This window comes from Lissotriton vulgaris, chromosome 8 (assembly GCF_964263255.1).
Source record: "Lissotriton vulgaris chromosome 8, aLisVul1.2, whole genome shotgun sequence".
NCBI classification, from domain to species: domain Eukaryota; kingdom Metazoa; phylum Chordata; class Amphibia; order Caudata; family Salamandridae; genus Lissotriton; species Lissotriton vulgaris.
In genome coordinates this window covers 352,157,508-352,229,596 of record NC_141696.1, presented here as the reverse complement: position 1 = coordinate 352,229,596, position 72,089 = coordinate 352,157,508, and positions in this window count along the sequence as shown.

The window sequence follows — 72,089 nt, the reverse complement described above, 5'->3', positions numbered from 1 at the left end:
AATATTAGAAAATAAATAATATTTATTAATATTCATTAAAATAAAATATGTAAACTTACCAAAATGTATAATGTTTGCTAAAAATATGAAAATGTGTGTTCAAAATATTTTTCTTTATCAAAATCCTTTCTTACCTGAATAATTTTATTTATACTTACAACTTAAATGATATTATACAAAATATATTATTTCTTTAAAAATATGCAGAAAATATAAAAAATTCATACAATGTGAAAATTGTTAAAAACTGTATGTTATTAAAAATGTACACTGCATCTAATTATGTAATGCACATTTACAATGTAAATACATATTATTATTATTATATTTAATTTTATACAGCACGCAGCTACCCGGAGTTTTCCCGGTGCTAAACAAAGAGGGAGGTCGGGGTAGTCGCACAAAGACGGTCTCTAGAAGGCATAGAGGGTCTATAGGTTAAATAACCAGGTCTTGAGGTCTCTGCGGAACCTTAGATAGCAGGATTCAGAGCGTAAGGAAAGAGGTAGGGCGTTCCACAGGGAAGGAGTCAAGTAAGCGAATGAGCGGCCGCCCATTCTGGCTCTCCTGATACGAGGCACCTGATATCTATGTTGGGTAGATGAACGAAGAGTGCGGGGGGGACAATAGTGTTGAACCAGAGTGCTTAAATAAAAGGGGCATTACCTGACTTGATACGGTGCATAAAACGGAGGGCCTTAAATGTAGAGCGGTTTTCAATACGGAGCCAGTGTAGGCTACGCAGAGAAGCAGAAGTGGAAAAGGTTCTGGGGAGATTACAGAGTAATCGAACAGCCATGTTTTGAACCATCTGAAGTTTACGAGTAACCTCCTTGCATGCACCGAGAAAAAGAACATTCCCATAGTCCAGCCAAGATGTAATTAACGCTTGGACTACGGTTTTCTGGGTGTCATGGGGAAGCATCCATATGATCTTTCTCAGCCACTTGATGATAGTAATACAGGTGGCCGAGACCTTGATCACATTTTGCCTCATCGACAGCTGATCATCAAATATGATGCCTAGGTTGCGAGCTGTCTTGGAGGGAACAGGTAGGGGACCCATTTGCTGTGGCCAATGGTGGGGACCCCATAGTGTAGTATTGTGGCCAAACAAAAGAAGCTCGGTCTTATCCCCATTTAATTTTAATTTATTGTCATGCATCCAACTAGCTATGTTATTGAGACCAGAAATAAGGGATGATGTAGTGGAGTTTTGACCTGTGGAAAGTGAATAGATGATCTGAGTATCATCGGCGTAAGAATAGATGGTAAGTCCGGCTTGCTCCGCAATGGTAGCTAGGGGTCTTACATACAAGTTGAAGAATAGTGGGCTCAAAATAGAGCCCTGAGAGACGCCATGAGTGGAGTGATGGGTTTTGGAAGCTGAGGAAGGTGAGTAAACTTGGAACGTACGGTCAGATAAATAGCTGGCCACCCAACCGAGAGCTGAGCCACTGATGCCGATGGTCTTAATGGGAGTAAGAAGGATGGAATAGGAAACAGTGTTGAATGCGGCACTCAAATCCATATTCTAAAACTGTTACAAAAAACTATGTTCTAAAAAATGTATAAAAACAGTGAACAACTACATCTTTATTTGTAAAAAATGTACATATTTACCAAGTTCTACATTATAAAAAAATTTAGAATTGTTTCATGCTGACTATACTTAAAAATGATATGTTTATGTTGAAGTATGTACTAAATATGTAATGGATCCAAAAATAGCAAATGTATTATTATGTCTCTTTATGACAATATATATATTTAAAAAAGTTTACTAAAACAAAATGGATATTATTTATGTGCTTGACTCTTTGAATGAAAATAAAAACTTTCATAAAATATAAATATTGTGTTGTATTTAAGTTGTAGATTAATTGTTGTTTTCTTTATTTACAATCAAATAATTATCTTAAATTATATATCACACAAACATTAATTTTGTTAAACACATAGATAAAATACTATTACCACTTAAACATAAATTTGTATCATTAACATTACTACCTATTAAAGAACTATTATTTTACTATTCCCACTCTACACTATATCAACTCAGTGAAACAGCAGGACACTAAGCATATATAATTTAATACTCCCAATCCAAACTGTACCAACTCAGATGGGTGCTGGAAATTAAACATATATATTTTACTATTACCGTTCCAAACTACATTAAGTCAGGGAAGGTGCTGTACACTAAACATATATAATTAACTATTCGTACTCCAATCTACTTTAACTCAGGGAGGATTGTAGTGTAGTTCCTATATTCCCAAGAGGCTCTGTGCATTGGAATAATATATCCTATAGATTTGACGTACGACTTAGGTCGACTAGGCCTCTATTGAATATATAAGACTTAATTGTGAGTGCCAGCTAGCTCAGAGGTCACTAGAAACGTTCTCAAATAAAGGAGAAGGGATTAGTTTCTGACAACCGCTTAAAGATTACAACTTTGTTTCCCCAAGAATAAAACTGATCTTCAGAGTCGTGGAAACAATAGATAGATATTTCACTAAGTCAATCGTGCATGGTTGGTTTCAACAGAGGTGCAGAGAAATAGAGAGACGGGCGTTTTCAATAAAAGGGTTTATTGAACAGTCTTCTTTCTCATGTAAGTAAAGTGAACTGCTACAATCGTAATACTGGTTGCAAAGTATAATGCGTACAGTAAGAAGAGTATATAAAATAATATTGTATAAGCATTGTATAGTTCCTAGACCACCCCTGAGTGTCAGTTACATTTTTCACGAAATGCTTGTCAAACGCTAATTTTAACTGTAGTTTTGTGTTTTTCTCTTTTAAAAAGAACCGCATTTTCGCGTACTTGCACACTAAAACTTTAATTCACATAAAACTTAGTTCTATAGATACTTATTTGTTGTATTTCATTTGGAATGCTCTTGTTTTAAAATCGTTTTAAATTTGTACCTGTGGAAGTTGTTTGCCTGGCTCTGCATGATCCCATACTCCATGGTATGGCCGCCCCCTGACTTTCAGCCTCTCTAGCCGCACAGACACCTCTCGCTGGTATCATTTCGAGCGACATTCTAGCTGCACTCTATGGTCCTTGACTCTATTTATTGGACAGATGCAAGCGCGCATCCCCTGAGTGTCAGTTACATTTTTCACTAAATGCTTGTCAAACGCTAATTTTAACTGTAGTTTTGTGTTTTTCTCTTTTAAAAAGAACCGCATTTTTGCATAGTTGCACACTAAAACTTTAATTCACATAGCACTTAGTTCTATATATACTTTTTTGTTGTATTTCAATTGGAATGCTCTTGTTTTAAAATCGTTTTAAATTTGTACCTCTGGTAGTTGTTTGCCTGGCTCTGCATGATCTATGGTATGGCCGCCCCCTGACTTTCAGCCTCTTTAGCTGCACAGACACCTCTCGCTGGTATAATTTCGAGCGACATTCTAGCCGCACTCTATGGTCCTTGACTCTATTTTAGTGGACAGATGCAGGCGCTCGGATAGTGCGCCAGAGGCAAGCCCGTCTGTGGCCGTCCGCGCCCGTCCGCGCCCGTCCACGCCCAGCTGCCAGAAATTATAGCCAAAATGCGATCACTGTAAGTAAGAGAATTACATACTCAGCTGTGCAACTTCACAGACTTAGTTAATATATTTCTCCTAAATGCGCTGTATGTACTCCTCCTTATCGCAGCTTTACTTGCATTCAATGCAATTTTACATTGGGTCCTATGTGTCTTATAAACACCATTCCCAGAATTGGCCTTCAGGCCTGTCAAAGCACCACCTCTGCCAAAATGGCATGGCGCCAGAATTTTCTTAGTACTGAACACCCAGATGCACTCTTTCAGACCGAAACATGGCTTCATGCCAGTTCGGGTCCCGACATTGCCACTGCTCTTCCTCCTGGATATGTCATTGCCAGGAAAGATCGAGACACAGGCAAAGGCTGGGGGATTGCTATAATTTATAAATGTACTTATTTCTGTAAATTTGAAGCTATTTCCATCACAGAGTGTGAAGCGGCTTTGTTTAAACTCTCTGTATGCCCTCAGCTGACCTTGTCTGGCATTTTAATTTATCGCCCTCCGGGGAAGCCCGGCCCCTGGGTCTCCACTATCCCTGACCGTATCGCTCTCTTAATTTTAAAGGCATTACATTTTACAATTCTAGGTGACCTGAACCTTCACCTAGAAGATAATCAGAATAACATCTGCGGCACTTTTTTATCTGATTTGGAGGCTCTAAGCTTACGGTTATGCAATCTGGGCCCTATTTATAAGGCGGGACACCTTCTGGGTTCAATTTTGTCCAATCCTTGCTTTGACTGTAGTACTCCTGTGCTTCAGTTAAACTGGTCAGACCATTTTATAATTCCATTCCACCTGCAGCCTTCCACATCTAGGGTGGTGGCCCCTCCTAGTAGCTCAGGTAGTCTCAGATCTTGGGGCAAGTTGAATATGGAGTCTTTTAATACTATTCTGTCTACTAGCATACCTGATGTCACTTTACATTTGCTTTCATTAAATACTGCTGTCTCGGACTGGTTAACCAATGCCATTGACATCTGTCTGTCCCCTGTACCCAAATGCAGCTTTATTCATCACCCCCCTGCCCCATGGTTTACAAACGATCTTAAAGTTATTAAGCCTAAATGTAAAGCACTAGACAGAAGATGGAGGAGATCATACTCTTTAACTTGTAAAGGTGCTTACAAAGCTATTCTTAAAAGTTATCATTCAGCAGGTAAAGAGGTACACATTTATTATGTTGCTAACACAATAACTAAGGCATATAATCATCCTATGGCTCTATTTTTGGTAATGAAGAAGTTAGCTGGCTCTGATACCATCCCTCCTCCTCCCGTCCTTGATGAAAATCAATGTAACAACATTGCTGACTTCTTTATTCAGAAGGTTGAACTTATTTACAAGTCACTCTCTCCTCCTTCCCCTTCCTTGTGTAGTATGGCTTCTGCATTTGACCCTACATATCACAGTAATTGTGACCAGATAGCCAAGGTTTCTTCCTGGCACCCATTTGAAGAGGCGTCTTTCCAAAATTGTTTAAACAGTATTAAATCTGGGTCTCCTCTTGATCCTTTGCCTATTAACATCCTTTGTCAGATCTCTGCCACATCTGAAGGCGTCCTTATCAATCTTCTTAATGTCTCTATGCGGGAGGCCTTGGTACCCCCCAAGTGGAAGCGAGCCATGGTCATCCCTTTGTTGAAAAAGGCCGGAGCAGATCCTTCTGTACTATCTAACTTTAGACCTATATCTCTGCTTCCGGCTTTCTCCCAAATTTTGGAGAAACATATCAATACTCAACTGACACAACACATAGATAAAGTTGGCTTTCTTCATTATTCACAATCCGGGTTCAGAGCCAACTTTTCAACTGAAACCGCTCTGCTTGGGGTTACTGAGAAACTGCACCAGCATATGAATCAAGGGGAAACTTTGGCACTCATTCTATTAGATTTGAGTGCCGCATTCAACACTGTGTCGTATAACATCTTGCTTAACGCCTTTAGGTCTCTTGGGCTGAACACCACTGCCCTATCCTGGTTTGCTTCATTCCTTGAGGGTTGCACTTTTCAAGTCTTTTCTGCTAAGGCATCATCTAAGATCTGCGTATCAGCACTTGGAATCCCACAGGGATCCCTTTTAAGCCCCGTACTCTTCAACATCTATGTCAGATATCTGGTAGAGATTGTGGAAGAGGCGGGTCTTTCCCTATATTCGTATGGGGATGATACGCAGATTGTCTTCTGGCTTTCCACCACTAAAGAAGCTACGACATCTGCCCTTCAGTGCGGCCTACGGCAAGTGACAGAGTGGATGTGCCTTAACTTTTTGAAGTGAAAATGGGGATAAGACTGAGGTCTTTATCCTGGGCAAGCACAAGGACCTATGGGGCCCTCACCATTGGCCTTAGGAAATGGGTTCCTTTCCCCTACCTGTCACCCATGTCTGTAATCTGGGCATCATTATTGATGATAGTCTCTCTATGAGACAACAGGTGGCGAGTGTTGCTGCCATCTGTTTTACGATCTTGAGGTGGCTTCGTAAGATCATTTGAATGCTTCCTGCCTCAACCCAAAGCACGGTAGACCAGGCACTTATCACCTTTTGCCTCGATTTTGGCAATGTTCTCTATCTCGGTAGCTGCCAAACGGTAATGAGAAAGCTACAGGTAGTTCAGAACTCTGCAGTACGCCTTCTTTGTCAAGTTCCTAGACAGGCTTCCATCTCGCCGTATTTACGTGACCTTCACTGGCTTCGAATTGATCAAAGAATTACATTTAAAACCCTGTGTTACATCTTTAAAATCAAACAAGGTGTGGCACCAGCGTATCTGCAAGAGCTCATCCATCCTTACATTCCTTCTCGTCCCCTGCGCTCTACAGCCCCCAGGTACTTCGTGATTCCCAGATTTAAACTTGTAAGAATGGGAGGCCCTTCCTTTTCTTGTCTTGACCCTAAAATCTGGAATTCTCTTCCGGTGTCCTTGAAGAATGACCCGTCCTATCTCAGCTTTTGGAGAAATCTTAAAACTTGGCCCTTTTAGTAGCAAATGGTTCTTGACTGCTCCTTTTCTAGCAATTTGTGTGCTAGGCGCCGGGAAACCCTTTTTGGGTAGCTGCGCTCGTTACAAAACTAATTTAATATTATATAATAATAGATAAATACACACATAAATAACAAAGGCTAAAAAGTACTCAACTGGTGCTTCTAAAATACGCCTACCCTGATGTACCTAACCTAAGTCTAGTACGAGGGAAGAAGTAAGTGAGGTGCAGCATAGGTTTAGTTTGTCTTTGCCAAGAATCTAACCAAGATTTCTCTTAGGGTCTAATCAGCTCCGTACCATGGTTTTAGAATGAAGGAGGTCTGTTATCTCTGTCTCGGGACTCGATTTCCCAACACCCCGCGAGGGGAGCTTGGAAAGACTGGAGCTGGATTCTCTGAAAGAGAAAGGACAGCCTCTCTGTCAGTGCGTCAGGTGGAGGGTCGACTTCCTTCGGCACTTGCTGTAGCGAGCTGCGGTTGGCAAGTAGATAGTCGAGCTGCTCCGAACCACCGTCTGTTTGCTAGGGCAAGTGCAGGCATATTCATACCTTGAAGGTGCCTTGTTTGACGTAAAGTCGGACATAACAACGTCACCAAAGAACCACAAGGGAATGGTAGTTCTTTGAAAACGCCATGATTTCTAGGACAAATCAATATTTAAGGAAGGGGATGTCCCTGACTGCTGAAGCCGAGTTTTCCAAGAAATCGTTGTGGCTTTTTGGAACTAGTGGAAGTAGCCATGCCTGTATTTGGACTGGATGGGTTATGTCTAAATATGTGCAGGATTTCTATGCCTATATAAGGGCAATGTGAATTGTACCCATATAAGGGCATGAATCGGTAAATTACGCTTGGTTTCTAAAATGCTCCACAACAGGTTGCTGGACACTAAACATATAAAATTTACTATTCCCATTCCAAACTACATTAACTCAGGGAAGGTGCTGGGCACTAAACATATATAATTTTCTATTCACAATCCAAACTACATTAAGTCAGGGAAGGTGCTGGACACTAAACATTAACATTTACTATTCCCACTCTAAACTGTATTTAGTCAGGGAAGGCGCTGGACGCTAAACATATATAATTTACTATTCCTACTCCAAACTACATGAAGTCAAGGAAGATACTGGACACTAAACATATCTAATTTACTTTTCCTTCTCCAAACTACATTAACTCAGGGAAGGTGCTGGGTACTAAACATATATCATTTACTATTCCCACTCCAAACTACTTTAACCCAGGGAAGGAGCTGGACACTAAGCATACATGATTTTCTATTCTCGTACCAAACTTTATTAACTCAAGAAAAGTATTTAGAAATATAATTTTTAAATATAATATTGCCGACAAAATACATAAAAACATATAAAATAATACACATTATATTTTGCTAGTTGTGATTGATAATAACAGTGTAACCTTATTTTGGTTTTTCAGGCACTTGCCGTCACTGCTATTTGTAAATACACTATCTTTCTAAGTATCACAATATTGTATATAGTATCCACACGTAAAACAAGCAGTTTGTTTCTGTTTTGCGTAAATGTTTGTTACTATGCAAGTCCAAGCATCTATTATGTTTCATTCAGTGTTACTTTGTTTCGATATTATTTGTTGAACTTTTAGTCCTTCCTTTGTTATTATGAACTGGAGAAGGTGTGTAACATTAGTGGTGGTCATTGAAGCCCTTTGTTTATGTTTAGTATTTAAACATTTTTTTGTTTCTGGCGCATTGTGTGATCAAGCTCTCTCGTAGAGCGAAACGCGTCATTCCTATTAAAAATACGTTTTCCCTGTTGTCCACTGTGGATCTACTTTTGTGAGGCTTTATCGGTTTGCTGGCTGTGAGGTATCGTGAGGTCTAGACCGTTGGTTCCCGTACTGTTAGGAACCTGGACTGTTTGCTTCATTCAATTCTTCCGGGATTGGCTGCTCCCGGCTTCTGGACCCTCCCCGTTTACTGAGGCACAGTGTCGGCGCTGCCTTCGAGGTGTTGTTTCGCCTCTCCGCTTCTTCGAATCGCTGGATTCTGCTTTTGCTGTGCCCCCCGTGTATGCGCTTAAGACTTTGACATCTGCTGCCAAGCATCGCAGGTGAGGAGACTGCGAACCTTTCCGACGTGGTGAAAGGTTTGTTCCGCCGGTCGGCTGACTGGAGGAGAGCCCAACACCGATTTCGGTAAGATCGCTTTTCTTTCTCGTTTGCACTGTGCGGGTGGCTTTTGATACGTGCGCTATAGCGGGTGTGGGGATTGCCTCTAACTGTTACCAGCATTCAGCCTCCGTATTGAAATACAGGGACTCGGTCTGTCATCAATTAGCCGAGTTTAAACGTACGTGTACTTCTGACACGATATTATGATTTCTAGTGACGCGCTGAGAAACAGAGAAGCCACAGCTGAGGCGCGCTTTGACAGTCTGCCGGTTAATGCTCCAAAACAAACAAGTGAGGCACCGGGCGCGGCTGATAGCAATGTGAAAGGTCTACTCAAAACATTGGAGAAACTCCTCCGTGGCGAAATTTCCAAATGGTGGGAGAAGAAATCCCTCGAGAAGTATAGGGATGCAAATAGAATACCGCGTGGTTTGAGAGTCCTCATTGTCCCAACCTATGAGAATCCAGACCCCCAGATGCTCCAAGAATGGGCGGAAAACAACTTGAAAAGCTCAATGAATATGTTGCATATTTTGATCAAATATGCGGAATCTGATCGTAATAAATTGTTACTCGAAATAGACCGAGTGAATGGTCTTTTGGAGGCATCGGGAGAAACGGATCTGATAACGAAAACCAAGGCAGAGATTGATATAAGAGTAAAAAAGTTGGAAGAAACCATCATTGAACGCAAAATCACGAAATTTGCAAGAGATAAGCATGATTATGCCACAGGGAGAATCTTTACATTCTCTAGAAAATATGACAATCTAAAACGTAAAGCAGTGGCTAAAGCTGGCAATATACAAACCAACCAACCATCAACCTCCACTAACATTATTCCACCGGATAACAGTGACAATCTATCCTTGAACTCGCTCACATCTGGCAGTGAAGATGAGACTATACCAATAAGATCCACTGAGGGTCCTTCCACGTGTGAGAACTTCACTGTAATCGACGAACTGAATTTTGTGAGCGAGGACCGGCGGTACTCCCTGCGCTCCCGGCAACCTCAAAACAAGTCAGGCAATCAAACAGCCAGCGCAGGCACGCAAGGAGGGTCCTCTTCAAACGCAAGTACCACAAGCGGAAAAGCAAAAAAGAATTGGCGAAGATAACGACTTCAGTTGAAAATACTGTTATCAATCTCACAGACTTTCCTTTATCCTTAAAAGAACAACAATTGCTCTCTCTGGGTTTATCATATTGTCCGCCCAACAGATTTTCATATAATCAGACCCGGATTGATATTTACAAATTCATCCGTAAGATTAAACTAATCAAATTCTTCAAACTAGAAGCTAAAAGAAAACAAACTGAGCCTAGCGTTGAAGTGAACACTATGACTCCAGGATTGCAAGTTCAAGATGCAGCCGCATTACAGAACTTACTTGATTTGGCTTTTGACAATGACTCACAACCCACTCCTACTGTGAGCCAGAGTATTGAAACGGGCTGTTCAGCTATTACTCCTTTTCGGCCTAAATCAACCTTTCTGCCAATCATGCCACGTGATTCAGTAGATGTGTTCAGTGATAGAGTAATTGTTGAATTAAAAGCACTTAATAGGAAAGTTTTGAGTCAGAAACATCAATCAAAATACAACGACAAACAGTACCACAAACTAGTGAGCAAGCTACAAAAGAATAAAGACATTATCATCAAGAATGCTGATAAAGGGGGAACCACAGTGCTTTGGTCAACTAAGGATTATATCATTGAAGCCCAGAGACACCTTAGTGACACCTCCTGTTATCGTGCGACTTCCCAGTTTGCGATGAACAAATGTAATGAATCTACCCGCAAACAAATACAAACATGGAAACGTAAAGGTTTGCTCACAAAGGAAGAGTGTAATTTTCTGGTGAAAGAACATCCCATTACACCGGTGTTATATTTTCTACCGAAAATTCATAAACAGACAACTCCCATTCCTGGTCGTCCTATCATTGCTGCCATTGGCAGCAACAACGAAAACATCTCCAAATACATAGATTATTTTTTGCAGACTTACATGCAGAGTCTTCCATCTTTTGTTAAGGACACCACCGACTTTTTAATCAAACTCATGAAAGTGAAATGGAATGCGAACTTACTATTCTTAATCATGGATATTGAATCCCTTTACACGTCGATACACCACCAACATGGCATGAACGCGTGTAAGAACTATCTGGACAGACGAGATATTTGTTTTCGTGAACATAACACCATGTTAATGGAAATGTTAAATATCTGTTTAACCACTAACTTTTTCAAGTTTCAGGGTCAGATTTATGAACAACTTCGAGGTGTGGCGATGGGCTCGTGTTTCTCCCCCAGCTACTCATGCTTGCATGTTGGCTGGTGGGAGGAACGCGAGCTACATACCACACATCGCCATTGGTTACCTAACATCAAACACTATTGGCGTTTCATAGATGACGTCTGTATAATCTGGCAGGGAACAGTGAAAGATGCTGAAATCTTTGTTGAAGAGATTAATAGGAATTCCTTTAATCTAAAATTCACTTCCAGCATCACGGCTGATTCAGCTGAGTTTCTTGATGTTAATATTTTCATTAAAGACAATCGAATTGAAACCTGCTTACACAGAAAGGCCACAGCAGGCAATTCAATTTTACACGCACACAGCTCTCACCCTGCCCATACGATTCGCAGTGTCCCTTATGGGGAATTCATTCGTATCTGCAGAATATGCAGTGAAAATGACTCCTTGGAAAAATGCCTCCATGAATCCAGGCAACGTTTTCTTCACAGGGGATATTCTGATTTGATCCTTGATAAGGCTCTCTACAAAGCTCGCGCAATTGAGCGCAAAACACTTCTAATGCCCAAAATTCCTGTGAGCCCTAATGATGAAAATACTGTGCGACTCATCACTAACTACAGTACACAGGAACACAAAATCAGGAACATCATCACGTCTGAATGGCCTATAATCCTCCAGATGTCATTCTTGGACCTATACTACCTAGAAGTCCCAATATCACATTCAGAAGATCCCCCAGTATGCGTGATGCATTAGATAGATCTATGCCCGAAGAACCTCCAAAAAAGATTCTAACTACTAAGACAGGATTCTTTCGGTGCACTTCGTGTAGAGCTTGCACGTTTGCCAAGAATAGTACCCACTACTACACAGCATTTTGTTCCACACCTGTCCCTATTCGTGAACACCTCACTTGTAGATCTGAATTTGTTGTATATAAATTGAAATGCACATGCAACCTAGAGTACATTGGAAGTACTAAACTTCCGGTACACCAGAGAATATTGCAACACATCCGTGCAATTGTAAATAGCGACAATAACTACCCAGTCGCGCGACACTTTCGAGCTGTTCATGATAAAAAACTGAGAGATCTTGAATATACAGTTCTGTGCTCCGTACCTCAACCCGGACGGGGAGGTGACAGGATGAAACTTCTTCGGCAGCAAGAATCACATTTAATTTTGTCCTTAGATACTAAGGCTCCAAATGGTTTAAATCTGACCGAAGATCTGAGCAATTTTCTATAACTGTATAGGGTCAGTTTGAGTTAATTCTTCTTTTTGTACTATGTACGTGAGTTATCTGATGGGGTGTAGACTTTCGCAGAGCGGTTGGCCGGCTGGCTAACCCTCATTTGTATATACTTTGTTTAGGTGTTCATCACTCCGATTATATTATAATATGTATCTTGTGAAATTTTACACCTGATTGTATAGTTGCTAGTTATGTTACTATGTGTGCCCTGTCAGGGCAATTTTTGACTTCAGCTGTGACTAGGTTTAAGACTTTCTTTCCCTCTTATTTTCTTGCTGTCACCATTTATTTTCTTAAGTTTTGTTGTGCTTTCTCCTACACGTTTGGTCTTATTATTTATTTCTATTTTTCGTTCATTATATACTTTTTTATAATTTTCTTATTTCCATTATGTTTTCTTGGGCCCTGGTTTGATCTAGGAATTGGAATGATATTCATTTTACATGTTGTGATTCTTAGCTACTCATTGTTAGTTGAGCAATTCAAAATTACTTTCTGGCATTAGGTCAGTAGGAACATGTTGTTTTTTGGCACTAAGTCATTATTTTGCTAGTTGTGATTGATAATAACAGTGTAACCTTATTTTGGTTTTTCAGGCACTTGCCGTCACTGCTATTTGTAAATACACTATCTTTCTAAGTATCACAATATTGTATATAGTATCCACACGTAAAACAAGCAGTTTGTTTCTGTTTTGCGTAAATGTTTGTTACTATGCAAGTCCAAGCATCTATTATGTTTCATTCAGTGTTACTTTGTTTCGATATTATTTGTTGAACTTTTAGTCCTTCCTTTGTTATTATGAACTGGAGAAGGCGTGTAACATTAGTGGTGGTCATTGAAGCCCTTTGTTTATGTTTAGTATTTAAACATTTTTTTGTTTCTGGCGCATTGTGTGATCAAAGTCTCTCGTAGAGCGAAACGCGTCATTCCTATTAAAAATACGTTTTCCCTGTTGTCCACTGTGGATCTACTTTTGTGAGGCTTTATCGGTTTGCTGGCTGTGAGGTATCGTGAGGTCTAGACCGTTGGTTCCCGTACTGTTAGGAACCTGGACTGTTTGCTTCATATATATATATATATATATATATATATGAGGTCAAAATTCCTGTCCACCCTCCCGGGTACAGAAAAAGGTCAGGACACTCCAGGATGCTCAAAATTCTTTATTCACCAACAATGGTTAGCAAAGCCGACGCGTTTCGCCGTTAGGCCAAGCCTAACGGCGAAACGCGTCGGCTTTGCTAACCATTGTTGGTGAATAAAGAATTTTGAGCATCCTGGAGTGTCCTGACCTTTTTCTGTACCCGGGAGGGTGGACAGGAATTTTGATCTCATTTCTTCAAAAACGCCGGTTTTGAGGAAGGGACCGCTGTGAAGCTAGAGCCCTGGATTACCGGCACCTTGTGCAAGAAATATATACGTAATTGCGAAATGTGAAAGCGAAAATAACTTCTCTATGTCAGTCTAATTAAGGCGTCGCCCTGTGTTATCATGGGAACTGGGTTACTGCAAGTTTGTGAAAGGTGAAAACAAGCTAAAATGTGCATGAAAACAGGAGTTAAACACGCATGATGTAATGCAATGACTAAGGGGTATAAATACAACCACAGTCTGTCAAGATGTTGTGAACAAGGCGGGTGCTTACCGCCGAAACGCGTCAAGCAGCCTAATGAGTGAATAAACTTATTTGGAATCATCTATTTCACGGAGTCAGTGCCTTACTTGCATGAGAAAGTTTGGAGTGTTCCTGATTAATAGAAATCTCCTGTCCTGGAGATCTAACACTGACCCTCCTCGTTTTGGTGCGCTGTGGAAGACAAGGACAAATTTTTTGGTATGCTTTCAGAAGAGAGACACGCAGCGCCCCCCTAAACCGGAGATTGGAGACTGTAAATCGCCAAGAGCATCTGGAAAACACCACGGAGAGCCCGACTGGAATCTACGATTTCCGGAAGGCGATTGGGATTGCCAGGTAAGGCCAGTACGTGTGTGAGAGTACAAGACCCAGTGGCAAATTTGCACAAACCAAGGTATTAAGGGAGAGGCAGCCCAAGTGTGGGGTACGCACTAGAAGGGCAGTGAAATATTCCAAACAACTTTAATTCCTAAAGAAACACACAATGGCTGTGGAATGGGAGAGAGAACGGGAAGAGGCGGCACTTAACATCTTCCAAGACACTGACACAGGCGAAGATACCACTCCCAACATGTCAGCCCCCAAAGATAAAGGAGGGAAAAAGGATGAAACCAAAAACCTGCTGGCCGAACTGGAGAAACTAAGGAAAAAAGAGGTGGCCAAATGGTGGGAGGTGAAATCATTAACCAGATACATTGAAGTTGGCCGAGTACCAAGAGGGCTAAGAATACTAGTAGCCCCAACGTATGAAAACCCAGACCCAGCCATGCTCCAAGACTGGACGGACAACAGCGCACTAGCATCAACCAACATGTTAAAAATCTTAACTAAAAATGTAGCAAGCGACAGAGAAAAACTTATCGCCCGCATTGAAGAAATCCTAAAAGAGCTAGACACAAAAGAAAATAAAGAAGATATAGCCAAAAGCTTGGAAGAAATCAAAATGAGAATCCTAAAGCATGAGGAAGAAATAAAGAAAGGAAAGCCATAAAATTTCAAAGGGACAGGAAGGACTACATGACTGGAAGAATATACACTTTCGCAAGAAAATTTGACCAAGTACGCAGTCAACCTTTTCCCAAGAATATGACCAACACTGGAACACTTGGAGAACAAAGTGAACCAGACCTGAGCACTGATTATGAATCAGAAAATGAGACAAACAACCCTCTAGGAGCCCCTGGACCAATACCCACCCCAGCACAGGAGTTGGCTTTTTTACGGATACAGCGCCTCACAACATTGAGACCAAGAATACCGTATCAACAAAGGAACAAATCAACCTCAAGACAGGATTCTCAACAAAAACAAAAAGTCGTCGCAGAAAAGACAGACGGTGGAGAAAAAGACAAAGAAATGACAAAAACAACAGTAACAACAAAGAAACAATACAAAAAGAAATCCCGACGATAATGGCAGACAACACAACAAACAAAGACAACACAGTAATCAACCTCTCTAACATGGAGTTATCGCAAGGGGAAATAGAGATTTTATCTTTGGGTCTAACTTTCTGTGCACACACAAACTTTGACTATGCTCAAACTAGAATTGATTTCTTTCAATACATGCGGAAATTAAAACTTCAGAAATATTTTGCAAATACATTAAACCAAAGGGATACAACAGAAATTAATATCCAAACCAGTCAAGGGCTTAGTGTGGCAAACATGGATGCTTTGAGAGACATGATTGACATTGAACATGACAATATTAATGATTTGGTATCATCGGGGATGGCTGCAGACATGGCAGACATAGATATTTACAAGACAGAAAAAACTAATTTCAAACTGAAATCTGTATTTATGCCAGCCATGCCGAAGGATGGACTCGATTTATTTACAGATTATGTGATTAAAGATTTGAAAGAATTGTCCATAAAAAGTTCTGAAGAGTTTCACAAAAAATACCAGAACAGAAATGAACCTTATGAAAAGCTGATGGAAAAGATAAAAATGAGATCAGACATTGTCATCAGGTGGTCAGATAAAGGGGGAAACATTGTGCTATGGCCATTAGAAATGTATAACGAGGAGGCTATGTCACAACTTCAAGACCATGAATGCTACACCAGGATAACCCCAACGCATTTGATAAGTGTACAGGAGAAATACACAAATGAACTATATAAATGGAAAGGCACAGGACTGTTGAGCAAGGAAGAATTCGAATACTTGAAAACAGACTACCTAGTATGCCCCCAACTGTATCTCATCCCCAAGATCCATAAAAATGAAACAAAACCACCAGGAAGACCAATAATTGCGGCCATTGGGAGCCTGTTTGAAAAAACTAGCATTTTCATAGATTATTTTTTGCAACCCTATGTGAAAGCCCTCCCGGCAAATATAAAAGATACTAGTGATTTTTTAAGAAAAGTATATGATATACAATGGGAGGATGATTTTGTGTTTATGACCCTAGATGTACAATCTCTATATACCAGCATTAGACACCATGATGGGCTAAGGGCAGTGAAACACTTTCTAGGGCAGAGACCAATCACACTGTACAATCACACCAAAATGCTGTTGGAAATGACGGAGTGGTGTCTGACTAATAATAACTTCATGTTTAACAGACTCCACTACAGGCAAATACAGGGATCAGCTATGGGTACTTGTTTCTCCCCCAGCTATGCGAATCTACACATGGACTGGTGGGAGGAACAGATACTCATGGCTAAACACCAAACCACCTTTTCAAACAAAGTGATAATGTACAAATGATACATAGACGACATTTTCATACTATGGAAAGGCCCCAAAGAAGATGCAGAATTATTTGCTGTAGAGTTAAATGAAAATGCACTTAATCTGAAATTCACCTGCACCACTAACACCACCTCTATACAGTTCCTAGATATAGAACTATACACAGATCAAGGTAGAATCCAAACCAGAACATATCGGAAGCCCACTGCCGGAAACTCAGTGCTGCACGCACAAAGTTTCCATCCTCATAACCTTAAAGAATCCATTCCTTATGCAGAATGCTTGAGAATGACAAGAAATTGTAGTACTAAGACAGGACTAGATGAGGCAAAGCAGAACCTGTTTACAAGACTGAGAAAGAGAGGATACAGCCAGAGAACTTGTAGTACAGCAGAGACTAAATGCAGCAAAACTAACAGAAAAGATCTCCTATTTACAAAAGTACAAGAACACCCAGAGAAAACTCCAAAACAAGAGCCTCCTAGACTGATAACAGGATTCAACACCTACCATAACCAGGTCAGGAAAATACTGACCAAACATTGGCCACTAATAAGGAGGGACCCCGTAATTGGAGAAATATGTGGAAACAGGCCAATGATAGCGTTTAGGAAAGCTAAATCCATGAGAGATCATTTAGTCTGTAATGCACCTGCTATCAAAAAAACGGATGATTGGCTTTCTAAAATCAAAGGTTTCAGTAAATGTACAAAATGTAAAGCCTGTAAGCATGGGGTAAATACTACCAGAGTAGACATACCCTTTAGGAAGAGGCCATACAAGATCCGAGGCAAATATAATTGCAAAACGGACCACGCAGTATATGTTCTAACTTGCATCTGTGGTAAACGATATGTGGGTAGCACCATTCACCCTGTACATATCAGAGTTCTCCAACACCTTCGCGCAGTTAACAATGACGACCCTGCTTACCCTGTAGCCAGGCACATAAACACAACCCACGCAGGAGACATTGGAGTACTAACATACTTCGTCATTGACAATGTGCCGAAAAACATCAGAGGAGGTAACCGCCTGCAGAGTTTGAGAAGACTAGAGTCACGGTACATTATAATGCTCAATTCCAAAATACCGAATGGCCTGAACTCTGACGAAGCCCTCAGTGTCCACCTGTAATTATGAAATCAAGGTCATAGAGCGTAAGAAATAAGTCCGAAGTCCCCGTTAGTGAGGTATTGTCCTCCTTTCTCCCTTCCTAGAAACATCTTTTGTTCAGTTTTAAACAATGAATATCACTGTATATATCAGCACGTAAACACAACCCCGAGAGCAGTTTTAGCCTGGCATAGCAGCATTTTAACAAAAACACCATGCGTACATATGTAATAATTTCAAATGTGAATAACTTGTAAATCGGATTTCTGAATAGTTATATATGTATGTTAAATACGTGGTAACATTATTTATCTTACAAAATACTTGGTAAAACATAGTTGAGTACCCACAAACGTAATAACATTGATTTACGCTTACAAACTTGTCCACTGGGAGATGATGTATGTAAAAAATGAATACAATGTATTAACGCTCAAATGCAACCAAATGTTAAACATATCCACTGGGAGACAATGTTTTCAGAGAAAGGCGGCAGGACCGTAAATGGGATAGACAATGTCCTAATCCCGTCGAAATAGGTTGCAAGGGCTCAAAGATCAAATGCGAGCGCAAGGGTACACACAGACACATTTTAGGCAATTGAGATAAATAACCACGCGTAACTTCCCTGGCTAACCCCGCGCGCCTAAGATCAGAGAAGCGAGCACTATGTTAAATAATCCCGGCAAGACCAGGGAGCATTCAGACTGCATCCGCGCACGCACGCTACAACCAGCGTATTTAATCCTTAATGTACACGGAAAATTGGCACAAAAGATTAATTAGATAAGTTGCCCTCACGCAAACACAAACCACGAACAACATTGAACAGTTAGAGTACCACACTCACCAACGCTGAGGGAGTTCAAACACAGAAGTGCGCGCGAAGGTCTTTCTGCCACATCACTGCGAGACACACGCTAAGCGAGAATGAGGTAATCACTGGGCTCAAGGTGCCAGAAGGTTTCTATAGTAACGAAACAACGCATTGAGGCGGGAGACGTAATTGCGAAATGTGAAAGCGAAAATAACTTCTCTATGTCAGTCTAATTAAGGCGTCGCCCTGTGTTATCATGGGAACTGGGTTACTGCAAGTTTGTGAAAGGTGAAAACAAGCTAAAATGTGCATGAAAACAGGAGTTAAACATGCATGATGTAATGCAATGACTAAGGGGTATAAATACAACGACAGTCTGTCAAGATGTTGTGAACAAGGCGGGTGCTTACCGCCGAAACGCGTCAAGCAGCCTAATGAGTGAATAAACTTATTTGGAATCATCTATTTCACGGAGTCAGTGCCTTACTTGCATGAGAAAGTTTGGAGTGTTCCTGATATATATATATATATATACATATTGCCATTTATAATAAATGTTTCCAAAAATATATTATTTGTAAATAATTTTTTAGCATAATCCAAATTTTCATTGTATTTTGGTAATTATTCTCAAAATGTATACTTTTTTTTATTTAAACATAACTCAACAAAATTATTTACAAATTTCCCAAAATATCAAAACATTTTAAATATGTTTTGACAGTTTTCAAATTATTTGAAAGATATTGTTTTTTTATACGTTTAAATTATTTACAAAACCCCCATCACCACCTATAATCCCAACATCACACTCCTAAAATCCAATTGAATCTAAAAAATTTTTACATTAAAACACTCCACACCCGTATCACCTATAACCACAACATACCACTTCTAAAAACATATAATAGTTTTTTTAAATATTTAAAAAAAAATAGTAATTAAATTACATTTTATTTTTAAAACACTCCCCACCCTTATCCCCTATAAACCCAACATTCCACTCCTAAAACACAATTTAAAATGTCATTATTATTTTTACATTTTTTTAAATATTTTTAGTATAGTGTTTAAAATACTCCTCAACCTTATACCCAATAAACCCAACATACCACTCCTAAAACACAATTTAAAATGTCATAATTTTTTTTAAATTGTGTAAATTTAAAAAAAAAGTATTTTTAAAACTCACCCCACTCTTTTTTGCCCTATAAACCCAACATCCTGCTCCTAAAACACAAATTTAAATTTAATTTATATTAATAAAAAATGTTAAATAGGGTGTGGCTTCAGCGCCGGCTAAGATGGCTGCTAAACCGGGAATCTCTGACACCCGGACGTTTCTTTCTCTCCCAATGTGTTTCCCGCATCACTAACGCAGCTAGATTCAGCTGCTACGTAACCGGAACATCGCTGCATCATGGTGAGCTGTTTAGTTCAGAGAAACGAGTCACACTTCTTCACTTATCAGCGCGTACAAAATGTCCTCGGAGCGCCCGCCATTTTGCTTTGCATTTTGTCTCGCATTTTGCCTATCTCCTGCATATCTACGCTATGAGTTACGAGCGGAGCAACAGTTTTGATGCCAATTTCTTCTTTACAATACAATGAAGGCTATTTTATGATTATATTCGTCTGTATAACCAGAACCTCACTATATATGCCATAACCTTGCTTCTATGCTTTATTTTGGCTACCTTTCTCATGGCTTTATCTCCTAGTGGCATTTTTCACTACCTAAGAAGTTGTTATTGGCATTTTTCTCTTTCACAATTTTCATAAACCTCAGTTGCCATTTCTTGGTCTGCCTATTTCATATCCCTACAACTTTTTATGGTATTTTTATAGCATTTTTCAACTTGCCCTCACTTATATGAATGGAACATATTTGCTCTAACAATCTAGCCAATCCTGGACAATTTACTGTTATTTTATGTCATATGATCTGGCTACACTATCTTTTGCTGGTGGATGTTTTGCGCAAGCTCCTCTATTATAATTTCAACTTCAGTGTCGTTACAGCGTTTTGAGGAATCTTGCTGCTACGGTTTCCCTCTCCACCATCTTTGATTCTCTTCATATGCAACTCACCATGTTCTAATTATCTAGTTCATTTTTTATGGATAGATTACGCAAGCCACAATTTGTTTCTGTCCCTAAAGGAAACACACCACCAGCTACTACATCTCCTCTGCCAATCTACCCCCCATAAATCTTCTCCACTTGTTTCAACCTCCAAATGTTTAAAGCAAGATTCTCCCTTTTCAGATAAGGCGCCATCTATCATCTCCATGGAAATACTGTTGGAGGAAATTCGCGCCTTGTGCCCATTTGTGAAGGAAACTAACAGCAAGATGCAACTCCTGGAGGAAAAATGGTCTTCAAGGGAGGATAGGGTATCTACTATGGAGCAACAACTTTCGGCTGTGCAAGGTGACTCCCAATGACTCTCCTCTCTGGAGAAGGAGGTTTGTAGACTTCAACAACATACTGAGGATTTGGAAAAATCGAAATGGGAGTAACAATTTATGTATTTATGGTCTACCTGAAGGTATGGAAGGTGACGAACCTGTGTCCTGCTTCTCCTCTTTCCTACCGAAATTGTTGGACATGCCTCCTTCAACGACCCTCAATATACAGATAGCTCACAGACTTGGTCCTCGTCCTCCGATTTCTATGTCTTCATCCAGACCCAGAGGAGTCATCATCCTTTTCTTAAAATGTACTGACTTACTCTTGGTCCTTTCTACAGCTAGAGTTAAATGATAAGTTTCTTAGCTGGGTAAGAGGGTTTTTCTTTCTCAGGATGTTTCCATGCTACTGTTGGAAGACGAAAAGAATTTCCTAATCTTTGCCTACTGCTTTGCTCCCTTGGAGCTCGTTATGGCCTTTTTATCTTCAAAGTGACTTACCAGAACCAGACATTGTCCTTTGAGGATCCGGCGGAACTCAAGAAATGTTTCCATGTCCCCTACTTCAAGCAATATGGACACTACTGGTCCTTCTGTTGGTTGACATGCTTTGCATTCATCTGCATTTCTTTCCGTTTTCAATGTTGTGAATATGTGAATCAATTGTGTAGTCTATATTTGTTATTCCTCAAATGCATTTATATTTATTATTCTATGTTTCAATTGTTTAGTCTACTCTCGCTCATCTTTTTCCTCTTCTTTCCTTTACATTTGTCCGTTGTAATTTTCCTAACTCTCCCACTTGTTCCTATTTGTCATGATATTTCCTGAATTGTTTTTTCATATTTTCACAGGTTTCATCTGTTATTATAAGTTGTTTGGTCCGTCTCCGTGTTTCTATTTTTCCTGGTGTGTGCCTGGAGTTCCCAAATTCGCGTGATTCGTCTTTCCGCACGTTGTCATTGCCTCAGTATTTTCTCGTTTTTGTCCCCCTCAGGTATGTTTTTTCAGTCGTCCTTTTTGAATATGTACTGTCTTTCCTTGCTCTTTCTTTCTTCCTCCTGATTCCCTTCTTTCCTTTTCCTGCTCCCTATTCCCCCTTCCTACTCGTCCCCTGTTTCACTCTCTTACCATTGCATTTTTTGCTCTATATGTTTCTTTAATGTTTCTTTAATGTCATTACATTCAGAGTTATCTCCTGGAATGTGAAAGGATGTATTAATCTAATTAAAAGGCAGAGAATTATTTTCCATCTTGCTTCTTACAACCCTGATTTTGTCACACCTCACAGAAAATAAGGCTTTGAAATTAAAAAGAGGCTGGGTGGGTACAATTTTATTCTCTCCTTCTGCCAATAAATAAAATGGTTTTATAATTTTATGTCATATAACAATTAAATTGTAAAGTTATATGACAAAAAATTGATTCAGAAGGAAGATGGTTGTTAGCTAAGTTCTTAATTAACAATGTTTCTCTAACTGTTTTTAATGTTTATGGACCTACCCATCCAGATAGTTCCTTTTGGCCCCTAATTACGCAGAAATGTATTCAATTCAGGGATGATCTCTTCATATTAGGAGGGGATTGCAATCAAGTTATAGACCTATTTCTTTACCAGAAATCTCAAATCCGCTTCATTCCTAGCAAAACCTAGAAACATTTTCTCAATACTATCTCTCAAGATCACCTTATAGATTCATGGAGACTTTCTCATCCTGACACTCTTGACTTTTCTTTCTTCTCTTCTCATGCTTCCCTTTCTCAACTGGACTATATCTTTCTCTCTCAGTCTTTATCTCAAAATCTACTATCCTCCTCTATTGGACCTATAGTTATTTCTGATCATGCCTCAATTGCTGTAGATCATGATTTACTCCCTCCGCACCCCATGTCATCCCGATGGCTTTTCAATAATTCTCTTCTCCTGGACCCTCTTTTCTCCACTTCTTTTTGCTCTTTTGCAAATGAATTCTTTGATCTTAATAATGACCTTGATTCCTCCCCTCACATCATTTGGGATTCTTTTAAGGCCACTGCAAGAGGCTTTATTATAGATTTCATTTTTAAAAAAAAGAAACGTTTCCTTCAGCAACGAAAGACTACTTTAGCACATATTTAGCTCTTAGAACATAATTTCAATACCTTTTAAATGGATTCAGTCTCACCAGAAATAATATGTGCTAAACTAGCTTTTAGAAAATCCACCACTGACAACGCGTCTTCAATTCTTCTTTGTAGCAGCACTCGCTACTCATAAAGCTCTTGGCAAATTACCTCAAAACACGTAAAGATTCCACTCTAATTAATTCTATTTATTCTTCAAAATGGCTCTCTCTTACATAAAGATTACATAAAGATATTCTCAATGGATTTAAACTCTTATATATGGATCTTTATACCCCAGAATCTCCTCCCTCATCTTCTCTCATTCAAGCATACCTCAATACATTTTCACCTCCTTCTAAATCTCATCTCAATCTTTCTGATCTAGAAACAGATTTATCCCTTAATGAATTATCCACTGCCTTAAATTCCTTAACTAAAGTGAAAACTCCCGGCCCAGATGGTTTCTCCGTTGAATTCTATTTACATTTCTCTAACTTATTACTCCCCAAACTTTTAACACTCCTCCACTCCATTTTTCTGGCTGGTAAGACAGAGGGCACTTTTCAAGCAGCCACTATTTGCCTCATTCCTAAAGAAGGTCGTGATCCAATGTTTTTTAAGCATTACCATCCGATTTCTCTGGTCAATGTCGACTATAAATTATTTGCTAAAACCCTTGCTCTACGACCAGACCCTCTTATGCCCCACTTGATTGGCAAAGAGCAATGTATTTTGTCAAGGGGTGACTCTTTTCAGATAATTCTCCTCTGTTCCTTAATGTTCTTAACACAATTCCCTCACTCTCCCTATCCTTGGCAGACATCTCTGTTGATGCTGAAAAGGACTTTGACAGAGTAGACTGGTCCTTCCTATTTGCTTCATTAAAATGGCACGGTTTTGGTCCCAAATTGATTTCACTCATCTACTCTACTCTGCCTCCAGAGCTTCAATATTAATTAATAGTCGCGTCTCATCTTATTTTCCTCTCCTACGTGTAGTTCGCCAGAGTTTCCCTCTTTCTTCTCTTCTCTTTATTTTGGCTCTTGAACCCTTTCTCTCATCTATTCGCAACAATATCTCCATCTCCAGAATTTCTTATGGTGATCAACTAAAACTCTCTGCTTATGTGGATGATATCCTACTCTTATGGCTGAGATACCCGCCACCCCCTCTCAACACAATCCCCAAGGATGGGAAACCGGAAACGGTTCTGAACTTTTGGAAGGCGGGAGGGAGTGACCCTCCCGGCCGTATTTATTAAAATATGAAACAAAATCAAAACATTAAAATAACAGTTTCATATCATGTACAATTTCATTTCCACATTACGATGTTTGGCTAACCTTAACAGATCTCTAATACAAAGGTTCTCCTAGCCGAACTAACATCCTACAAAACATTTGACTTGAAATTGTACATGCTAACGTTAAGGGCCAACGGCAAGGTCGTAACCGGTGTCAGATCCCTAAACCAGAAATCCCCCCCTCACTTGTGAGGGGAGCGACCGCACAGAGGCGTACCTCAAGTGCATCTACCAATTTCCCTTGGACTTGACGGGGGCCCCAATGAACTCGACGCCATTTAACGGTCGTCCGAGGACTCGTGTGAGGTGTCTAAAAGGTAGCGTAAACCCCCTCCCGAACCCCACACAACTTACCCCATCTGCCGTCGCAGATGTCCTGGCCCCGGGAAATTCCCCAGGAGGGCCCGTAGCCCCTCCTATCCAGGAAGGGGCCTTGACCACCTTTCCTTTCCTTCCGGCGGCCTATCCTTAGAAGGGACCGCCTCCCCGTTGAGGGGCCAATGGCCACCTCCCCCGAGCGCTCCCATCCGTAATGGGTGACGCCCCCCCATAGGGATCTTCCAATTACTGCTCTCCGATCATGACCTTACCGCCCGACCAAAAATAAATACGACAATTTACCTAACTTACTAATTTACAAAACAACCATAACTATTACAAGCATGATTACTGATCAACACTAGTGCAGAATTACTTTATTTGAAAAACATACTGAAAATGACCATTCTTTATTGCATACTCAAAATATCACGACAATCATCACAACCTGCAAGAAATAGAGTTACCACATCAAAACTTTATTCAAAACAACTAGCTGTCCTCAGGGGCTGGTGGGTGGGTCAAAATTGGCTCTTCGTTCCGTCTCGGGCTCACGTGCAGCGGGGAGGTGCAGCTTCAGAGCACAGGAACAAGAGGATGCTTTCTTGGCTTGTTGCTCCTTTTATCCGTCTTCGGGCGGGCGTAAACCCGCCCCCGCCTGCCTCCGAGGGCGTGGCCGGCCGCGTCAGTGTCTAGGACAACCCACTCCAGGGCGGGAAAAGGCGCGCCCCGGCTACGCCGCTTCGGGCATACCAGCCGAGACTCGCCTCCCGCCCAAGATGGCTTCCCGGGGGGATCGTGGTACTCCACCATACGTTCGGGGGGACCGAATGGTCGCCCCTTTCCATTATTTCTGCTCCCAAAACCTCTATTCCTCCGTTATTACAGGAATTTGCTTCCTTTTCCCTTGTTTCCGGCTACAAAATCAATTTAGACAAAACAGAAATTCTTCCTTTTACAAAATGTGGTCTTCCCCACTCCTTTTCTTCCACTGGCTTTGCCTGGAATAGCTCAAAAATCGAATATCTTGGTATATGGTTTTCCAACTCCATTGACTCTTCTAATAAATTGAATATGTCCGCAGCCGTATCCCGAATTGATAAACTATTCTCCTCTTGAAACCCTCTCTTCCTCTCTTGGTGGGGTCGGCTAGATTCAATCTATCTTGATTTATACTTTCTCTATGCTCCCTATTCATATTCCTCCCTACTACTTTAAGCGTATTGACTCTTGCCTTTCTAAATTCCTTTGGAAAAACATGAAACCTCGGATTTGACGAAGTCTAATGGAGGTGTGAACTTCCCTGATTTTCGTCTCTATCATAAATCCATTTCCCTTTGGCAGGCTGCGAAATGGTTCTCTATTTTTCGCTCCCCTTCACACCACTTTGGCTTTCCATTGAGCAAACCTTACTCTTACCTTTCTCTTTAAAGGAAGTTGTGGTTTTCCCTGCAAGCATCTCGTGCACCTCATTCCCCCTCTTTAAACACACATGTTTACTTTTGAAGCCTTAGGTACACTCTTGCCCTACCTCTAGAAAGACCTTCTTAGATTCCCTAATCTGGCATACCTCCCTTATTCTCCTTAACAATAGACCCATCAATTGGAAATCTCGGAGATTGAAGGGCATCATTTGGGTTAAACATATTTTTGAGGGCCTATCTCCCTGTACATTCCCCCAAATTCAAACCTTATTCCATTGCCCTGTTCCTTTTTACAGAAATTTACCACTCTCATCTCAATCATCCTTGACACTTACTACTCTATTTCCTCCACTTCTTCCCCTGTTGTCAAAAACACCCTTATCATTATACTTCTTTCCTCACCCAAAGCTTCCATCATTTACAAATACTTCTGAGCTCCTAATCCAGACCGTGCAAAATCCAAAGTGGAGCTCTCGTGGGAATCTGATTTGGGATGCAAATGGAATATCATTTGCTGGGTTGAACTCTGGTCCCGATCTTTAAAAATGTCATGTTCTGCTTCTCTCATCCAATCTATGTTTTTTCTTTACCATAGGCTTTATCTTACCCCTGCCTCTATAGCTCATTTTTCTCATTCTACTAATTCTAATTCTAATTGTTGGACTTGTGGCTCTTCTAATGCAAATCTTATGCATCTTTTCTTTCTTTGTCCTTCGGTCTCTTTAACTTTTGGGGGAAAGTCTGGTCCTATATCTCTTATATATATTCAATATCGCTGTTTCTTAATCTATCTAACCCCCCGATGGTCTCTTTGACCTAAAGCATGCTTTAGCTTTCCAACATATTTCTCTGAATTGGAAATCCCTTACAAAACATTCCATACAACATTGGTGGAATAGTCTTTGCCACTTTCACCGACTTGACACTGCTTTCACCTCCTCCTGTAAGCCATTCGTTAACAGAGATCGTTTTTGGTTATCCCTTACTAACTCTTTAAAGAATTCTGTTTCAACAAGCAAATCTAGTTTAAATGCTGGAAATGTCAAACCCCCTTGAATACTCATTTTCTCTGTCCTCTACTTTTTTACCCTGGTTTGCTTATTGTATGTAATCAGTTAATTAAGAAATGTTCTTGCATTCCTTTTTTTAATATGCATTATTCTATTATATCACTGTGTAAGAATGTTTTCCCCTTTATCTCTCCCTTCTCCCTTCCTCCTCCTTCTTAACCCATATAAAAATGTAAAATAGCTTTTGTTGTCCTTAACTATTACTAGTCATATTTTCCTCTATATATATATTTCTTATATTAACTATGTATTGCTAGTCTTTTGTATATCCTGTTAATTTTCAAATAAAGCTTTTTAAACTAAAATATTTTAAATATATTTTTAAAGCACCCCCCACCCTTATCTCCTATAAACCCAACATTCCGCTCCTAAAACATTTTTTTATATAAAAAATATACAATTTATTAAAATGATTAATGCATTTAAAAGGATATACTATATTAAAAAATTCATATTTGCAAAATCAATATTTGTAATAATATTTTAAAATTCAATATTTTTAATAACCATATTTTATACATCACAACAAATCAACATTCTTGACATCAATATTATATACAACAATATTTTTAACTTTCAACATTTAAAACTCGATATAATTGCACAACAATATTTAAAACTTGATATTTTGTCTACTTAAACTCCATACCGCCTCTCTCCCACAAACCCCCATTGTCCGTTTTCTTCTCTTATTTTATTACCCTGCCTTCCTCCTTCTTGCACCTGCCATTCCTTTTACCCTCTCCACCATCGCTCCTTCCTCTACTCTTTCTACTAATTTTCTTTTTATTTCACCCCATCCCTTCGCCACTTCTGGAAAGGGGCGACCATTCGGTCCCCCCGAACGTATGGCGGAGTACCACGATCCCCCCGGGAAGCCATCTTGGGCGGGAGGCGAGTCTCGGCTGGTATGCCCGAAGCGGCGTAGCCGGGGCGCGCCTTTTCCCGCCCTGGAGTGGGTTGTCCTAGACACTGACGCGACCGGCCACGCCCTCGGAGGCAGGCGGGGGCGGGATTACGCCCGCCCTGAAGACGGATAAAAGGAGCAACAAGCCAAGAAAGCATCCTCTTGTTCCTGTGCTCTGAAGCTGCACCTCCCCGCTGCACGTGAGCTCGAGACGGAACGAAGAGCCAATTTTGAGCGTTGTAATCTTTTCTTTTGTCTTACAGATATCCCGTCTGAGAATGCCCAAGAAAGTCGGAAAGCGGGTCGGTACCGATCAGATGCTCCGCATGCTCATGAAGGAGGTAGCCGATTTGAAGAAGCAGATGGCGGCTAAGAACGGGGAGGGAGGACCGAAACGGCCTTTGCCGGGAGTAGTCCCCGGTGGGAGAGGCAAGAGGTCCAGAAGGGGGGCGCTTGGGGGGGAAACCCCGGTTCCCGATACCCCACTTGAGGAGCCAACCCCGGTGCCGAAAGAGGGGAATCCGATCCCCGTGGTGGTCACCCCCGTGACCGGGGATGATATGCCTCCCGAGTTAGCGGCACAATTGGCAGCGTGGTTGGGAAAAGATAGCGAGGGCACCACGGCTGACGACGCCCGGGCAGTGATGAGACAACTGCGGGAATCTAGGGAGGCTGTGAAGGCACCATCTTCTGTTACCCCGCCGGTTCCGGCGGCGGAAAATGCAACAGGCCCAGGTTCGGCGGCAAATGCAGCTTCTGGTTCAGGTAAGCGGCCATTGCCGATCGCGGGGGAGGGGTCTGTACCTTCACGAAGGGAGAAGGTGGCTCAGCATGTTCCAATGGAAATTAAGGAAAAGATTTGGGCAAATAAGTATGTTAATATTTTTTCTTTGCTTACCGACCATTACGAGATGGAGCATGTTAAGAGCCAAAAAGGAGCTCATGCATCCGAGTGTTTGGCGCGCAAAAATGGCCGCCTTTAAGGTTGACGAAAACATTGGTACTTGGGGCAGAGCGTGGGGCATTTTTACCTCCATCATGGGCGAGCGCAGGCCCGAGTTGCTGACCGAGTTGCCTATTTATCAATCACGTATCATGGAGTATTCCGTAGCGTATGGGGGCAATCAGTGGTTCTGCTATGACAATATCTTTAGAAAAGCTAAGGAACACGACCCAGTTCTGACTTGGGATTGTTACGACTCCGTGTCATGGCAAAAAATGGAGAGTACAGGAATGTTAAAAGTACCATTGTCGGGGAGTAACGGGGGTGAATCTTCCCGCCAATACTCCGGGACACCCTTTCGGACGGGTGCAGGTAACGAGTACCACTCGAAGCCGAGTGGCAATGCAGGTAAAAGGGGGATTTGTTGGAATTTTAACAGAGGTAAATGTACGAGGCCCCAGGGGTCATGCAAGTTCAGACATGAATGTGGGGGGTGTGGGCAGCCATCCCATCCTGAGTCCATGTGCAGAGCCAAAACGGGTGATAACGGTGGTAAGGGAAGCGCCAAACATGTCTGAAATAGTCCGAGGGGCGCCTTTACCTACTCCGATTGATACCATGGCAATGATTCCTTGGCTCAGCGAATACCCGGATCATGATTCCGCTGGGGTGTTGCGAAAAGGGTTTTCATATGGTTTCCGCATCCCAGTGGGGAATTTTCAGGGTGTAGCAAACTGTAAGAATCAACTATCGGTCTTGCAGCATACGGCTGTGGTACAGGCAAAGATTGGGAAGGAGGTGACTCGAGGTCGTGTCGCCGGTCCATTTGATTTGCCACCAGTTGCTAACTTTGTTTGTTCCCCTCTAGGGGTGGTCCCCAAGAAGGACCCGGGTGAGTTTCGGTTGATACATAACTTGTCAGCCCCACGTGGTCTTTCCGTGAATGATGCGATAGACCCGGAAGTGTGTTCGGTGCGGTACGCATCTTTCGATGAGGCCGTCGCCATGTTGAATCGCCTGGGGCCCGGGGCGCTGATGGCAAAATCAGACATCGAGTCAGCGTTCCGGTTGCTCCCGGTACACCCAGACGATCAGCGTCTCCTTGGTTTCAGGTTTTAGGGTCGCTATTACATGGACAGATGTATGCCATTGGGATGTTCTATATCTTTTGCCTATTTTGAAAAGTTCAGTTGTTTTCTGCAATGGGTCTTCACAAAGAAGACGGGTTTTCAACATGTTATGCATTATCTCGATGACTTTCTGTTCCTGGGGGCAGCCGGGGATCCAGAATGTGGACAGGCTTTAAATGAATTTTGTGTCTTAATGAACCAATTTTGTGTGCCATTGGCGCCAGGTAAGACCGTGGGTCCCTCGACTTCCCTCGAGTTTCTGGGGATCGAGCTCGACTCAGTAGAAGGTTGTTTTCGATTACCAAGAGAAAAGGTGTTGAAATTCAGGGCATCCCTTGAAACATGTATTAGTGAGACTAAGGTAAAACTGCACCAATTACAACAAGTGGTGGGCCAGTTGAATTTTGCCCTGAGAGTAATGCCGATGGCCCGCCCCTTTTCCCGCTCGATTGCACAAGCCATGGTCGGCCTGAAGGAGGGTCATCACCGCACGAGGCTCTCGGCAGAGGTTCGCCAGGACATGCGCATTTGGTTGGCATTTCTGGCGGATTTTAATGGTCGAATTGTCTGGAACAAACCGGCGGTTTCCTCTGAGGAGCTGGGGCTTTGGACAGATTCGCCGGGGAGTATAGGTTTTGGCGCCAAATTCGGCACACAATGGTCGGCTCAAAAATGGCCGTCATGGTGGCACGAGTGCGGACTGACGAGTAACATTGCTTTTCTCTAACTTTTCCCTATTTTGGTGGCCCTGAAAACTTGGCCTGAGGGGTTCCGGGATCACTCTGTGGTGTTTTGGTCTGACAACATGACCGTGGTTGAGTGTATCAATAGTCAGGCAGCACGTTGCAAATGGATGCTGAGACTGCTTAAAGAAATTGTGTTATTGTGCATGCAATTGAATGTGCTCTTTAGGGCAAGACATGTCCCGGGGGTACTGAACCAAGCGGCTGATGCGCTTTCTCGTTTCCGTATGCAGGCCTTTTGGGGTTTTCTGCCCACAGCGGACCCGGTGGCGGCACCCTTTCCCGAAGCTCTCTGGTCTCTCGGTGCCCCGAACTACAAAACCTCGTGGGAGAGAGTTTAGCACCCAGGACGAGGAAAGCATATGAAGGGGCGTTCCGTTCCTATTGGTCCTTTTTGGGTTCTGCTAGGGGGGAGTTATGGGGCCAGGAAGAGCTTGTCGTAAAATTTTTGCTGTCTTTACATCAGGCAGGCAAATCAGTAGCTACGGCCCAGAGGCATCGGGCTGCCATTTCCTTTATGGCAAAGGCTCATGGGATCCAGGACCCGACAGCGTCTTTCGTGGTACAGAAAGCGCTACGTGGGTGGCAACGCCTTGAGGGTCGCAGAGCAGATGCGAGGCACCCGATAGGTCTGGATAGGTTGGCCCTGTTATTATCCGTACTCCCTGCAACGTGTTCATCCCAGTATGAAACAGTGTTATTCCGAGCCGCTTTTGCGCTGGCATTCCATGGAGCTATGCGGGTAAGCGAACTAGTGGCGAGGAACAAGCAGGATACGATGGGGGGACTGTGCCGAGAACACATTCAGGTCAAGGGGGAGACGATGACTGTCTCGTTTGTCAGGTCCAAAACCGATCAGGGTGCGATTGGGGACTGCATAATCATACAGAGGAATCCCGGGTCTTCCATGTGTGCCCTGTTGTTTGCGTAGAGAAATATTTAGCGCAGAGGGTGGCATCATGGGGGGGGACCTTGTTGAGACACGCTGACGCCACCCCACTGACGAGGTTTCAGTTCCAGCGGGTGCTTGCGATGTTGATTTCGGCCGCGGGCTTGAACCCCGGCGAGTTTGGGACCCATTCCTTTCGGATAGGGGCTGCTACAGAGGCTACAGCCATGGGTCTGAGTGTAGAAGAAGTGAAACGTGTGGGGCGTTGGTCCTCGAATTGTTATAAAAGGTATGTGCGGTTGCACATGTTGTGAAGCTGTAATGATGTACTCACGCTTCTTGTTTTTGTTTGGTTTTCAGTTGCGCAAGCCTACGAGGCGGGGCGGACTGTGCAGTCGACCCGACACCTGGGGACCAGCGGTCAGACATCACCGGCTGTGAAAAAGGAGGTGTGGGTCGTGGGCCACTCATACGTGAGGCGTGCCGCGGACGTATTCAAAGCAGGTGACATGATTCACGTGGCTGGGGAATACGGGTACAGTGTGTCCTTCTACGGAAAGGGTGGGCTCTGTATTGACCAGTTTCAATCCTTTTTCGAGGGTTTGTTAGGGCGGACAAGGTCACCGCCGTCTATAATAATAGTCCATCTTGGGGGCAACGATTTGGTGGCCACTGGTAGACGACTTCTTCTTGAGGCAATGCTTTCCACAGTAAGTTGGTTGGCAAGAAGAGTTCCAGGGTGCACAATTGCGTGGTCCCATATGATCCCACGAAAAGTGTGGCGGGGGGCTATTTCGGTTTCTGCTCTGAATCATTCAGTAAGGAAAATAAATAACAAAGTGAGTAGATTGTTTCGTTCAAGTACACTGCATTCTGTTTCGCATGGTTGTATCAAAGTGGACAGTATGTATTTGGGGGATGGTGTTCATTTGTCCTGGGTGGGGAATGAGTTGCTCATAGGAGACCTCATAGCTTGGCTAAAGAGTTTATAACATGACCTTTAGGCAGGAGTGGTTGTGGGGGGTCCGGATAGCCGGTCAACTATCCGGCCTGTGGCGGTAAGGTCATGATCGGTGAGCAGTAATTGGAAGATCCCTATGGGGGGGGCGTCACCCATTACGGATGGGAGCGCTCGGGGGAGGTGGCCATTGGCCCCTCAACGGGGAGGCGGTCCCGTCTAAGGATAGGCCGCCGGAAGGAAAGGAAAGGTGGTCAAGGCCCCTTCCTGGATAGGAGGGGCTACGGGCCCTCCTGTGGAATTTCCCGGGGCCAGGACATCTGCGACGGCAGATGGGTAAGTTGTGTGGGGTTCGGGAGGGGGTTTACGCTACCTTTTAGACACCTCACACGAGTCCTCGGACGACCGTTAAATGGCGTCGAGTTCATTGGGGCCCCCGTCAAGTTCAAGGGAAATTGGTAGATGCACTTGAGGTACGCCTCTGTGCGGTTGGTCCCCTCACAAGTGAGGGTGGTATTTCTGGTTTAGGGATCTGACACCGGTTACGACCTTGCCGTTGGCCCTTAACGTTAGGATGTACAATTTCAAGTCAAATGTTTTGTAGGATGTTAGTTCGGCTAGGAGAACCTTTGTATTAGAAATCTATTAAGGTTAGCCAAACATCGTAATGTGGAAATGAAATTGTACATAATATGAAACTGTTATTTTAATGTTTTGATTTTGTTTCATATTTTAATAAATACGGCCGGGAGGGTCACTCCCTCCCGCCTTCCAAAAGTTCAGAACCGTTTCCGGTTTCCCATCCTTGGGGATTGTGTTGAGAGGGGGTGGCGGGTATCTCAGCCATATGGAAAGGGGCGACCATTCGGTCCCCCCGAACGTATGGCGGAGTACCACGATCCCCCCGGGAAGCCATCTTGGGCGGGAGGCGAGTCTCGGCTGGGATGCCCGAAGCGGCGTAGCCGGGGCGCGCCTTTTCCCGCCCTGGAGTGGGTTGTCCTAGACACTGACGCGACCGGCCACGCCCTCGGAGGCAGGCGGGGGCGGGTTTACGCCCGCCCTGAAGACGGATAAAAGGAGCAACAAGCCAAGAAAGCATCCTCTTGTTCCTGTGCTCTGAAGCTGCACCTCCCCGCTGCACGTGAGCTCGAGACGGAACGAAGAGCCAATTTTGACCCACCCACCAGCCCCTGAGGACAGCTAGTTGTTTTGAATAAAGTTTTTGATGTGGTAATTCTATTTCTTGCAGGTTGTGATGATTGTCGTGATAATTTTGAATATGCAATAAAGATGGTCACTTTCAGTATGTTTTGCAAATAAAGTATTTTGCACCAGTGTTGATCAGTAATCATGCTTGTAATAAGTTATAGTTGTTTTTGTAATTTAGTAATTTAGGTAGATTTGTCGTATTTATTGTCGGGCGGTAAGGTCATGATCGGTGAGCAGTAATTGGAAGATTCCTATGGGGGGGGCGGCACCCATTACGGATGGGAGCGCTCGGGGGAGGTGGCCATTGGCCCCTCAACGGGGAGGCGGTCCCGTCTAAGGATAGGCCGCCGGAAGGAAAGGAAAGGTGGTCAAGGCCCCTTCCTGGATAGGAGGGGCTACGGGCCCTCCTGTGGAATTTCCCGGGGCCAGGACATCTGCGACGGCAGATGGGTAAGTTGTGTGGGGTTCGGGAGGGGGTTTACGCTACCTTTTAGACACCTCACACGAGTCCTCGGACGACCGTTAAATGGCGTTGAGTTCATTGGGGCCCCCGTCAAGTTCAAGGGAAATTGGTAGATGCACTTGAGATACGCCTCTGTGCGGTTGGTCCCCTCACAAGTGAGGGTGGTATTTCTGGTTTAGGGATCTGACACCGGTTACGACCTTGCCGTTGGCCCTTAACGTTAGGATGTACAATTTCAAGTCAAATGTTTTGTAGGATGTTAGTTCGGCTAGGAGAACCTTTGTATTAGAGATCTATTAAGGTTAGCCAAACATCGTAATGTGGAAATGAAATTGTACATAATATGAAACTGTTATTTTAATGTTTTGATTTTGTTTCATATTTTAATAAATACGGCCGGGAGGGTCACTCCCTCCCGCCTTCCAAAAGTTCAGAACCGTTTCCGGTTTCCCATCCTTGGGGATTGTGTTGAGAGGGGGTGGCGGGTATCTCAGCCATATTATCTTTTGCTACCCACCTCTCAACTGATCGTTTCCTCTCCCTTCAAATCTGGCTTGCTTTCTTACTCTTCCACTATAACTCTTTCAAGGCTTTATTCTCTCTTCTCCCCCATCACTCTTCTCAATACTTCTCCTTTCCCACTTTCTTCAGTGCTATCTCTCCACCTTCCTTCTCTTTTACCCTTTCTTCTCCATTCCTTAGCTCTCGTTTTTTACTCTCATTTATCCCCTCTCCTTTGTCGACTTTCCCCTCCCCTTTCATTCTTTCTTCACTTCTCCTTCTCATACAAATCTTTAATCTGTGCCTCTCCACCAACCATCCCTCATTGACACTTTAGCTTCTCCCATTCTCTACTAAGGAGCTTTGCCTCCCTCTACCATCCCTTCTTTACCTCTGCTCTTCTTGCCCTCTTCTTCCCCTTCTAGGTTGCCCCACATATCGTCCTCGCTTTTTTCTAATACCTCACAAGTTTGCTAACATATGCTGCAATGGCTCTTTCTCATAATATACACCCCCTAATCCTGTCTCACTCAGCCTCTGCCCTTCCACACACTCACCTTTTGCACATTCAAATTGGCAAAAAAAGAAACTATTTCATAGCTCCTGTCAGTCATTCATATTTTAGGTATGTTGCAAAGTGCATGATGGCTCCTTCCAATAGCTTCTGAGGACTAATATCTGCACATTTATTTCTGCGTTGCCAGTAAACAGTGGCGTATCAAGGAAAATTCCTCCCACTGCAACTGCTTGGCCATGAAACAGGCCTGATTGGGATGCTGTGTGCTCCTCACGCGCCATTGCCCGGGGCCCCTGCACCTACTGTACCAATAAAACCTGCAAATCCGGTCAGTGTTATCAATGCGTTCAGTCGCTCTAGTGGGGTGCGGTGTCATGATCTGGTGCTTTACTGGCCCTGTGTACATGAGACTCTGCTGCAGGATACAAGGCTTGGGTGTGGTTTAGCAGTCACGACAGTGGCCAAGAGCAGCCAGAACTGGGTGTGTCTCGACTCAGCAGTCATGATGTGCCGGGTCAGCCGTGCCATCAATTCTTTTTATTTTTTTACTTTAAAGCAGAGGGCAGCGCCCGCTTCAGGGCCACCTTGGTAAATGTTGAACCAGGACGTTTTACAAAGAAATAGTACTGTCACAAAAAGGACTACTCCCAAAATGTAGCCAGGTCTTGTGGACAGCTCTAATAGCAAGAAATCCCGTGGAACATTCGTATTGATCTTATTTCAGCAGCACTCAGTTCACCGGCCACTGAACTCTGGTCAACATTACCCTTCAGTCTGATAATATGTACCTTTAAGCTTCCCTGGTATTGCACCCACAAAAACCCCGGTCTGCATGCAGCTGGGGAGATAACTTATGGCTTCATTTCGTCTTGAGCAAATGTTCTGTTTTCCAACTATATGTCAGTCACAAGAAACAAGAGTTGGGTTCCCTACAATCGGTGTGCAAAGCTTCTCAGAGCCGGAAGCGAGGCAGAATCACACACACACATTTTCTAAAGATTTGTGACTGCAGGACACAAGGTAAGTGTCACTTTTGAGAATCTGCTCCTGGATAGGAAAGGGTCCCACTGGCTCTATTTTCTAGCCAAATATTTTTTTATAGCAATTTTGTTTTTAATTTCGCCTACAAAAATAACACTTTACAATAATAAGTAAAGGACAATCTTGTTGTTTAAATCATAATTTCTCAAACTACTGAAAAATGCATCCCCAAAATAACCTTGTCCCTATGCTTCATTTACAACGCCAATTATTCTAACTCAAACAAATGGCAGACCTATTGCATTGCCAATTCTTGTTGGTAATGCTTCTCAGCTCAACTCATAATCTTTTAGCGACAGCAATCAGATTGGCTCAGATTGGTTCCATTTTAAGAATGGTGGCTTAATATAAATATCGAATAAATTCAATCACAGTCACGTGATCCTCACAAACATATATTCTCTATAAAGTGGCACTTCAAGAGACACATCCTCGCCCAGAAGTCACTTTGAAAGCTGCTTGTACCGTCAAAAGATGTCAAGGCCATCAACACATTACATAATTCACATTTTCTAAAAGCGCCTTCTTCTGTGAATATGCCAGGAATATTGTATCGTGCATGTTTTCAGAAGCTAATACATAAGTGCATAGAAATAAAATCTGTTCATGCAAAGAAGGCAAAAAACAAACAGGAAAACATACATGTGGGTGGAATTCGTCCTTGGCCAGGTGCAGCAATAAGCAAAAGGGTTTGAGATATTTTTCTTGCTACTAATCAAACCGCAGAAAAAGGCACTAAACAACTTTAGAGCTTTTGCGGTTTAAGAAAATTAAAAGAAATAACATTTGGTCAGTGTACACAGAGCTTGTGTTTAGCCATTTGGAAAGAAGTTGCAGGAAATGATCCGCTCCTTGCCTGGGGCAGATGATTAGAAACCGCTGTTTCTTTATTGATGTCATCCGCATAGATTTCCATCCTTCCCTCTGCAGGATGTTCTACCAACCTCAGAGGCAAGCCTGACATTCTTCAGCATGTCTGCCGAGATCACTAACAACTCCAATTAACACTTTAACCCTTCCCTCTCCAGAGACTGAAAAGACAATTTATTCATCGGCTCTCACTGGCGTCTCCCAAACTAACTTCCTCAGAGCCATAAATCACCGCCGTAAATTCCTGTGTTGCACATGCATTTCTTTTATTTCGCCTCCAATTCCCATTTGATTAGGCGAAGTGCTTGCTCAGCTATCACAAAAAAGTAGAGCTGCCGCCTTGTTTAGATGAATGCATTACTCTAATGATCCCTAAACAGTGATAGGCGAGGGATGCAATTTTCCATTCTTGTTAATTAGGTTAGATCCCTTTTTACTTCTTGTTTTGCCAGTGAAATTAACTTCTGAAGAAATGTTGGTTTTATTGTAAAGTGGAGCATTCCTTGAAAACAATTCCAAGCTGACGATTATCAGATGGAGGGCACCCCAGAGAACCAACTATTTGTACTTGAAGTAACTAAATTGTCTGCAGTTCCCGTTTCTGGTGTTTTACTGCACAACAACAGAGACTGTCCTCAGCCATGTGAAACATCAGTATGTATGTAATCATTTTGCTTGTAGCAGTATCTATTTGTGCATGATATATCATACAAGAGAAAATCCTCTTGGATGTGCTGCTGATTTGAATCATTTGCTCCAGTAAGCACATCCTGTTTGTTTTGTTTTCCTCAGGATGCCCAGTTTCTCTTTAACAAAGGCACTACATTGTGATATAATTTAAATGGACGTCTGTTTCTTGTTAAGAACGAACAAAAAAGGTGTTGCCTGCTTGTCATCCCTCTCTTGACCTTCATGTTTTTCCGATGGTTTCTGAAATGATAATAAAAGGAAAGAAAAATAATTTAGGAATGCACATTTAAAATGTGCTATTTTGATCAAATTGGCAATGCCTTCCAAACCCTGCAACTATGATCCAGTGCTTTCATGTCTCTTTTACTTTACCTTGTCACAGTAATTAGCCATAAGCTGAATGCAATTTCTCTGGACAGACAACCCTACCGCTGCTCCCCAGAGCAAATTATTTATGTATTTGGTTGGGCAGGTCTCACTCTTGATGGGGGGCGCATGGAACTACTGTGAGCAGAATGCGCTAGTAGGTTGAGGCGGGACAGGCAATCACTCAAGGGTTGGTAAAGCGCAACTACTCACCCGTGAGGCTCTCAAGATGGGAGAGGATGTAACCTTATGGCTAGAGAGGTCGACCTGGAAGCTGGGGAACTGGATTCGAGTCTAGGCAGTGACGCTCAACATCCTGTGATTCTGGGCAAATCACTCATTCTCCCGTACCTAACAAAAATGAATGTGTCAGTTTGTAACGAAACTGGTGCTCGTGTAATGCGCTCTGAAACCCGATTTCTCAGGTCTAGTTTGCACTAAACAAAATTCTAAAAAAAGGTATTGGGGGATGTTGGGAGCTAATCCGTCTAAGTGCAGGTGTCATTCGAAGAGCCAGGTCTTGAGGTCCTTCTTGAACTGAGGGAGCATTGGAGATAGTCTGAGGTGGAGGGGTAGGGTGCGCCAGGTCTTTTCAGTGAGGAAGGAGAAGGACTTTCCTCAGGTTCTGGTCTTGCTGATTTATGGGACAATGGCTGGGTGGGGCGGAGGTGTCTTTTGGGTCCATGGAAGGAGAGGCCGCTGTTCAGGTATGCTGATCCGACTTTGTGGAGGGTTTGTAAGCATGGGTGAGGTATCTGAAGGTTATTCTTTTGTCTGCCAGGAGCCTGTGAAGTTTGCCTAGGAGTTAAGTGATGTGGTTGTGCCGGGGAAGTCGAGGACCGGTCTGGCTGTGGTGTTTTGGACATTATGGAGCATGCAGAGGTTTTTCTGGGTAATGCCGACGTAGAGTGCATTGCCATAGTCGAGTCTGCTGCTAAGGAGCGTGTGAGATACGGTCTTTCTAGATTCAGTGGGGATCCATCTGAAGTTCTTTCGTAGCAGGCAGAGGGTTTGAAACAGGCTCAGGATACTGAGTTGATCTGGCAATTCATAGTGAGCAATGCGTCTAGTATTTTTTTTTAAAACAAACTTTATTAGTTTTCACAGAAGTTACCTGGGGAACGCCATCGCGATATTGAACAGTGTTATATGGTTTAGACAGTGCAGGTTAGAATTGCACCCCAAGTACCCAACATAGCAATGACCGATGGGCGTATTCTAGTAGCTCAATAGCAATGCACATTGTTGGTCCCCTGGAGAAATGCAGCTCCAGGTATAAAACTCATTTCCATAACTACCCTACCCCCATATAGCCCCCTGTCCCTCCCTCCTCCCCTCAGGCATGTCACGTACATTCAGGGTTTCAGTCTATCGCAGTGCAAGTCTCTAGTATGTGTGCGGGTATTATCTGAGTAGTATTATAGGGGATCCTTAGCCTACCAGGGTGCAGGGTATCTTTCCTGGCATCCATGCCTCAGTCTCCAATCCTCCCACCTCTGTCTGTTAATTAGTGTACTATCTCTGGGGGGCTCCCACCCCATCTTCATCCTCATAGTTCGTGGGAAATGTCAGTTCTGCAACTAGTCTTTCCCAAGTTCTTGCTGTCCCTAGCATCTTTGGGTAGTTTACCTAGTCTTGTAGCCATCTGCAGCCGGACTACACCTTCACACTCAGCCCATTTAAGTAGCTCTGCCTTCCATCATGTAGTACTTTGACTTTTCTTCACCTTCCACTTCATGGTGATATTCCATTTTGCTAAGAGCAGCCCCAAATCTAAGAATTTACTTGTGACTTGGTTTTTTAGGCACGTGTGGAAACCAATGCAGTATGCAGTATTTCTGAGTCTGTGCTATGTCTCTATCCATAATGGTAGCCAGTAATGTTGTCACGTCCTCCCAATAGCTGTCCAGGAATGGTCAGTCCCATAGCATGTGCTTAAGATCTGCGCCTTCTGTACTGCGGGCACACCGCTGTCTGTGTCAGGAAGTACTTATTGATTTTTGCCGAGGTGAGGTACGCCCTGTGTAGGATGTAAAAGTGCACTAACTGGAATCGGGCATTCTGAGTACTTTTCCATGCTCTTTTAACTAAGTCTCCCCAGTTCTTTTCTGGGGAGACTTCATCTAGGTCGGCCTCCCACTTGAGGTACAGCGCTGTTAAGCGGAGTAATGTTTTGTGTGTTATGCGCTTATACAAGCACGTTACCGCTTTAAATGTGCCTGCCGCCAGAACTGCGTATTGGCGGCCCATTGACATTGTTGGTTCGGTGAGGCCTCTCCCTAGTGTTTCCACACGGCAGTAGTCAGGGCTATGTTCAAAAGAAAGTCCCCCACTGGCAGGTCATATCGGGTTTGTAGGTCATTAAACGGGATCATGTTCCCATCTTCATACAGGTCTCCCACACAGGTCAGTCATTGGTCCAACCAGGTCGTCAGTCTCTGCCAGTTGCCTCCAAGAGCCAAAGCCTCGCACATGGTTAATGGAATTTTCGGGGTGTAAGGATGATTAATTTTGACCCTCTTCAGGTACATATTCCAGCACCTACGCGCCGTGCGCAGTTCCGTGGTGTGAGTTGCTTCACTAACAGGCAGTCGCAAAATGATTCGGGATAATTGATTTAGGTTCACAAAATCATCCATCTACTCTTCGCTTCCCCTAGTAGCACTCGCCACACACTGCGTCAGCCATTGGAATTGTGCTGCCAGGTAATAGGCAGCAAAATCTGGCACTGCCAGCCCCCCTCCACTCTGGATCTCATTAGAACTGTAAGCGCTACCCTTCACCTGCCCGTTCCCCATAAAAAGCCTGTAACCAGCGAACGAAGCTGAACAAAGTACTTTGTTGGGATCCAGACAGGCAAGGTCCCAAAGAAGTATAAGAATCGCTTGAGAGTGATCATTCGAAGGAGTGCCACAAAGGCCAGCTGCAGACAGTGGCAAGGAGCCCCAGAAGGTGAAGTTGGTTTTAACTCCCCTGATGGCCTTCCCTAAGTTACCCTCTAGTACATATTCCGGGTCGTGGTATATGTGGGTACCCAGGTAAGGAAGGTACCTGTCTTCCCACATCACCCCCTCCGCCATCTGTGGACCACTCTGCCTCTTTTGCAGGAAACAGGCAGGTTTGGTCCAATTTACTTTTAACCCTGCGATCTTCCTAAGGTCCTGTAGGAGTTGTTTTGCCCCCACAAGCGCCGCCTCCGAGTAAGCCAGAAATAGGAACAGGTCGTCAGAATACAGGGCAATGTGGTGGATCTGCCCATGTACATTAAGTCCATGGTAGGCTCGACCAGTCCAGGCTCTCGCCACTAAGGGTCCCACTGCCAGGGCAAGCAGCATGGAGGAGAAGGGACACCCTTGTCGTGTCCCTCTTCTCACATGACAAACATCTGATATAAGTCTCCCAGTTCTGACCCTGGGCGTGGAGTAAGCATACAGGAGCGCCATCCAGTTCACAAATGCAGCTCCCAGTCCTAACCGCCGCATCACATGAAATAGATAAGGCCATTCCAGACTATCAAAGGCCTCTTCTATATTGACGGCGAGAATCGTCTCCGAGTCCGCGCTGTAGGTGTCTACCTCTAAAACCCGCAGAAGCCACCTAATGCTACGCCCTGTGTTTCTGGTGGGAATAAACTCAGACTCGTAACTGTGCACCAGGGTAGTCATATGAGGGAGCAGGCGCGTAGCTAAGATCCCACTAAGGATTTTGTAATCCAGATTGAGCATGGACAGTGGGCGGTAGGCCGCTATGTCCCATGGCGGCTTCCCCGCCTTAAGCAGTGGTATGATGATTGCTTCTCTAGTCGTGACAGGTAGGTGGCCAACCCATTTAGCGTCATTATATAACTGCACCAGTCTTGGGGCTAATAAATCAAGGTATGTTGAGAAGAATTCAATTGGGAGGCTGTCCGTGCCTATTGTTTTTCTTCTAGCCATGGCCTTTACCACCCCCTAACTTCTCCATGCTCAATAGTGCACCCCAGTTCGTCCGCCGTGTCCTCGTCTAGTGCTGGTAACTCTATGCCCTGTGTAAATTCTAGTAAGTCCAGCCTAGTTTCGTTTAACTTGCTCTGATAGAGGTCTATGAAATTGTTTAAAAAGATATTGATTGTGTCCTGCTTGCTCTGTCTAGTTGTCCCCTCTAGGTCCTTGAGCTCCATTATGACTGACCTCCTCCAGGCAGGATTGGCCAGCCAAGCCAGCAGAGCCCCCGACTTATCTCTTTCTGAGTGAGCTCTGGTATTGTTTACGGTCAAAACAACGCAGGTGTTCCACCTGCACTTCTACCGCCTCTCTAGCCTCCAAAAGCTTCCCTTGCCTCTCCGGTCGTACAGGTCTCTCTTTTTCTAGGTCTCGCAGTCATTGGTCCTCTCGCTCTATGTCTTGAAGCAGTACCTTCGGCACCCCCACCACCTCCGATATGCATCTTCCCCTAATGACTGCTTTGCAAGAGCCCCATTCAATTAAGGAGAATGTTGCTGAATTCTCATTGTCCTGAAAATATCTGGTAATAGCTGTACCTATCGCTTACCGAAACCCTGGGTTTTCTACACCTTCCGGTCGCAAGCGACAGGTAGGGATCTTAGAGCGAGCTCGACACAAATGTAAATTAACTAGCTCAGGATTGTGGTCAGACAGCGTCCTTGTGAGGTATACACTGATGCGAATTCCCTCATGATCATCTGGTGAGCACAATATGGCATCTATTCTGACGTGTAAGTCATTCAAGGCTGAATGGAAGGAGTAATCACGATCTTCAGGATGTTGTGGTCTCCTGGTGTCAACCAGCCCCCACTTTTGTTGCCAACTAGAGCGTGTCTTTGCTAATTTGTGTGCAGGTGCCTCAAGGAGCAGAGGGTGTGACCTGTCTGGTCTGATATCGAGCGTGCAGTTAAAGTCTCCTTCCAGTAAAACTGCCCCAATAAGGACATTCACCAGCTTGCGGGACAGGTGCGAAAAGAAGGCCAGCTGGTCCGAGTTAGGTGCATATATGCTGCCCAGTACTAGGTCCCTGCCATCTAGCCTTCCTACCACTACCGCATATCTGCCCTTCGGATCAATTAGTTGTTTCGTGCACTGGAAGGGTACCTCTGCTCTTACCCAAATGAGAGGTCTCTTTGCAAACGCGGAATAGGTGGTGTAAAATGCCTGTCCCCGCCATCTTCGCTGCAATGCTGCTCCCTCTTTTGCTAAAAGGTGAGTCTTTTGGAGCAGCGCGATCTGGACACCTCTACGGACCAGGTAGGAATGTATTTTATGACAACGTAGCATTGAATGCATCCACACACATTCCAGAAGACACATTATAATCCTAGTGGGGATCCCATTGTCGCAAGTGTTGTTGTTGCCTATCGAAAACACCACCCCTCGTGACCAGCCTGATCTCCCTGAACTTAACCCAACTTATGTAAAAACCCCAACTCCCCCTCCCCAGGGCAGGTTCTGAAGAGCTAGCTCCCATTCAAACACTGCTTAGGCAGACAAACATCCAAAGATGGTTACAGGGCAATCAGCTCAGACTCGTGGACGCAAGCTCCCCGTGGCGCCGCCTCCCCGTCAATTGGATCGAACATCTTCCCCCAGCCCAGCACAGCCAGGAGCAACCCTTATTTTAATATGACATTCAATCAGGGCAATGAGTTCATGGCTGGTCAGCATTATACTCCCAGCATCTGTAGTCATCAACATGGTGTGTTTCATCCCGCTTATCACATGAGATCGTCTGCAGTTTGAGGAGTGACCTTGGGCAGACTGGAATTGTCAATATTACTGTTGTCATTGACGCTTCCGATCCTCCAGCCTGTTGTCCGCTGCTGCTCGACTTGGGGCTGGTATTTTGTTGGCTATGTGTCACCACAGCTTGCAGTGCACTGCGACGTTCCAGGCTGAGTTCTCTGGGTGAGAAGGCCTAATTCCAGAGGCATGATTCCGGGGGCACATGTGCGGAGAGGTCGTGTTGGATATACGGTGTGGCTGCAGGTCCCACAAGTCGAGCCAGTCCCTCGCCGCTTGCGGCTTCATTAAGAAGTGAGGCCCTGTGGGATCTTATACTTGGAGCTGTGCGGGAAACATCAGGGCATAGGGGATTTGTAGTTGACGCAATTCTTTTCACAGCGATAAAGGATGCCATGGCTCGCTGAACCTCCCTGGTGAAGTCCGGATATATCATGATGGCGCTATTGTCTATTTGTAATCCTTGCTTTTGGCGGGCACATTGCAAGATATAGTCTCGGTCTCTGAAATGCAACAGGCGCGCTACGATTGGGCATGGTGGGGCCTCTGGTTTTGGAGGTTTCGCTGGGACCGTATGCGCTCGTTCCAGGGCATAAAATGAAGACAGACCTTCTGGGGCTACTGCTGTTTGGAGCCACTCCTCCAAAAAGCCCATCATGTTCGATCCTTCTGTTTTCTCAGGCACCCCAAGGACACATACATTGTTTCTTTCGGGATCTGCCTTCAATATCTTCTGTCCGCATTTCCAGCACTTTTATCTTCGCTTCCAGGTCCGTGAGTGATCGCTGCATTCCTTGGACTTTCTCAGGGAGACCCCTCACTTCTTTCTCGTTGATTGACTCCCGCTCTTTAAGTTTGCAATGGTCATCGTTTAACAGGCTTAGGTCTGTGTCAATTATGTCTATCTTCCCTTTGAGCACTTCCCTGGAGGCTGTGATCACCTGCATGATGTTGGTCAAAGTAAGCTTCCTGGTCATTAGATCTTTCCCCGCTTCCAGGACCTCCTCCTCGTCATCTGTGTGTGCACCTGGGCCATCTGCACTGAGGGCGCTGAATCCGCGCCTCTTCTGTGTTTGCCCCCTCTTCTCAGGTGTGCGGTATCTGCTCCACCCGGCAGTGGCAGAGGTAAACTTCCACTCCCGGGGTACTCTAGGGATGGAGGGCAGCAGTCTCGTAGGTTGCAGGTAAGTTTCAGCGAGCCAGTGGCAAAGCCCTAGGTCTGGTCAGGGCTTATCCGCGACAGCTCGTCCCAAACGTTTGCAGCAACTCCTCTCAGCAGCATGGACTAAGGGCTGGCATGTTGATTCATAGGGTTCTGGTCCCGCTCAGGCACGTGCACCCCAGTGACTGTCCCAACCGTGCAGTAGTCCTCCCCACGAAAATGGTCACTGTTCAGGTGGGGAAGTGCAGGAGGTGATGGGGTGTCCGCTGCGGACAGGTCCCTTTTTGCAAGTCTGAAGTGCTCAGCAGCTATGCAGATAGGGGTCAGCAGACTGATATCAGGTCGCACTTAGAGCAATGGCGCGATCTGTGTCCCAGTGAAGGTTTTTATGTTCAGTTGGTGTTAATTGTATCTCAGGCGTGCTGCGTTGTCAGAAGGTATTCTGTGGCTCGCCATCCCCTCTCTAATAATAATAATAATAATTTGTTTAACGTATAGTTAATAAAAACCGTAACAATTTACGTAAAAGCGAAAATCAGCAAACATTAGCTTAAAAACAAGTTTCCATAAAATGTTCTATTGTATTCGTGCACTTAGCATAAGACATTTAAAAGCAAATCATAAATCAGTATTTACATATTTCAAAGTAATAATAGAGACGTCCATCTGTCTTTTAACCAAAAGTCTGAAGGTTCCGAAATGTTCCCAAAAATTATTATTATTATTTTTTTTATTTTTTTTTATTTTCACCTTCCCAATTGAGATTATTTCATTAAGGACTCGCTTGATTTCAATAGTTTTTCGTGAGCTTGCAAAAACTTTATCATTCTACAATTCATTTGTGGGTCAGTTGGATCCAGGCCTCCAATAATTGCGGTTCTACATGAACGTATTCTCCTGTCCTGGAAGACTTTCTTCAGAAAAGTTATATGCTCAGATTGAAGCTTCTTGCAATGGCATATTAGATGAATTAAGTCTTTCTTTTCGTAACCACAGAGACAGCATTCTTTTGACTCAATACGCCTCCAAGATGGTTCGTCGGCTAAGGTTGGAAATTTGCCAAAATGCAATGCCATTAGTTGTTTTTTAATATAAATAGAGAACGTTGTGTCTAGGTAGGCCGCCGGTTGAAGAGTTTTTTAGTTATTAATCACATTCTAAGAATGGGAGCGATGGGAAAAAAATACCTTTATCTGTTAGCAACAAATGAAGTTTTGCAGCTCTATGTAATGCTTGCTTAAATGATAAAAAAAGCTAATTTTTATTCTAAAGGGTAGAGGAACATGTTGCCTCCAGTGCACTGGTCAAAAATTTGTTGGCCTGCGATTTTTTTTGTGTTTCCAATTCTAACCATAAGAATTTATTGAGGTTGTTTTCACTAGCGCTTTGCTTGATTCGATACCACACCTTTATATATGTCTAAAGTCTGCCCAGTGATTCGTTCATTAAACCAAATTCTAATCGCATTTGCGCAGGTGAGGCAAAACTGGGAATTTGAAGAACCTTTTTATAAATTTTTGTTATTAAATTGTTAAGAATTTCCGAGTCTTTTCCGTGCATGGCGGAGCTGGCATATGATAAGGTGGACAGTGCTTTGCCTAAGATAATCGTCAGGAGTGGCCTCAGGGATGGCCCTTCCAACTTCCTTGCCAGTGAGCTGAATGCAAATATTAAGGCCCCCACTCTCTGTGTCATGTAATTGTTTTGATCTTGTAGGGATAACTTGTCATCTTTGTAGTATCCCAAGTACTTATAACAGGATACCTTTTCTAGTTGTTTACCTTCTGGCCAGATGTTGTGGTGTGCGGCTTGCCGAGTGGTAAAAAGCATTATTTTTGTTTTAGATGAGTTAAGTTCCAACTTATTTGTAGACAGGAAATCTGAAAGTACAATTAGGAGCCTCGTCAAACCAACTTTAGTTAAGCTCAATAACGCAATGTCGTCTGCATAGGCAAAGTGAGAACGTTTTAACTTGCCTAATTTCGGGGAATATGTGCTAAGATTATCAAGTTTTCCAGAGAGATCTGAAATGAAAAGATTAAATAGGTGCGGGGCCAGTACGCACCCCTTTTTTAAGCCAATAGTTGTATACACCTTTCTTGATATTCTAGCACCTTCCCCAAGTTTTACTTGAGTCCAGGTATCTGTATAAAATAAAAACAAACCCCTCAGTATTCTCTCTGGTATTTCCCATGCTTTTAACTTTGCCCACTGCAGATTCCAGTCCACACTGTCAAAAGCAGTTTTTAAATCTATGAAACACAGATGCAAGTCCTGTTTCTCAGGTTTACATTTTTCAGCTACCATTGTAATTGATAAGATGTTTGAGATAGTTCCAATCCCTTTTCTAAAGCCGGTTTGATTGAATGGGATCAGATTACTTTCCCCAGACCAATTGACCAGATCTTCCAGAAGTAATGAAGAGAAATATTTAGCTTCTACTTCCTGTAGGGCAATTAGCCTATAATTATTTGGGTTTGTTCTTTCGCCTCCTTTATACATGGGGGTTATAATAGATCCTTGCCAGCTGTTAGGTACTTGATTGTTAGTCTCTACATCCGCGTAAAGTTTCTCTAAATATGAGCTCCAGTATTCAGAGGCATGTTTGTAGATCGCTTGTGGAATGCCATTCGGACCTGGAGCCCTATTACTTTTACCCTTTTTGATTGTGTTTGCTATGTCCTCTACTGAATAGGTAAGGTGATTTACTACTGGTATAGATGATTGGGACAGGTCTGTTGATAGAAATTGACAGCTGCCTTCTTCTTCTAATTTTAGTTTGTTTGAAATTTCAGATGTTAGTTGCTTCCATTGATTGTTTGATTGACTTCTGTTTAAATTTTTTGTGAAAGGAAGTTGACCCATTCCGCTTCCAGATCGTTTGACGTTAGGATGTTTCGATGCCTAGTCAATTGATTTGTTGTGTTCCAAAATTTATTAGAGTTTGGATGCCTAATGCTGAATATCAGTTTATTCCAAAAGTTCTCTGTTTTCCCTTTTTTGAATTCCCAAATCTTCTTTTTGTATTGTTTTCTTTGTAGGAGAAATGTCTCCAGTAATGACCCTTCTGAGGTATTTAATTGTAACTTCTTTTGTGTCCTTCTTAAGGCGCTTTTTAAATCTTGCACCTCTTTCGGGAAATCAGTATTTGGATAATCTCTTTTATCCTTCTCCCTTGGTACTTTCATTTTCATCTTTAGTTTACCTAAGAAGAGAGACCAAGCTTGAATCTTATTCATAGGTTTGTTTCCCAATTTAGCCAAGATTTCCTTTATTATTGAGAACCACTCAATGTTATTTGTATTTGTCCAAATAATACTTTTTAAATTAGTTATTTTTATTTGGCCCTCCAATATATTAGATGATTGGAATCTTTCCAAGCAAAAATTAAATTTGATGTGTTGAAACGTGTGGTCACTCAAGGGGGTGTAGTCTATATAAAAACCGACTAGTAATGGCATTAGCGAAAGACTTATAATTGAAAAATCGAGTATTGTTTGTGCCCGAGGGCTGTAATACTTTTTTTTGGCGGACAGTCTTCCTTTGTCCTTCTGTTAAGCACTTGCATGCCTTGGTATTCAAAATCTGTAACTAATTGCTTGCCCAGTCGATCCTTTCGAACCTTCACCCCAACTTGAGGTTGCTGTGGAACACAACAATGTATATTATCTGCTGTCAAGATTTCGTCTTCTTCCGGCGAGAATATCAGGTTAGAATTAAAATCTCCAGTCACTATTAAATTCCATGAAGGCTCGGCACAGCGTAGGCCTGTAATTATTTTGCTTAGTAGGGCATTTTTTTCCTTTTTAACTCGGAACTTCGGTTGTGTATAATAGTTAATCAAAATTATCGTTCTTTTGTTGACTATATTTTGATCTGAGAATTTAATTAATTGTATACTAGGGTAAGGAGATTTCAGCTGTTTGATTTTAATTATTAAAGCTGTTGATACATAGACTGTCAGTCCGCCTATTGCACGACCATAATGCTTAAATTTTTCTGCTGCTACTGTATAGTGGATGAAACCTGCTATTGGGAGATCTTCTTGCGACCATGTTTCTTGCAGGGCAATTAGGTCACAATTAGCCCAGTCCTTTAAAGGCAATCCCTCTTCTAGCAGTTTCCTCCCCCAGCTATGTTCCACAATAGCAAATGTATACCTTCGGGTTCAGCATAGATCTTACTATCTCTCTTTGGTCAATTACTTCTCTTATTGCTTAGCAAGCTGGGAAGCCGAGTCCATTGATCTAGGTTTGAGGTGACCTCCCCATCATTATCTTTAACTGCTCTGTCTGGGGAGTAGTCTGTGTCACTTCTACCTTTAGTGTTGTGTAATATTGAATAGACCCGAGTTTGTGATATCCTCTTATCTAGTTTCCTGTAATTTTGTTTTGCGTGAAGTTCTTTTAAAGGAAATGGGTAACGAGGAATAATGGGTACTGATAATTGTATGCCCCAGGTTAGGAATAGATCCGATCTTTTTCGTATCATTTGCACTAGCTCTGGCGTTTTCCAAGTGGTTAATGTTTGTTCTTTTGTTACTTTGTTATTCCCTTGAAGACATTGGACAGCTACTAGATCTATTGATTGAATGTTACTTAATTCCGTAATTTCAGCCATAAGTTTCAAAATGTTGCTTCTGTTCAGAGTACCGTGCCTACCCTGCGTTTCATATTCAGGTGTCCATATTATCTGTTGGTGTGTCTCATTGTACTGTGGAGTTCCCCTTTTTATATCTTTATCATCATGGTTCTTCAAATGTGAATTACCCTGATTTGATATACAGAAGCTTAGTTGGCCTTGTTTCAAGCTACATTTCTTTGCTGCATTAGGTCTTGATGTTGGGCTCTGATGTACTTCTAAAGTATCTTGATCACCCGTTTCTTTCAATATCTGTGGTGATGAGGAAATCTTTTTCTTTTTCTCTACTTCTGTACAGTTTTCCGTAATTGTTCGAGTAATTACGTTATCTATTTCCCTAAATATGGGTGGATCCCAAGCAGATTTTTGGGTGTTCAGCTGGGTTTGAGGCTTTGGTAACGTTTTTAACGCAATTGTTTGAAAATGCCCCTCTGTATGATTACTTCCTATAACCTTTACCATATCTTGAGACTGCATACTCTTCAGAGAAGCTATTGTGTGAATTTTTTCTTCATTATGGCAATGGCTGACGACGTTGTCTGCCAAGTTTGTGATTCGTGTGTTTTTTTCACAAATTCCATTCGTAATTACGGATGTACCTGGTAGCACCCCTTTCTGGAAATCTTTCATCGATTGTAAGGAACAATCCTCTCTGTCCATTATTATTGAACCCTTAAGTTCTTTTTTCGGAGTCTGAGTTGTACTAATATATTTATCTCCTGTTCCTGCAATAGCAGAAGCGGAATTACGTAGAGATCTATCAGGTCTAGTTTCACAAATAAATTCCTCTTTTGGACCTTCTGCTTTGGATTTAGAAAAAATAAAATATACTTTGATGCCAGGCTGAGACTCTGAGACAGGTTTTTTGTTTCATGCTTTTCTTTCCTTCTTTCTTTGTCTCCTTGGTTGTATCGGCTTCGTTTCCTGTTGGTCAGTTGTATCATTTGTTACTATTTCTTTTTTATTTCCTATGTATTCCATGTTCCCAGATATAGAGATTTGTGCTTCACTCTTTTGCTCTGAACTGGAATATGTATCTGCTTCTGGTTGTAACTAATTTGCAGAAGCTCCGAATTGTTCTGTCTTAAGTGCTGGGATGATCAAACGTTTGTTCAAAGTAAGTCTGTTCTAACATTGTTGGTAATTAACTTAATTTATCTAAAATGGGCCCACAGGTACAGACTAGTTCCTGCGGGGGATAAATTGTTTGTACTCTTTTGATAAGATTTCTTAAATTGTCCAGTTTCGCGTTTATCCCAGCTATGTATGATGCAATAACATTCATTAGGTCTATTTGTATGTCCAATTTGTCTGATTGCATTATTAACATTGCTGTTGATGTCTGCAGCGCTTGCAATAACAGTGTAACCAAATCCGGTTGCCAATCAGTGTTGCTAGTATTGACCTTTTCCCCATTTTTTGGCATCTTGCAAGGTCTCTAGATTTGTATTGATGAAGTATTATCTCTGACATCTGTTAGCATGTATTGACTACTACTGTGGCATATACTAGATATTTAGTTCTCAGCTTCTTCACTTCCTTTGTCCTCCTCTAATGTCACCTCTATGTCTACTGAGGATTTGTTTTTCAGAGGCTCATCCGTTTTAGCTAGCAAGAAGCATGAATTAAGCCAAAGGTGTGCGAGATCCGCAGAACTTGAATGTAAAGATTGTATGGTGTTCAGTTGATCTTTCATTATGGCTTCCGAACTGGGACTCGCTGTGAAATCAGAGATTTGGGTCTTTTGAGACTTTTGGGCTGTAACCACACTACTTAACATGCTATCTCCCTTGGTTAGACTTGGGGTGAATGGGAGCTCTTGCTGTACTGTTGTAATATTAAAATCGTCTGGGGCCATGTGTACTGTCGCTGTTGTTGTAAAGCTATTTTGTGTTGGCATTTCCCCAATTGGATTTTTTTTGTTATTCTCTATTTCTTCTCTTTGTTCCGTCTTTTTAAGAGAGTTACATTTTTCAGTAAGGGTTAAGTTTGATTTCTCTAGGGTAATTGTTTACATTTGGACTTCCCTCTCCGGATCTCTCCCCAATAGGTGTTTTAAAGGTGCCAAAGGAGTCATCAATCCTGATACTTCCCCTGGAGTTGCACAAAGAGTTGATCCGGGATCCTTTAGTAAGTGAAATCTCAGATTTTGTGTGATTTTTTTATTTGGTTTAACTTTTTCAAACAAGGAGGCTATTGGCGAGATTAACGGGCTCTTTAAGGTGAAACTTGCCTCGTTTACATTTATTTTTTTGACTTTTCTCCGTTTAGAAAGTCCCTTTAGGGCAGCTGCCTTCTCACTCTGTGTCTTCCTCACTCTGCCAGACCGCAAAATAGCTCTGGCTCTGGCTCTGACTCTGCTCCTCTCACCGCGTGCGAGCAAATGGGCAGCTATGGCAGCAAGGCTGAGAGTTACTGTCACTGTTAGCCACCTTGACAGAGGAAAGTGGATGCCCTCTGGTCCCCCTCTGGACACTGCAGTACCGCAACAGCAGCAACTGCAGCAACACCACATAGCAGCAGCACTGCGGCACAGTGAAGGGGATAGGGAAGAATGGCCCACAGACCCACAGGTCCTCGGTCCTCGATCCTCGGTCCGCTGTAAGTCCACTCTTTCTTCAAGGGCGTGCAGGAAACCCCGAACCGGAACCACTAGTAACGGTCCCTGGGAGCCAGACAGGCTGACACCGTTATCGTGGGGTGCCTAGGTGCTCTTCCACATTGCGAGAGGCGCTCTTGGTGCCGGTTGCAGTGCTACTCTGCACTCGCTCAACAGTTAATGGTACCGGGGAAGCCTCTATCACCTCAAAGTTCTGACGCCAGTATTGTCAGGGTGCAGTCGCCATTACAGTTGTATGCTTATGAAGCAGGGGGTCGCTGTCCTGGAGTTCCCTGCCTCCTTTGCACAACCCCAGTGCCCGTAGGGCTTACCTACTGTTCCAGGTACTACTTATGAAGGGGGGCACACCTCTAGCGTCGGTTCAATTCTCGCCGCTGCAGTCCCTCCGGGATCCGTACCCTCCTGGGGCCAGTCAAGAGCAAGCTCACCGGGACAATGCAAGCACCGCCACCTCGCCGATCCCTGCCATACCAAAGGGGATGATGGATGGAGCGATTGAGCTAATCAAACACTCACCCCCAGTCAACTGATCTGGGTTTAATCCATCACCATTCTTTAGCTCAGTCCAGAACCCCATTTCAGACATGGTCATATGCAAATCAGTCTGACCCTGTGCCTCATGGGAACAGTCCAGCCCGAACTGCCAAACCATGTCTTCCTTGGACCGGAAACAAGCATCCTGGGACCGGTTTCGGATTCATAAACCTCATCAGCCAGGCTATCTTGAATCGAGTGGTAGAGTGAGCAAGGGACCCATGTCTGGGCATACCCTGCCAGCTTAGGGCGAACAAAGCGATACCAAAGGGGGATGATGGATGGATTCCTGGCACAGCTGCGATGTGGCACAGTAAGGGTCTCCGCCAAAAGGGTCGAGGCACCCTCAATTCCTGAATCATGTGCAGGGTAGTAGCTAGTTGTGGGATGAGTAAGTGGATGGGCACCATCTTGTGAACAACCCCGCTACTCCTGCGTCATGGGAAGTTCTGTAGTCCACAATCTCCACCACAATCCCCAGCTCCTCACCGAGGTTGGCAATCCACCAGGTTTATCGAGGGGGCCAGGTGGAAAAGTCCGTAAACGGTTCACTGTGCGATATTTCGGTCACCTCTGGCCGTGACCGGCCTGACCTCCATTTTGTCGCATCTATTGGGCTTGCTACGGGGTCTGCGCTGGCTGGCAGATCGTTCGGTGTAAAATACTCTAGCCCCTCCTCACATCCGCAAGAGCAGGCAGATGTCCACCGATCTTTGTGAGCGACTAGGCATGCCTTGCTGAGTTCGCCAGCCCTGTGGAACAGTCATGTCAGTCGCAGTCAGTTCGAGGTCGCCATTTGCTTGCGGACCTGCCAGGACAAGAACCGCCAGTTTATGCCATGGTTCATTGACAGCGAAAGTTCTGGGCTCCGCCAGTAGCTGCAGGCATGTTCCGCAGTCCTGCGGTGCAGTTTTCAGTGCCCCTCACTGTACCAGGGGGTCAGGAAAGGTGGTTACAGGGAGACGGCAGTCAAAGCTCCTCACCTCACGTCCATCTCCATCGGCTGCAGGCCACGCCCCATGAGCAATGCATCTAGTATGATGCAGAGGTGTCATGCGTGGGCCCTCGGGGGGGGGAGTTCCTAGCGCAGAGGGCTACTAGGTATTGTTCCATGTGGAGGGGGTGGATCTCAGGATGAGGACTTCTGTCTTTTCTGGGTTGAGCTTAAGGCAGCTGTTCTTCATGTAGGTGGCAACAGCTTTCATCCCTTCTTGGAAGTTGTGCCTGGTGACGTTGGGTTCGTTGGTGAGGGAGAGGATCAGTTGTGTGTCATCGGCATAGGAGACAATGTTGAGTCGGTGGTTCCTGACGATGGTTGCTATGGGGCCATGTAGAGGTTGAAAATGATGGGGCTGAGAGAGGAGCCCTGGGTCACTTTCTTGAGTGCTATTAAGAGCACCAATGTCACCCTGAGCACCGGATGCATATTTTGGTTGGGGGTGCTGGAACTACTGCACCCAGAATCCACAGTAGCAGTAGGTGTGACACTTTCTCCTGCTCTACTAAGAGCACCAACTCCACCCGCAGCACAGTACATGCTTCTTGGGGGAAGACCAAGCCCCTCTACACTTGTCAGAGCCTGGAGGAAGATGAACTGGCCTTACCTTCCAGTGTCTAGTCCCTTACCCTACTGTTACTTAACCATATCCTATAATTGGCAACAATTTGAGGAAGAGGAGAGCAACCGGCGGGGTAGCCATTGCCTTTAAGGGCACTACAACTGACAAAATGTTAGAGGGGCCATAGTAGTAATCTGTAATGAAATTGCATTAACAGAGCACAAACCCATGCTGGACACAAGGACTGGATACATTATAAAAGGGACCAGCATGGGAATAGGGGGGAAATATGACGCTGGCCCATTGGTGATTACTACCAATACCCTTCAAACATTATATTTCTCAGACCCAGTCAAGAACAACAAGTTTCTCTTGACATGATATCCCTGAATGCCCCTGCACTGAAAAAGGAAAAGGTGGTAACCACAGGCCCTGGTCCCCTACATTAACTATAAGAGAGTCAGCCAATGAAGTACCTCTAATGCTGGGGGAGGTTCACAGAGACTCCATTCAAGTGGACTGCTGTAAAAAACTTAGAAATTTCCTCCACTTAGAGCTGCACCTGATATTGGAGCTTCTTGCTCTAATAGAATCCCGGCTTGAGGTATTCCTGAACTCCTGAGCATTTCTTCCCCCTACGCAAGAAGCAACTCCATCTATGAGCTCTGATACCCACCCGCCCTTTTAGTTCCGCCCAAAAGGAAATTTCTTTTTTTTTGGAACAAACTGTGGCCGAAAGAGGATCTAAGCAAAGGATAAATAAAGAAGATAACCTCTCGTCCAACTGTATGGTTATCCTGAGTCTTCGAGTGCCGTAAAAACTGGGTGGCCTGCAGCCACTTCCTCATTTGGCCTAGGTGACAGCTCAAATGGTAACTTTTAAACCAATACCACTCATTAATGTTACAGATTGCAGTCTGGGCCAGGACAGCCTTAAAGTGAGTGCAAGGGAAGTCATTTATCTCTGTCAGGCTACTGCCCATATCTTTAAGTCATGGCAGACGTCCCTACCCTTCAAAGGGCTGTGGAAGAAATGCAAGGAGACATCTGTGGACTCGCCGCCTTCAAGCAATCCAAAATCAGGCTGCCCGTCTCATCTTTCATTTGCCCAAAACTCACCACATCTCTCCTGTCCTCAAATCCCTCCACTGGTTACCTATCCTGCAGAGATCTCTGTTCAAACTAGGGTGTCTCGTCTATCGAGCTGCCATAGGAGACGCATTCCCGAACTCTGATTCGTCTTCCCTCTGAATGCTAGGGGAGGACACCACTTCCTGTTTCGAACTGCTGGGCGGTTAGCGCTCTAGCAGCTGGGTCTCTCGGGGCTACTTAGGCTGAGCCTGACTTCCTGGCGCTGCGGTAAGAGGTAGTGGCAGTACCTTATGACCCGCTAGTTCGCCACAGGCTATAGCGCTGAGCTTGCGCTCCTATTACTTTGGGACTGTGATCGTTTTCTATATTTTAAAATCTGTGACTACTACGGACTTTTAAACTTGTAAAATTTGTAAAATTTGTTACTCGCATTGCTCACACTCACCATCACCACACTTTATTGATTGGTGCAACGCTGCCATAGGAGACGCATTCTCGAACTCTGATTCGTCTTCCCTCTGAATGCTAGGGGAGGACACCACTTCCTGTTTCGAACTGCTGGGCGGTTAGCGCTCTAGCAGCTGGGTCTCTCGGGGCTACTTAGGCTGAGCCTGACTTCCTGGCGCTGCGGTAAGAGGTAGTGGCAGTACCGTATGACCCGCTAGTTCGCCACAGGCTATAGCGCTGAGTTTGCGCTCCTATTACTTTGGGACTGTGATCGTTTTCTATATTTTAAAATCTGTGACTACTACAGACTTTGAAAACTTGTAAAATTTGTAAAATTTGTTACTCGCATTGCTCACACTCACCATCACCACACTTTATTGATTGGTGCAACGCTGCCATAGGAGACGCATTCTCGAACTCTGATTCGTCTTCCCTCTGAATGCTAGGGGAGGACACCACTTCCTGTTTCGAACTGCTGGGCGGTTAGCGCTCTAGCAGCTGGGTCTCTCGGGGCTACTTAGCCCTCGCCTTCCTGTGAGCGCGCAGCGATCGCGCGCAGTGGAGCCGAAGCTACGCCGAAGAGTAGCCAAAGAGTAGCCCGTCTGCGCCCGTCCGCGACTGGACGGGGCAAGGGGCCTTGCACTCTGCCTCTCTTCCAGAATTATGGACTCGCTTACAACCGCCCCTTTCATAAGGTATTCAGCACACGCTTTACGCGCCTTACAACCCCAAGACAAACACAGATGTTCTAATAGAGTATCTATATGCCCCTGAAGGGCCTTTCTCCTGCTTGTCTTGTGGCTTCCAAGCCACCCTTTCCCATATTACACTGGGGCGACCCTGCGACAACCCCGATACTCCAAAAGGTAGGAAAAGTTTTCTACTTAATGTAAGGTCTCTCCCTAAGCATCACTTACAACTGTGGGATACCATACATAGCACTAACCCAGAGATTTGTTTTATCACCGAAACCTGGCTTAAACCCCACACAATCCCCACTATCACCTTAGGGATACCCACAGGTTATAAAATTCTTCGCCAGGACCGAATTGAGAAAGTAGGAGGTGGGATCGCTATTATATACAAAGACTATTTGAACATCAGGGTCCTAGAACAAGTACTGCTACCTACTATGGAAGTAGTCATCTTTCACCTAAAAATCAGCCCTACGGTACAATGGAAAGGGGCACTTGTATACCGCCCACCTGGACCCAATGCTGAGTTCTCATTAGCCCTGACTGAACTCTTAGCTCCCTACATTAAAGTCAATGAAAATTTTATTTTACTCGGTGATTTTAATTTTCACATCGACAATGCAGACCGTTCTGACACAATAGCACTTGTGACTGATCTTGCCTTACTGGGCCTTCATCTTCGTAATGAAGGTTCCACCCACATTGGTGGTCACACCTTAGACCTAATTTTTTCCTCTCTCCCTAAAGTTTACTGTCATCCCCCTAAGGACATCCACTGGTCTGACCATAAAATATTAGTTTTTTCCCTTCTACACCCCCTTGAATCCACTAATCACCCTATCACTCAGTCTACAAAACGCAGGCCATGGCATAAAGTCACTCCTGCTGGATTTAAACAAGCCTGGAAGCAGCCGATACTTTTAAACTCGGATGATATTGAGACATCCCTCTCCAAGTTTAACGCCACTCTGACGTCTGCCATTAATACACTGGCCCCTCGGAAAACTGTTAAGCAGCCAATCATGGCTAAAAGAGAAATATGGTATACTGAGATCCTCAAAACAGAAAAACAGGGATGTAGGAAACTAGAGAAGGGCTGGAGACGGACACGTAAGGAGGAAGATAAGGAACGATATTTGGTAGCTATGAACACCTACCACAAAAATATCAAAAAAGCGAGGAAAAACAGCCTTACCGCCCAAATAACAGAGGCAGGCAACTCTACCCGAGAACTATTTAGGGTTATAAAGACTTTTACTAACCCAGCAATGTGTGAGAGCCCGGACACTTTTTCCCAAGACCTTTGTGATAAAATCTCCCAATTCCTTGAAGACAAAATTGAGGGGATATATAAGAAGATCATAAACATCACAGGTCCTTTACAGACAGTGGCCTCTGGAATTTCCCCTAAGATGACCACTGGGAATACTCTCCATGTAATTCCAGAAATAACCTTACAGCAACTGATCACTCTCACTAACAATATGAAGACAGGTTCCCCCAACGACTTGATTCCCGCAAAAATAATCTCTTCCTTGACAGAATCTCTAGGCCCCTCCATTCAAAAACTCATAAATCTCTCCTTTGCCGAAGGTAAACTCCCACAACAGTGGAAAGAAGCGGTGGTGAACCCCATACGCAAAAACACCTCCCTACCCTGGTCAGAGCTCTCCAACCTCCGTCCCATCTCCCTCCTCCCTTTTATTAGCAAACTGGCTGAGAAACACGTCAATACCATCATTTCCAGCTTTATCGAGGAGACAGGGGGCCTGGACCAATCACAATCTGGGTTCAGGCCCAACCACAGCACTGAATCAGCCCTCCTCTCGGTGACTGACAAGATCAAAATGTCACAGGATAGAGGGGGCTCAATGATTCTAGTGCTGTTGGACCTGTCTGCGGCCTTCGATACCGTGTCTCATAACATCCTTCTCAGCCGTTTGCAGGGAGTGGGGATTGGAGGCTTAGCACTATCCTGGCTGGAGAGCTTCCTTTCCGGGAGGTCGCAATCTATCAGCCTGGGCCCCTTTTGCTCCATCTCAAGGGTGCTCACGAAGGGGGTGCCACAGGGCTCTTGTCTTAGCCCTACATTGTTTAATGTTTATGTGGCCCCCCTTGCTGAGATTGTACGGAAGTATGGGTTCACGCCGGTCTCGTACGCTGACGACACCCAGCTCCTCTACCCTTTCAGCTCCCTTGGCCCTAATGTCAAGGAAAACTTTGCTGAGGGTATGAGGGCAGTGTCACATTGGATGGCTGTAAACTGCCTCCAATGTAATGTGGCAAAAACGGAGATTATGCTCTTCCGCAAAGCAAGTCTCCTATGGTCTCCTGACTGGTGGCCGCTGGACCTAGGTCCAGTGCCAACATCAAAACCACATGTCAAAAACTTAGGAGTAAAAATTGACCAAAAACTGACCCTTAAGGAGCATACCAATCATATTGCAGGATTGTGCTTTCACACCATCGGCCTTTTAAGACGAGTCTTCCCATATCTCCCCGACACCTACAGAAAGACACTGGTACAGGCCCTGGTTACTAGCCGCCTGGACTACTGCAACGGCCTGCTGACACTTGCTAACGCAGATGCAGTGGGCCGTTTGCAGGTAGTCCAGAATACGGCGGCCAGATTGGTTATGAGCGCACCAGCCAGGACTCCCTCTAAGCCCTTGTTGGAAGAGCTGCATTGGCTCCCTATACGGCAACGAATCAGCTTTAAAATATGTTGCACGGTCTACAAGTGCTTATATGGAGACAGCCCTAAATATCTTTCTCAATCGCTGGAGCTATATCAACCTGGCTGGTCACTTCGCTCAAGCAATCAAGCCCTTCTGAAACCCCCTGTAACAAGAAAATCTAGACAGGGAGACCGAGCATTTTCTTCAGTCGGCCCGCTTTGTGGAATAAGCTTCCCATTGAGCTGAGAATGACCAACAACCATCTATCCTTCAGAAAGTCACTTAAAACTCTCCTCTTCCGGGAAGCATTCCAACTCCACTAACCATGGCACTCCTCTCTGCTATTGTCTCTGGTGAACAAAGCGCGGAGATACCCTTATGGGATTGATTCCTGCGCAATATAAGAAATTAAATAAATAAATAAATCGAGCTCTTGATCGCTCTGCTCCGGTGTTCATCAACTCTCTGATCTCTACTCACACCCCTGTCCGTACTCTCCGATCATCTTCCTCTGCCTTCCTCACTGTTCCCCGTTTCCGCAAAACTCGCACTGGTGGAACTAGATTCTCTGTCCTTGCGCCCCGGTTTTGGAACTCCCTCCCTCTTTCCATGCGTTCTATCCCTATCTTTCCACACTTCCGTAAAGCGCTTAAAACATTTTTGTTTGCCCAGGCCTATCCCCGCTAACCTCCTCTGCCCTGTCTGTTCTGTTCTCTAGAGCTCTCAGCGCCAGGAAGCCGTTTGGCCATCGTGCGCTCTATAAATATTTTTCATTCATTCATTCATTCATAGGGACTTGCAGGTGGTAAATAGTAGTAGAATCCTCATCGTTTGGAGAGTGAGCTGGATCAGCGCTCAAAAAATACATTCAGTGAGATTGTGCTATTATTAACTTTAGCAATGGTATTTACATAGGAAATTTGTTGCCACACGCCAGGAGTTGAGATCAACCAGGCAGCCAGATTGTTAACCTGACTCTGGGACATTTTTATAAGCCTTATGGTATTTTGGTGTCCTTAACAGTATGGCAACATCAAACACAGTTAGTAGCCCAGCTACACTCCCTTACACCGTTTACTAGTGGTGTTCATGGCCAGATTAATACCGCAAGCCGTTTTGGATTTTTATCAGATCTAACCACCATTGACTGACTTTTAGCTCTGTGATCATAATGCCTTAACTACCATATTATCCCTACCTACATTGAGAATCAATGCACCACAAAAAGCCCTACCTCCACCATCTGTCTGTGTTAAGGGCCTTAGGCTCTGTTAGCATATGAGCAGCCCGAGTTTAAATTTGGCAAAAATGGTGAGACATAATGTAACAATTAGTCAGTATGCCTTTGAAGTGATATGTTCTTACACTAGAATAGCCCTTCTAAAACATGTTCTGAGAAACGGGGGGCCCAGTTGGTTTGATTTCCAATGTTCACTTGCCAACAGGCAGCTCAGAAAAGTACCACAAGTCAAACCTACGATACGGCACAAGGTAACACATGCTACACAACAGTGTAAACAGCAAGTCAAAAGAAGGAAAAATATGCTGATTGAGGAGGAGTGGGATCGACCTGCTGCCAGACAAAAAGGCTGCAAGGCCTGTTGGTCCACATTCTAACAACGTAGGTCAATGGAGATGCACAATAGCCTCTCAGACTTCATGTCTCATACAATGGACCATTTCCTACTCCGGATCGATTTTTATTGCATTATATAAACATCCAATAAGTACAATGAACTGAGGTGGTAAATACAATAGTCCACACCGAGACTGTATCCCACAAAATAGGCCACCCATTTTTATAGTTCCATCTTATCTCGCCTAAATGAGCTGTGTAACTGTTGCTCTGTTGATAATTGATGTTTTAAAATATGTACATGATTCTTTTAAAACATGTATAATTAATGTTATGAGTATACTGTTATGGTTTTAAGTAACTAAAACAATAAAGAATATTTGGAGTTCACAATTACAATGGATGCCTCTGATAGCATGATCTGCAATAACATTATTTCTAGTGATTGGGTCAAGTACTTTTTGAATATATATCACACCCCTTTGGAAGATTAATCACCCGATCCCTTTGGGAATCGGTTTGGGGTTAACCTCAAGCTAATATTCACTATAAAAAAAGAGACAGATGCCATTTCGTAACGTCCCAGCTCTAAATCCCCAGGACCAGATGGGATAGCCAATATTCTAATAATGTAGTATTGAGCCCTGGGCTAAACTCCTTACTAATGTTTTTAGTAATTTTCCTTTTATCAATCTGACAGGGGCCTGGTCCATATCAACAATCGTGTTGATCTTCAGGGAGGGTAATAGGTTGGAGCCTAGGTGCTACCGCCCTATCTCCCTGATTGATAGCTTGGTAAAGATCCTTGGTTGGGTCATTTTCAACAAAATATTGGAATGGGCTTGTGGTTATAATATATTACATCCTAGCCAATATGGCTTTAGGGAGAGGCGGGGCAGAGTGGAGCAGTGCCTTAACCTACATCTTATTGTAGGGAAATATACCATCGCCTGGTCGAGGCCACTGTACCTAGCGTTCATTGATTTATCCACTGCCATGGTATGGTTCGGTCGTGATTGATAACGCACCGAGACTTTCAGCATTACACGGGTGTTTGTCAAGGTTTTTTTTTTTTTTTAGTGTATCTTAGATAGCGAACGGCTACCCCAACGGGTGTCCCGGCGCTTGCATTGGGAACCCGTCCTGGCTTTTCCTTGTTAGATAGCCCATACTGGGCATCCCCAAGGTGAAAGCCAGGCATCCCGCCGCGAGGGGCCATAGTGGAGATTAAGCAAGCTATTGCCCAGACATGCAGAGTGTGAACCCATGATTCGAGTAGGCACCGAAGTGAGAACTATCGAGTCCGTGGACACTTGGGCTCAGACCCTGCTGCGTCGGGACTTGAACCCTGGTCCCGGGTCTGACCTCAGCTTCCGGGTATGCCTCCTCTAAACATTGAGCCACACTTCTCAAAGGTTGTCTCCTCGCAATGCTTCTGTTCATTTTATGCATTAACAATCTAAGCCCCGTTTTAATGAACACTACTAAGGATGTGCTACTAATAGGTAGTGTGGCCATCCCGACCTTACTGTATGCAGATGACACAGTTCTCATGGCCCGTACGCCTTTTGCTTTACACAGGCTGTTGGATTCCTTCTTTGAGTTTCCGACCAATCTGGATTTGGCAACCAGCGCTAATAAATCTCACCTCTGACCCCAAGAAGCACAGGATGGCCTTTTTAGCTTGTGGGGGAAAGTGACTAGTTGACTTGCACACTTTTCCATACATGAGTGCTTTATTCGATTGGTAAGGTACATGGGATTCTCATATTCCCGCTTATACTCTAACGTTATCTAGGGAAGCAGGTGCCCTTCTGAGTCACCCTTGGCCATTTGTTCTCAAGGCCTTCACTCTCCTTTGCCGTCCTGGCTGAGGGGTGTTGCTGCCATTGACCTGCTGGCGAGCTCTGCTTGGCGTCTTTGTTCCCTGGACTTTGCCTGCTTCTCGCAGCCCCCGCTCCGCGGGAGCCGCTCGTGAGGGGCTGACTTTGCTGCAGATCGTAGGTGAGGAAGAGGAGAATTGACACCGGACCCCAGCGGGACTGCGAGGACCAGCGGGCAGTGCGTTGCTAATCTGCCGCAGCTGGTCCTCTTCCCGCCCACACCTCCTCTACCCTTTTTAATTGTTCTGGGACGGAGCGCGGGGCGAAGCCCGGGCAAAGGGCGGTCCGTCTACGGCCATCCGAGGCTGGCTGAGGCTGGGCTGGGCCATCCCCGTTAGTTTATTATTTCACTAATTATCTGGCGTATTACAACTGTGATCCTTAAGGGTTTTGTACTAAGGTATTCATTGTGTTTACTATATAATTCTGGTTTGAGGTGTAATGGCTACTCAGCCAGCTAAGGGAGGTAAGGATGGTGAGAAATCTAACACCGGAAGCATTTTGGGTACTCTGGATAATTACTTTACGCGGGTCTCTGTTGCATTGGAACACCAGATAAGTGCTGTTGAGAAAAGATTATCATCTGAAATTTTCTCGAAACGTTCTTCCCTGGGGGCGATTCAGTATTGCACCACGCCTGAGAATCGCATCAGCCAATGGCTAAGTGATTTGGGTCTGCCCGAATCCATTATTGAACTGGACTCCCTTGCGAATATCCTTGAGGAAAACAATTCATACATACAGCCAGCTAGTGCTGATTTAGTAGAAATTCCCACTTGTATATCATCCCCCATAGCACTCCTGTCTGTTTGGTAGTTGACTCACCGCCCTCAAGCAATAGAGTGAAAGGTAAAAGGAAAAGAAGAGGGGGCGGACCTTAATGTAAAAGAGCTAAAATGTCCAAAACAACAAAAAAGGGGAATAAGCCAATGGGTGTGGGGATTCCTACAGAGTCTGACAATACAGTGTATCCCATTCCTACTCCACAACTTCCTTCTGATGTGCATGGTGACAGGTCTCTGGTGGGGCAGGTAGAACACCTGATTCGATCTTTCCTACTCCCCATCATTGAGAGACTGAGACTAGTCACTGTCAGTTTGGATAAACTGGAAATTGCAGTTAAGGATAATTCTCAAATGTTACACTTCTTAGCTGGCGAAAAGAGGAAGGGCTAAGATCTTTTGGTTACTCCCGAACAGGTGGTCGCTAGAAGTGACCGAATGCCCACTATTAGTAAATCTCCCCTGCAGAATGGAAATAAACCTGTGGAACATAATGGTGCAAGTCTAATTAAGTTAGGTGATAAAAACTTATGCCACGAGTCTTCCAAGGGCCACATGGAGGCATCGCAACTACATCAGGAAGCTTGTGCAGAACCAGCAAGACTTGCATGTGGGTATCTTCCCCCTAATGAATCGGATTTAGTCTCAGGAAACCAATTTATACTAGACTTACCCCCCCAAAGTGCACCCTTAGTGGTGGTCATGATTAATGTTCCCCCTCTCCGAGCTGGTCTAACAGAGGGGTTCTACCAACTAAAGACTAAGGTCACCCACTGGTTTTCAAAGAATCTAGAAGAGGGCCACGAAGTAGGACGCAACATACTCATGGTTCGTAGAGTAGGATGGGTGGGCCGCTCAAGGAAGACTAGAGAGGGTGACTGCATAGTCATAAATTTTAATAACTCGAATGCAGTTGCCAGGATACTATCGGAAACAGAACAGCACTCATTAGCGATGGGGCAGGGTATTGAAATGTTGCCCCTCGGGTTCTTCTATAGACCGGGCACTCAGGGAATACCCACACATAGGATTTCCATATCGAGGAATTTCATCAACCAAACTCGCCCTATAGGAGGACAGGGGTTGCGATATAAAACTCATTTGATACCATCTGGTCCTTGGCATGGGGGAAATTTAACCCCTTCCACGCTCATGACGAGCTGGGCTCGTCATGGCGTAGCCTCCTCGCACGCTGATGACGAGCCCAGCTCGTCATGAATAATGTAAAATAGCAATTCCCAGCACAGGAGGGGAATTGCCTTAGCAGCCATGGAGTTAAGGTATAGAGGCGGAGTAGAAATTACAAATAAATTCAACACCCTGTCGGGGCTCAATGATTGCAACTGACTTGCTTCCAAACAAGTTGGCCGCAATTCGGTTCATGCCGCCAATCCCCCCCATGACCACCCTCCTAACGGGGTGGCTTAATCTAGTAGAGTTTATTGGCAATGATATTGATCCAGATGTACCCCTGCTAGGCACTCCTGGGGAACCGGTATAAAATGACATGGAGGGTGTGGGAAGTCTGGTATCTTGGAACATAGCTGGCATGCGCTCCAAACTGGAGTCACAAGAATGGGTAGATTTTGTAAATTGTTTTGACGTGTGTATGTTCCAAGAGGCATGGATGTGCGAGCCCTCTTTTCTCCAAGGGTATCTGAACTATTTGGTTCCGGCAACGAAAGGCCGAAAGGGTCGTCCAAAGGGTGGCCTGACTATATGGGTACGCCAATGTTGGCCTTTCTCAGTTAAAGTGGTTGAAACTGGTAGTAAGGATATCCAACTTATAAAAGTGGACATGGGCTTATCAGGGTGTCTTGATATATACAATGTATATGCCAGGGGCAATAATGGGGGGAAATCAGAAGTTCTTGCAGCTCTGGTCACCTTTCTTGAAACATATTCCCTGAACAATAATATCATTATTGCTGGTAATTTTAACCGTACGTTTGAACCCCTGGACATTTGTGACGATCTTGTTGGGGCGGAAGAGGACAGGCAATGGGGAGTTCCCAAAACAAATTTAGATCCTATTAAACGTTTGTCTGAGGACATTATTTGTATAAATGCCATTTGTCTTGAAAGGGGCCTTAAGGCACTAAATGGGCGAACAAAAAGTGATAAGGGGGGCTTGTACTTTGATAATGGATGAAATAGGAGTAGGATAGACTACGTTTTGTGTAGCCTCAAACTATGGAGGGGAGTCCGTGATATGGAAGTAAAGCACAGGCTTGAAAGTGACCATGACCCTATGTGCGTAGTACACAAATGATGGCAGTCCTCAAAAGGGAATCCCGCTATAGAGTGGGATGGTGGCCCCTTGCCTGTCCCCACTAATGACATGCGTCGGCTAAAATGGCCTAGTGATTTGGCTAATCAACAGTCTATGGCTAGTATAGACATGGAGGTGGACAGGGCGATAATTGCCCTAGAGCAGGCTAATATGTTCGTACCAGGGTCAAATGAAATAACAGCTATACACGATAATCTCTTTTGTGTCATTAAATCCCATTTCCAGAAACCGGGTAGGAAAACCAACAAGGGACCTTCTAGACCTGTGAAGTGGTACAACGCACAGTGCAGGAAAGCCAGGTTAGCTCTGGGAACAGCTATTAAGAGTAGGGGACAAGTGGCTATTCGTAGTGCCATAATGATTTACAAGGATAGTATAGCCACAGCAAAAAAAATATGGGATGAGCGGCATTGGAATAAACTAAGGGAGGCAAGTAGGACTAAAGATTCCAGGCTTTTCTGGAGCATTGTTAAATGGGGTAGTGGGGGTCTACCCGATTGCCCCGATAATAATGTTCCGGAGGAGGATTGGGTCAATTATTTTAAGCCACAATATGCTGATAGCCACCCTGGTTCTGAGATGGATGGTTTTAAGGCTGTGTATCCCAAAGACAACTTCTTTAGTTACGGAGAGGTGTTGTTGGCCTTAAGTGTAGTGTCTAGAGGAAGAGCTCCCGGTTTGGACGGGGTCCCGGCGGATCTTTTTATTAACGATGGGGAACGCAGGGGTAAATATATATTTCTTTTGGTTAACGCTGTTGCCCAGGGAGCAATGGTTCCGTCATCCTGAAAGGGTGCAATTAATATTCCCGTATATAAGAAAGGCGATCGGGGTTTGCCTGGTAATTACAGACCCATAAGCTTGATAGCTACCATCCAAAAGGTGGTGGGGAGGATGGTGGTGAACAGGCTTATGGATTGGGTTGATGAGAACAACGCATTATCCCCCTATCAGGCTGGGTTCCGGAAGGCCACTAGTACGGTGGATCAGGTGTTCCGCTCTACCTTGATACGGTGGCGAACTGTGGTGCTGGGCGAGGGCAGCCTGTATGCCGCTTTTGTGGATTTGCGGGCTGCCTTCGACCTGGTTCCCAGGACTAAACTGTGGTTAGTGCTGTGGAACCTGGGACTGCCGGAGGAACTATTGACCTTGGTTATGAGGTTGCACGAGGCGAACTTCGCCAAGATACAGTGGGGCAGACAGGGTGAGGTCACCGCGGAATTCCCAGTCGAGCGGGGCGTTCGGCAGGGGTGTGCGATGGCCCCCTTGCTCTTTTCCTTGTTTATTAACAGGGTAGTAGCAAGAATGCTGTCTGTTAATGTAGATGCTCCCTCGTTGGCGGACATTAAGGTTCCAATTTTAATGTTCGCCGATGATACCCTTATTTTATCAAAGACCCCGAGTGGCCTGCAGCGTTCCCTCCATATTTTTAAGGAACTTTGTGGGGAGCATGGTCTAGAAGTTAACGTGGCCAAAACCAAGCTAATGATTTTTAACCCCCATCGTAGTTTCCGATCCAGGGTGTCTATGAACCATCGTCCCTTAGAGGTAGTTAAAGCTTTTACCTATCTTGGTATTTATGTAACCAACGATCTAAAATGGCCCCAGCACATTGATCTTGTGACACTAAGGCACAGACAATTAGCTTGAGCCCTTGGGACAGAACATAGAAAATCAAAATCCAAACCAATCGCGTCAGCCCTACAGGTCTACTAAGCGAAAGCCCTTGGCTCAGCACTATATGGGGCTGAGCTGTGGGGTTTTGGGAAGCTCCACTCATTACAGAAGTCCGAAAATAAATTCCTTAGGACAATTACTGGTCTTCCCAAAAGTACCCACCTTCTCCCCCTTAGATATGAGTTGGGCAGAAAGGCTGTGGATGATTTGGCGAAGTTACGCCCGATCTTGTATTAGAGACTCTCTGGAATGCTGTAGAACTCAAGCATTATGCTGAGGGCTTTTTAGCGCTGATCAAAGCTGATATATTTCATAGGATCAAATGGTTAAAAGATCTTAGATCCATGTTATGTTTGTTGAGTCTCCAATCCCTTTGGGATAACCCAAGTAAAAAAATATTAAAGGAGTTATATTGGGACTTTGTGGCCAAGCGGGACTGGAGAAATACTGATGCCGGATCCATGACAGGACGCTTCTTGGAAGCTAAAACCTCCCCTAACCAAGAACTTTATTGGGACAACATAACTAAGCCATGGGATAGGAAGCTACTATTCCAATTGAGGATAGGTGCTCTTCTGCTCAGGTCCCTAACTGGCAGGTGCAGGGGTCTATCTAATATTACCTGCCCCGCTTGTGGATCTGCAAAGGAGACTATTGGGCGCTTTCTTTTCTCTTGCCAAGCCTATGCTGTCCCTAGGCAAATTTGGTTAATACCTGTATGTAAAAATGTAGGTACCATCAGTGGCATAGTAGCTTTGAGAATCATTTGCACACGTTCTTGTTTGCCACTGGCCATAGCAGTAGCGAAATTTCTGGGGTTGGCCTGGTCTATTAGGCAGAAAGCTATAGCAGAGTAACTGCTTATATAGGGATTATTTTACTGAACTATTTGATGCAGTGTGTCAATTTTAAAGTACATGTGTTTGTAATGCTTTTATGTAATGTATTTGTATCTTATTTGATTGAGGCAACTATTTAATGATGTCCTAAATGTATGTATGTACCGTGCTTTTATGAGAAATACTCGAATAAAGCCTCTTTGATATGAATATATGTATATTCATAACTCTCAGGGCCAGATTTACCAAAGTGTGCCCCAATTCAGCACAGCAGCCAAAAACCCTGTGATGAGTTGCATGACAGTTGGAGAGCAGGAGAGGGCCAAATCTGCAGAGATGTGGCACTCTCCTCCCCTCCCCTCCCCCTAGCACTGACAAGAACGTAGCTTCAAAGCGGGTGTTTGGAGTGTTACACACCCCTAATAACTGTAATTTCTAGTGAGTAGTTGGGTACAGGTTCTTTCAGTCAGGTACGGTGAGGTGTCTGTTGAATATCACCTCAGATGTTTGCATGCACACAGTGACGAAAACTCACACACACACTCTCTCATCTCTGTTTTGAAAGTCTCACAAAGTTTTGATTATTTGACAAAATAATGTGTTTTTCTCACTTAAAATTCCTACCAATCCAAATTCCTTTCCCTTTTCCCTCCCCTTTAAGCTCTTCTCCTGCACCCTGCTTGTCATATAATCTATTTTAACATTATATGCTAGCATGCTTGTCAGGACTCTGAAGCTCACTTCCCCCCCCCCACTCCCCCACCCAATCTTAATGACCAAGGTACGCCCTATGAGCGCCCGCAGTGAACTTTGGTGCCAACAGACACACAAACACTGTTGCACAATAGTGCAAGGGTGTGTGCATGAGACTAGCATGGGTTCTGTACTGGAAGTGTTCCCTTCCAGTACAAAATACTATGTCTAGACAAGTTTAAAAAATGTTCCTTCCTTATATATGTAATGTACAGTGCAGCACACATGCAAAGTCAAAAAAGGACATTTCACCTTTTAACACTTGCTTCCAAGTGGCATTATTTCTGATGCACATCCCTGTATACTATTGTTAGTAGATAGGGTTTTCAGTCAAAAACCATTGGTAGCTGCATGGGAATGCCCATGTACCACACATGGAACGCCCCCTTGACGCTTTGTGTTGGTTTCTGCTACTTTCAGACTATTTTACATTGCAAAACAAGTTTTGCACTGGAAAGTAAATGACTAAAATAACAATTTGTGCTGGCTTGCATCACCTTTGTGACGCAAACCCAGTGTTAAATGTTAGTAAAACTGGCCCTCTATATGTTCCAATTGCCAGCTTTGGTGCAAACATTGGGGGCTATACTAAAAGCTTGACCTTAGAGCTTGAGGAGAATCATATATGTGGGTGACTCTTGAAAGAACCAACCTCTAGATCGCATTTTAATGTCATGGAGAGCTAGGTTTGCCTAATATTTAGGATCGCATTAAATTGGCCCCTATTTAACTGCGGTTATCAATTGAGTTAATCTTGAGGCAAGTCTGAATAGAGATGTCATCAAAGACTGTCTCATATGTTTATTCTTCTTTAAAAGATCATCACCCAGAGTTCTTTCACTGACAATCACTTATTTAAAAAGGGGAAAAAAGGCAATTAAATTCCCTCTTTTCAGAAGCGGCTGTTCCTAAGGAAGTGCACTGAATTCCATAAAATCACAGTGCAAAACTACATGATTTTAAAAGAAACAGTTGACATAAAACCCTGTTTAACCTGGGGAATGAGAAGATGAAAAAGGTCACTTTTATTCTGCTCTAGGTCATGTACGGTCCACTTTGACCTGCTCAGATTCCCCTTGGGCTGCAGCAATGAATCCCACTTGGGGGCCTGTCCCTTGGATGGCACCTGGGTGCGAGCATTGCTTCATTTATCTTCTTCTGGAAATTGTATCTGATCTTTACTAAACCAATTTTATTACCACTCTTAAGGAAATGCTGTTTTGTCAAATGAAGAGTGGCTCCCAGATTTTTGCACAAGCTAAGTAGAAGGGGTTTGTTCCTTTTTAAAATTACCTGTTCACTCTAGGCAAAGTATGCAAAATTGATTCTTCCCAAAATTCGTTTTATAATATATCTTGGAATGTTACACTGATTGTTTTATTTTGAACTTGATGAATTATTGTATTTATTATATTTCTTGTAATGTTTTATCTTGCTTTTACATATACCTCTGGTATGCGAAATAGGAACTTTTTCAAAGAATGAACTCAATGCTACCAAAAGTTACTTGGATTTTTATCCTGTCTGCAAAGATATGGGGAGCGACCCTTGACCCTGTCCTCACAGGTTGCTCCCCACGGCGCACAGCACCACCTGTGTGTCACTGACCGCTGCTGCCATCTGCAGTAGGTTCGAGGCCACCCTAGGCCCTTAGCTCTTGCACTCTGCCCCTTTTTCCTTGCTAGCCCTGCTGTGTCTGTGCTGCTTGCCCTTGCACTCTTTTGCTATATTTCACCTTTTTACTTCCTTTTTTGTATTTTTTTCCTGCTGCTGCATCCCCTGCAGCCTGCCCCCCTACTCGCACATTCGCCACCCTGCTCCCGCCTCCCTGCTGCTCCTCCCTCCCACCTCCCCTCATATGGCGGCTGCTGCGCAGCCGCTGGCGCGCCTAAGGCAGGCCCACATGCGCCCTTCTGTGCCTGGACCACGCCCAGCACCAGACCCCCTGGCCCCCGAAATACATGACTCCCAACACCGCTACGACACCAGCACCCTCCATGCACTCAATGCCAGACAGCTGCACACCTGCTTCCTGGCTGCCCCGAAGCGCACCAAAGGACCCTTCTCCTGCCGGAGCTGCAGCTTCACCAGCCGCCAACCCGCCCACCATGACAGGACGCAACCACCTGGGATGCATACTACTGAACACCCGCTCCACTCGCAAACATGCGGTAGAACTCTGGGATCTGCTGGACACATCCTCCCCGGACGTCGCTTTCCTGACAGAGACCTGGATGAACGACCCTACGGCGTCCGACATCGCAATTGCCATCCCGGACAGCTACAAGATCACCCGCAGAGAAGGCACCAACGGAGTAGGAGGTGGAATCGCCATCATCCACAAGTCCACCCTCAAGGTCTCGACCAACTCCGACGACACCCTCAGCACCCGAGAATACCTGCACTTCCAGATCCACACTGATCCAAACACCACCCTCAGAGAAACCCGATATACAGACCCCCCCGGACCCCGGCCTCAGTTCATCGACTCCATTACCGACTTTGCCTGCACGCACGCCCTCGCCTCCACAGACTACATCCTCCTCTGTGACCTGAACTTCCACCTCGAGTACAATACCATCACCAACTCCACCACCCTGATTGACAACCTCAGACTCAGACAGCTCGTCACAATACCCAACCACTCCGCCGGCCACACGCTTGACCCAATCTTCTGCGCACGCTCCCACGTCTCCTTCAGCCACACCACCGAACTCCACTGG